General features: G+C 46.1%; 1 protein-coding gene across 4 annotated transcripts; it reads left to right on the top strand.

Moving 5' to 3' along the window:
• Positions 1-24,382: 24,382 nt before the first annotated feature.
• On the top strand, positions 24,383-38,588 carry LOC123119941 (protein FLX-like 3). 4 transcript variants are annotated; one of them, XR_006459112.1, is made up of 6 exons: positions 24,383-24,666; positions 24,807-25,501; positions 25,609-25,754; positions 31,592-31,712; positions 31,797-31,919; positions 36,994-38,588. XR_006459112.1 is itself a non-coding variant. In XM_044539918.1 (6 exons), the coding sequence occupies exons 2-5, from the start codon at positions 24,831-24,833 to the stop codon at positions 31,875-31,877; spliced, it is 978 nt and encodes a 325-aa protein (XP_044395853.1). In that variant the 5' UTR covers positions 24,383-24,666; positions 24,807-24,830; the 3' UTR covers positions 31,878-31,919; positions 36,994-38,588. The 4 variants fall into 4 exon arrangements, 2 of the variants coding, with proteins under 2 accessions (XP_044395853.1, XP_044395852.1); XM_044539918.1 differs by having other exon boundaries at positions 31,633-31,712; XR_006459111.1 differs by lacking the exon at positions 36,994-38,588 and having other exon boundaries at positions 31,797-32,064.
• The last annotated feature ends 33,501 nt before the right edge of the window (positions 38,589-72,089 follow it).

Here is a 72,089-nt window from a genome sequence, read left to right on the forward strand (position 1 = left end):
TCAAATGCGATAGATGCTCAACTATGAATGGTTGGTTGTGCTTCCTCCACAGGAATAGGTGTACTAACTGGTGGAGTTGGGGTTCGCCATGGTAGTACTGGCGCTTTGGGCATTGGAGCTGCCTTACTAACTGCTCTTGTTTGGGAGCTCTGTGGTGGAGATGGTGTTGTGTCAACAGGAACTAGGTAACTATCTGCTGGGGTTGGGGTTAGATTGGGTGAAGCTGGTTCTCTGTCCATTGCAGTAGGGGTAAAATCTGCGAGAGTATGGGTTATGTGTGGTAGGGCTGGTTCTCGTGCATGTACAACCGGGGTGCTATCTCCACCAAGAGGTAGCACTGTTTTATTTGAAGACCGTGTTTTTACTCCGCTAGATGCTGCCATCACCCACTCCAATTCAAAATGGCTGATAAACAAGAAACATAGTTGAATGTACAGACATTGTATGAGAGACAAATGCAATAGATAGTGTGGAAAAAAGAGGGCATTAAATCATTGACATGTATACTGTTTAACTAAAACGGATAGCATGACATAATTTCACATATATGATGTCTATCTAAACTGGATAGCATAGCATAACATAATTCAAAGATATGATGACTAACTAAACAGGATCGCATGACATAATTCACATACATGTTATCTAAGTAACCAGGATCGCATGATTTAATTCACATATGTGATTTATATGCTAAGCGGAGGGCATTCGCATATATGATGTCTGAACTAAGAACATGGTGTTGAATATTGTGTATATGATGTCTAAACTATGCAATGCAAGACACCATATGCGTGATATGAGCAGTAGAACCGTGCCAAGTTAGAGCATACACCTCGGTGGGGGAATAGGACTGGTCATCTGTCTCTAAATCCATCTCTGAGGAGCTATCGGCGGACCCAGCAAGAGATCTGCTTCGACAGGTAGCACTGTCTGCTCTGAAGGCCTTGTTTTCACTCCAGATTTTTCCATCACCCACTCAAATGGCTGATTCACAAGAAGAGTAGTTTAATGTACAAACATTGTCGACAAATGGAAATTTAATGAAGAGATGGGCTAGATATCATTCAAATATATGATGCCTGGTTAAACAGGATGGCATTGCATAATTCCCATATATGATATTGAAACTAAACAAGTGGCATTACAGAACATGTCTAAACTAAGCAGATGACATATATGATGAGCGAAAGCGAGTCTTAATAGGGTGATTGTCACTGCTTATGGACCCGAACCTGGGTGATCTATCCATAACAACCTTCGCTTTGCTTTCGCATCAGATCTCGGCATTAGCAAATCTAAAAATAAAGTAGGCACTGCAAGGCAACATATGCATGATATGACTAACATCATCATGCCAAGTTAGAGCAAACATCTTGGGGGGTAAATAGGAGTGGTCAGCTGCGTCTGAATCCGCCTCAGAACAGATATCTTCCTCTGGATTACAATCTGGAGAGTGGGGAGGGTTTGCCATTGAACCTACCATGGAGCGATGTCTGCATGACATTGTATTGCCGCGCAAAAACTATTCTCTTTTTCTCTACATGTTCAGCATGACTGTGTACAATATCTGACATGCATACAAAAAAATATAGTGATATTATGTAAGGAGAGCATGCAGAAATCTAGAGTAATGGTAACAATCTAGAGTAATGGTAACAACCAGTGGATGGATCCAAAAATAATGATAGCATGCTGATGATTGCTTTAATTTAATAAAAACATATGGTGATTGCTTTACTATTTGTTTGCCACCCAAGATGAACAACATAGGCATACCCTAGGTGAACCAGATATTAGACAGAGATACTATTCATTGTTGCCTCGATATGTGCCCCACAACTAATTTAGAACTCAAGTTTGAGCATCAATTTGGACCTGACTTGGAGTCTAAGAGGTGAACAGGACAATAAAGTAGCAGGTAATATTAAGCAATGCATAACATAAGCAGAAACAAAAGAGTGCGACCTCTCTTGTGGACCCGTGTACTCATCAGGTTCATCTTCTGAGTTGATGATGGTGATGTCATTGCGGTGGGTGCCGACGGCAGGGAAGGAGATCTAAGGCGGCGAAAGACAGTCAGGAGTCGTGATGTCTAGTTTGGTGGATGCTTCTGCCGATGGATCGGCTCAGGTGAGGTGGACGACGGTGCGGAAGGAGCAGGAGAAACCACACAAAGTTTTCTTCGACACCTACCTCGTAACTGACGTAATTATGTAAGGGCTCATTTGGCTTGCATGATTCTAAAAACGCAGGGATAGGAGGAAAAACACCGGAATAGGATAGGAATGCACATGGGAAATAGAGCATTTGTGAACATAGAATTTCTGTCAACTTGGGTGTTTGGTTCACAGGAAAAGGAGGATCAGAGGAATGCAAAGAAACATGGCCAAAATAAAGTGAAACCATATGAAAGCGTGTACAGTTAGAATGTTATTCTGCCACTAATTCAGTTGGTCTTGTTTTCATGCATAGGATTTTGAAAAGTACGTCCAGGTGGATGTTTTGCCCCATTCCTTTCAACAAAATGCATGAATAATTGAATCGTAGAGTGCCATCGGAAAATTTCCTATTGCTATGTTTTCCGTTGAACCACAATAGCCCTAATGGATCGATATGAATGTAGAGTAATAAGTGATGCGACAAGTGTACAATCTCTTTGCCGTAGCCGTGTCGACCTCAGCATCATTGGGTTGGTCGCTGAAGAAGTTGAGGCAAAGGTGGCTGTCAGAGGTGTGGAGGAAGATCTGAGGAATCTGTAGACGGCGTCCAGGGCACTGCTCTGTTGTGATGGATCGTTCCGTCCTTGGAGCAGCTCCGGTGAGCCGTTAGACGTCAAGGCTAAAGCAGCACAAGACAGACATTGTTAATCTCAAGTGGGATTCTAATAGCATCTCCAATAGATGATGTAAAATGCATTACCAAAAAGTGATAGATGTAAAATTTACATCACCAAAACCACCTCACTACAATAGATGAGGTAAAAACTGTTGACTCTGAACTTAACTGCCGAAACTGAAATTTACTGTGGAATTTGAATGTTACTGTCGAAACTGAACGCAATGGTAGCACAGAGGCACTTCACATGGGATAGTTTAGGGAGGGTCTGCAGTTCATCTTCAACTTGCACCCCCCTGAGCCACCAGCCACCACCGGCCGAACCCCGCGTCGCCTCGCCTCCCCGAACAACTCCCCACCGCCGGTCCGCCGCCGCCTCGCCGCCGCCTCGCCACCCCGAAACAACTCCCCACCATCGGTCCGCCGCCGCCTCACCGCCCCGAAACAACTCCCCACCGCCGGTCCGCCGCCGCCTCGCCTGCCCCGAAACAACTCCCCACCGTCGGTATGTCGCCGCCCCGGCCAACCCTCTAGCCCCCCTGCGCGCCAAGCTTTTTCTCCGGCGATCCCCCTGCCATGGCCCCACCACCGCGCCCCCACCGCCGGCGAGCAGCACCCCACCCAGAACCCTAAGATAGATAGTGGGGTACCTCTCCGGCGAGCCCCCCTCCCCGCTGCGGGTGGTTCTTCCTTAACTCCGGCGAGACCCACCACCCCCTGAAAATCGACTGACCCAAAAGTCGATTCAGTCGACTGAAGTGTAGCTAAATCAGAGCAGAGTAGCAGCACGAGCAAGGGGGAAAGCAGCAATGCGAGCGAGCGAGCGAGAGCCGGAGCAGCAGCAGCACGAGTGAGCGAGCGAGAGCCGGAGCAGCAGCAGCAGCGTGAGCGAGCGAGCGAGAGCCCGGGCAGCAGCAGCGCGAGCGACTGAGCAACAGCTGGAGCAGCAGCAGATCCGGCTGGTATGGACGCCGCCGCCGAAGGGGCCTCGCACTGGGGAGAGCCGCCGTGGAGATGTCGCCCACGGCGCTGGCTTCGAGGTAGCCGCTCCATGGGGGTGCGGGATGGAGCACCGTCGGCGCCGGGAGGTCGAGTTAAGGAGAAGGTGCGATGCGATGAGTGTACAACCTCTTTGGTGGCGCCGAGTAGGCCTCGGCTTCGTCCAAGGAGTCGGTGAGGATGCTGCGGTTCCGGTGGAGCAGGTTAAGCGGGGCTGTGGGGATGGAGCAGCCGCAATAGACGAGGCGATCGTCGGAGCAGCTCCTTGGAGGTGGAGGATGGGGCGGCTAAACCGGCGGGACGACGGGATGGACGACGAATCCTCATCCAGGGAGGCGGATGAGGGACGTCGAGTTGTTGCGATGGACGACATCATCGGGGAAGAGGCTCTGGCTGGGCAGCGGTGAGGTGGCGGACGGAGGAGGGTGGGGTTTCACGGCTGCTGCGGAGAGGTTATGGCGGCCAGATTTGTAATGGCGAAAAGGAGGTGATGGGAGGGGAACCATGACTTAGGGACGCGCTTCTCCAAAATGTAGGGTGTGTTACAAAAGTACCCCCACCGATTTGAACTAGCGGCCCTTTCGGCTCAGGGTTAGAAGGGGGATTTTGCGTGTCGGGATTTGGCAGCTGGAGGGAGTTTTCGCGCACGTTGTAATTTCGGGATAGCAAGGCGCGGGTTGTGAAGGCGCCAGTTTTGGGAGCACGATATCAGAATTTTCGGGATATAACAAGGCGCAGGTTGAATTTTAGGGACAAGCCTAACGTGTAATATTGTACTTGTATGTACCAAATCAATTCGCACTTCCCTCAACGAAAAAAAACGAAAAAATAAAAACTATTCACACCACACAAAGAGAGAGTCTTGTCCCGTTTTACTATACAAATGCTATTCAAAGCTACACAAAGAGAGAGTATGAATCCATGTTATGTCCAATTAAATTTTTTCGCTGGCTGTATAATGCATGTAACCTACTCATAGCAACATCTTAGTGCATTCCAAATGTTTATACTACCGCTGCAATTCGAACTAAATTTGAATTCGTTTCTCTATTTCAATAAGAATCTACAATCATGATTGTTGCCAACTTCAACCATCATTCGTGTATTACCTTAACAACACACCACATGATTACTATAGAGATAGATATGAATTATGTGTACTATATGAACTCGAATTCAATCTTTTGAATACACTTGATGTTGATTCCAAATAATAGTACATTTGATGTACTAACTATATATTCATAATCTAAACCATGTTCCATACGTACACCGTGTTTATCACACAAAGTATAGTGCCCCGCCCCCTACATTATGACAAGTATTTGGCCCTGAGCTGCAAAAGCCACACATTAGCCCAAATTATAGTCAATGTTCTATATATTATATGTAGTACTAGCAAGATGCCCATGCGTTCCACGGAACATCAACATAATCAAGGGGAGGCCTTATTTGAAAACATGGAGAGGGGTGTGGGTATCTTTTTTCAAAATTGCCATAGTTTCCTTCCTATCCGTCAGATATAAATCGGACGGCCTATATTGAAGGATGGCAGGCACACCATCATCAACAACTCTTTTTTTATAAGAGTAGAGATAAAATATATTATATGTAGTATAACATGTTCATAACCACACCATGTGTATCACCGTTATATATATTCACGCATGCGTCGGTTTAAAACACTATGATAAATTCTTCAAATATTTGAATTCGCTTTTTATAATGAATTATGATCTCTATTCGTCTTTTACACCCACACAATCCTCTTATCTTTGTCACTAGCGCTAACTTTCTCTCGTGCATGCACACAACCGCATGCCTCTCACCCTCCCTCAGCATTCTCTAGCTTCATCGCGCAAATTCGTCTTTTCACTTTAGGTCATTCACCCACGGTGTGTGTAGGCCCCCCAGCTCCTTCTTTAGGGCACACATCGATCGATATGCCTCTCTAGCCAGGTGTGCCTACCACAAACAAGCTTCCTCTCTTCTCTTCTCACCGTCCATGCCTCACTCCCACCACTCTTTTCATCGATCTCGTACTCGCACACTCCTTCCCCCTCGATATAGTATGCCTCTCGCACCACCTCTTAGATGCATCCCTCTCTCTCTATCCTTCTCCCCTGGCCTTATTTGCTTCTAACACATACATGCATGTATACCGATCGATCTCCCTACATATACCTAGGTCGACTTTAACTATTTTACCCCCACCCATCGATCGACGTACCTCACAAGTATTATTGTCTTAATGTCAAATGATAGACTATTGCTTTGAATCACTCGTGTCTTAATATTCATGCCATGATTAGATACATGATCAAGATTATGCTAGGTAGCATTCCACATCAACAATTATCTTTTTTATCATTTACCTACTCGAGGACGAGCAGGAATTAAGCTTGGGGATGCCGATACGTCTCCGTCGTATTTATAATTTTTGATTGTTCCATGCCAATATTCTACAACTTTCATACACTTTAGGCAACTTTTTATACTATTTTTGGGACTAACATATTGATCCAGTGCTCAGTGCCAGTTCCTGTTTGTTGCATGTTTTATGTTTCGCAGAAACCCCATATCAAACGGAGTCCAAACGGGATAAAAGCGGACGGAGAATATTTTTGGAATATTTGTGATATCTGGGAAGAAGAATCAACGCGAGACGGTGCCCGAGGGGGGCGCGCCCCTGACCCTCGTGGGCACCCTGTAAGGCGGTTACTGCTATTATTTTCCGGCAAGAAAGCTAATTTTTGGAGAAAAATCTGGGCGAAGGTTTCAATCCAATCGGGGTTACGGATCTCCGGATATATAAGAAACGGTGAAAGGGCAGAATCCGAGAGCGCAGAAACAGAGAGAGACAGAGAGACAGATCCAATCTCGGAGGGGCTCTCGCCCCTCCCATGCCATGGAAGCCAAGGACCAGAGGGGAAACCCTTCTCCCATCTAGGGAGAAGGTCAAGGAAGAAGAAGAAGAAGAAGAAGAAGAAGGGGGCCCCTCTCCCCCTCTCTTCCGGTGGCGCCGGAACACCGCTGGGGCCATCATCATCATCACCGAAATCTACACCAACACCTCCGCCATCTTCACCAACATCTCCATCACCTTCCCCCCCCCCTCTATCTACAGCGGTCCACTCTCCCGCAACCCGTTGTACCCTCTACTTGAACATGGTGCTTTATGCTTCATATTATTATCCAATGATGTGTTGCCATCCTATGATGTATGAGTAGATTTTCGTTGTCCTATCAGTCTAGTAAAGTAGTCAATTGCTTAGGGACAATTTTGCAACTCCTACCACCACTTTTCCACACTCGCTATACTAACTTTATTGCTTCTTTATCTAAACAGCCCCTAGTTTTTATTTACGCACTCTTTTTTATCTTGCAAACCTATCCAACAACACCTACAAAGTACTTCTAGTTTCATACTTGTTCTAGGTAAAGCGAACGTCAAGCGTACGTAGAGTTCTATCGGTGGTTGATAGAACTTGAGGGAATATTTGTTCTACCTTTAGCTCCTCGTTGGGTTCGACACTCTTACTTATCGAAAGAGGCTACAATTGATCCCCTATACTTGTGGGTTATCAGCCCTCTCCACGGGGGTCCTGTTCAACCACCCCTCCACGGGCTACTGTTCATCCAGCCCTCCACCGGCTACTGTTCAACCAGCCCTCCACAGGCTACTGTTCAACTAGCCCTCCACGGGGTCCTGTTCATCTAGCCCTCCACGGGGTCCTGTTCATCCACTGGCTCGATCGATCGGGGTACTGTTCATCCAGCGGCAACGGCCTCTACTACCACGGGGTCCTGTACATCCAACCCCCCACCGGAAACTGTTCATCCAAACCCCCTCAACAACGCTCATTGTTCATCCAGGGAAGGAGGCAGCAGTGGTCGATCAGCTTCAGTTAGCAGTAGTAGCGAAGGAATCACACTCGGGTTCAGTTAACAGCAAGGGATCGATCGATCGCTCGGGTTCAGTAACGCGTAGCCTGCAGTGCAATCGCTCGGGTTCAGTTAGAGCCCAACGCCTCGCTCGGGTTCAGTTAGAGCCCAATGATAACCCACAAGTATAGGGGATCAATTGTAGCCTCTTTCGATAAGTAAGAGTGTCGAACCCAACGAGGAGCTAAAGGTAGAACAAATATTCCCTCAAGTTCTATCGACCACCGATACAACTCTACGCACGCTTAACGTTCGCTTTACCTAGAACAAGTATGAAACTAGAAGTACTTTGTAGGTGTTGTTGGATAGGTTTGCAAGAAAATAAAGAGCGCGTAAATAAAAAGTAGGGGCTGTTTAGATAAAAGACACAATAAAGTTAGTATAGCGAGTGTGGAAAAGTGGTGGTAGGAGTTGCAAAATTGTCCCTGAGCAATTGACTACTTTACTAGACCGATAGCAAGTTTTATGTGGGAGAGGCCACTACTAGCATGTCATCCATGACTTGGAATTCTATGCACTTATGATTGGAACTATTAGCAAGCGTCCGCAACTACTAACGTTCATTAAGGTAAAACCAACCATAGCATTAAGATATATTGGTCCCCCTTCAATCCCGTATGCATCAATTTCTATGCTAGGTAGAAGCTTCTGTCACTCTTGCCCTCCAATACATAGTCCTATCAACATACAACTAACCCTATGGTGTGATCCACACGCGTGCTCATATGATGGGCACCAAAGGATAGCAACATAACCACAAGCAAATTAAATCAATCATAGCAATTCATCAACCATCGATAGGACAACGAAAATCTACTCAGACATCATAGGATGGCAACACATCATTGGATAATAATACGAAGCATAAAGCACCATGTTCAAATAGAGGGTACAGCGGGTTGCGGGAGAGTGGACCGTTGTAGATAGAGGGGGGAAGGTGATGGAGATGTTGGTGGAGATGGCGGAGGTGTTGGTGAAGATCGCGGTGATGATGATGGCGGCCACGGCAGTGTTCCAGCGCCACCGGAGGAGAGGGGGAGAGGGGCCCCCTTCTTCCTCTTCTTCCTTGACCTCCTCCCTAGATGGGAGAAGGGTTTCCCCTCTGGTCCTTGGCCTCCATGGCATGGGAGGGGCGAGAGCCCCTCCGAGATTGGATCTGTCTCTCTATCTCTCTCTGTTTCTGCGTTCTCGGATCCTGCCCTGGCACCGTTTCTTTTATATCTGGAGATCCGTAACTCCGATTGGATTGAAACCTTCGCCCAGATATTTTTCCAAAAATTAGCTTCCTTGCGACCGAAGAAGGGCATCAACCGCCTTACGGGGGGGAACGAGGGTCAGGGGCGCGCCTGCCTGGAGTGGGCGTGGGCCCACCCTCGTGGCCACCTCGGGCACCGTCTCGCGTTGATTTTACTCCCCAAAAATCACAAATATTCCAAAATAATTCTCCGCCCGCTTTTATCCCGTTTGGACTCCGTTTGATATGGGGTTTCTGCGAAACATAAAACATGCAACAAACAGGAACTGGCACTGGGCACTGGATCAATATGTTAGTCCCAAAAATAGTATAAAAAGTTGCCAAAGTATATGAAAGTTGAATAATATTGGCATGGAACAATAAAAAATTATAGATACGACGGAGACGTATCAACATCCCCAAGCTTAATTCCTGCTCGTCCTCGAGTAGGTAAATGATAAAAAAGATAATTTTTGATGTGGAATGCTACCTAGCATAATCTTGATCACATGTCTAATCATGGCATGAATATTAAGACACGAGTGATTCAAAGCAATAGTCTATCATTTGACATAAAAACAATAATACTTTAAGCCTACTAATAAAGCAATCATGTCTTTTCAAAATAACATGGCCAAAGAAAGTTATCCCTACAAAATCATATAGTCTGGCTATGCTCCATCTTCACCACACCAAATATTCACATCATGCACAACCCCGATGACAAGCCGAGCAATTGGTTCACACTTTTGATGTTCTCAAACCTTTTCAACTTTCACGCAATACATGAGCGCGAGCCATGGACATAGCACTGTAGGTGGAATAGAATATGATGATGGGGGTTATGTGGAGAAGACAAAAAGGAGAAAGTCTCACATTGACGCGGCTAATCAACGGGCTATGGGGATGCCCATCAATTGATATCAATGTGAGTGAGTAGGGATTGCCATGCAACGGATGCACTAAGAGCTATAAGTATATGAAAGCTCTAACTGAAACTAAGTGGGTGTGCATCCAACTTGCTTGCTCATGAAGACCTAGGGCATTTGAGGAAGCCCGTCGTTGGAATATACAAGCCAAGTTCTATAATGAAAATTCCCACTAGTATATGAAAGTGATAACTCAAGAGACTCTCTATATGAAGAACATGGTGCTACTTTGAAGCACAAGTGTGGTAAAAGGATCGTAGCATTGCCCCTTCTCTCTTTTTCTCTCATTTTTTTGTTTTCTTTTTTTTGGGGCCTTCTCCTTTTTTTGGCCTTTCTCTCTCTTTTTTTTGTCCGGAGTCTCATCCCGACTTGTGGGGGAATCATAGTCTCCATCATCCTTTCCTCACTGGGGCAATGCTCTAATGATGATCATCACACTTTTATTTACTTACAACTCAATATTACAACTCGATACTAGAATAAAGATATGACTCTATATGAATGCCTCCGGCGGTGTACCGGGATGTGCAATGATCTACCGTAGCAAAGATATCAAAAAACGGACAAGCCATGAAAATATCATGCTAGCTATCTTACGATCATGCAAAGCAATATGAAAATGAATGCTCGAGTGATGTATATGATGATGATGGAAGTTGCATGGCAATATATCTCGGGATGGCTATGGAAATGCCATGATAGGTAGGTATGGTGGCTGTTTTGAGGAAGATATAAGGAGGTTTATGTGTGATAGAGCGTATCGTATCACGGGGTTTGGATGCACCGGCGAAGTTTGCACCAACTCTCGAGGTGAGAAAGGGCAATGCACGGTACTGAAGAGGCTGGCAATGATGGAAGGATGAGAGTGCGTATAATCCATGGACTCAACATTAGTCATAAAGAACTCACATACTTATTGCAAAAATCTATTAGTCATCGAAACAAAGTACTACGCGCATGCTCCTAGGGGGATAGATTGGTAGGAAAAGACCATCGCTCGTCCCCGACCGCCACTCATAAGGAAGACAATCAATAAATACCTCATGCTCCAACTTCGTTACATAACGGTTCACCATACGTGCATGCTACGGGAATCACAAACCTCAACACAAGTATTTCTACAATCCACAACTACCCACTAGCATGACACTAATATCACCATCTTTATATCACAAAACTATTGCAAGGAATCAAACATATCATATTCAGTGATCTACAAGTTTTATGTAGGATTTTATGACTAACCATGTGAATGACCAATTCCTGTCATCTCTCTAAATAGATATAAGTGAAGCAAGAGAGTTTAATTCTTTCTACAAAAGATATGCCCGTGCTCTAACAAATATAAGTGAAGCAAAAGAGCATTCTACAAATGGCGGTTGTCTAAGTGAAGAGAAACAGGCAATCCAAACTTCAAATGATATAAGTGAAGCACATGAAGCATTCTATAAAGCCATACTCAAAGAATATAAGTGAAGTGCAATGAGCATTCTATAAATCAACCAAGGACTACCTCATACCAGCATGGTGCATAAAAGAAAAGTGAAAACTAAATGCAAAAGACGCTCCAAGATTGCATATATCGCATGAACGAAACGAATCCGAAAACATACCGATACTTGTTGAAGAAAGAGGGGATGCCTTCCAGGGCATCCCCAAGCTTAGACGCTTGAGTCTCCTTGAATATTTAATTGGGGTGCCTTGGGCATCCCCAAGCTTGAGCTCTTGCCTCTCCTTCTTCTCCTCACATCGAGACCTTCTCGATCATCGAACACTCAATCCACACAAAACTTCAACAGAAAACTCGGTAAGATCCATTAGTATAATAAAGCAAATCACTACTCTAAGTACTGTTGCAAACCAATTCATATTTTGTTTTTGCATTGTGTCTACTGTAATATAACTTTTTCATGGCTTAATCCACTGATATAAATCGATAGTTTCATCAAAACAAGCAAACTATGCATCAAAAACAGAATCTGTCTAAAACAGAACAGTCTGTAATAATCTGAACATTCACCATACTTATGATACTTGAAAAATTCTGCCAAAATTAGGAAAAATAAAAAATTTGTATAGAAAGACAGTGCCAAAATAATCAAAACCATTTGACGTTCCAGTAAAAAAATAAAAATCGCGCACTACAGCCAAAGTTTCTGTCCTGCACCGCACAAACCAACAAGCATCGTAAACATCCTAAAGGCAAACCTTGGCACATTATTTTTATTTCTAAACTTTACAAAAGCACACAACAGAAATAAATGACTTTCTAAAACTTCCGGGTTGTCTCCCTGGCAGCGCTTTCTTTAAAGCCATTAAGCTAGGCATATAGTGCTCAAGTAGTGGATCCACCCGGATCCCAAGGTATATCAAAGCCCATTTGAATCAACAATGATTTGTAATTTAGTAGTGAGCAAAAAGCAACATATATCATGTAATGACGAATTCTAACTCTCTTCCTATGCATCGGCATGTCATAAAAGAACAATTCATGCACAAAAAGTAAAGGCCAATGCATAGTATAAACAGTTTCTTGCAATTTTGTCATGTGGGAAACATAGAGAGGGTGAGATATAGTTCCTCTCTCATAATAATTGGTAAGTAGGAGCAGCAAGCACATGCATATTATATCTATCAAAATTATCATGTGCAACGGTAAAAGGCAACCCATCAATATAATCCTTAATAAAGGTAAACTTCTCCGATATAGTGTAGTTTGGAGAATTCAAAAAGATAATAGGACTATCATGTGTGGGTGCAATAGCAACAATTTCATGTTTAACATAAGGAACTATAGCAAGTTCATCTCCATAAGCATAATTCATATTGGCATCTTAGCCACAAGCATAGCAAGCATCATCAAAAAGGGGTATTTCAAGAGAATCAACGGGATCATAACAATCATCATAGCAATCATCCTTCGGTAAGCACGTAGGGAAATTAAACAATGTATGAGTTGGAGGGTTACTCTCATTAGAAGGTGGGCACGGGTAGCTAATCCGCTCTTCCTCCTTTTGTTCTTCGCTCTCCTCATCATCTTTTTCATCCAATGAGCTCATAGTTTCATCAATTTCTTCTTCCATAGACTCCTGCAAAATAGTAGTCTCTTCCTGGACAGCGGAGTAGTCCTTAATATATGGTTCAACATAGGCATTAGAAGAATAATTATCATAGCAATATTTAAGTATGGCAAAATTTTCAGATTTGTAAAGAGTAGCACCATACTTTTCAATCAAAGAAGCAATTTCATAAGCACCCTTAAAAGCAACAAATTATTCAATTTGTTGAACATCATAGTAACTATAAACACCTTTAGCATACGAAGATAAGATTCCATTATCAATAAACTCACATTGGTAGGGAAGGTGTTTCTTAGGGTTTTCAGAACAACAAGTAAAATCATACATATAACATAAATTCCAAGCATAGCATTGCAAACGATGAATTTGACCCAGTAAAAGTTTCCCTTTTTCAGATATGCGGTGTCGCACATAACAAGCATGCTCATCTAAGGATTTTCCCTCAACTAAGCTAGTTGGGGTTTCAGCACGAGCACATAGGGATCGAAGATGATCCAAGTAATAAGCTTCAGGAGTGTGATAGATTTTGAGTGGTTCTTCAACCATTGGTTCAGTAGGTACAACTAATTTTTTTGGTATTTTGCGTTTCCTACCCATAACTAAAGATAGAAAACAACTAAGAACAGCAAATAAAAATTACTTAGTGATAAATCAAACAAGCACACACGAGAATATTCACCCCACGCTATTGCTCCCCGACAACGGCGCCAGAAAAAGGTCTTGATAACCCACAAGTATAGGGGATCAATTCTAGCCTCTTTCGATAAGTAAGAGTGTCGAACCCAACGAGGAGCTAAAGGTAGAACAAATATTCCCTCAAGTTCTATCGACCACCGATACAACACTACGCACGCTTAACGTTCGCTTTACCTAGAACAAGTATGAAACTAGAAGTACTTTGTAGGTGTTGTTGGATAGGTTTGCAAGAAAATAAAGAGCGCGTAAATAAAAAGTAGGGGCTGTTTAGATAAAAGACACAATAAAGTTAGTATAGCGAGTGTGGAAAAGTGGTGGTAGGAGTTGCGAAATTGTCCCTAAGCAATTGACTACTTTACTAGACCGATAGCAAGTTTTATGTGGGAGAGGCCACTGCTAGCATGTCATCCCTGACTGGGAATTCTATGCACTTATGATTGGAACTATTAGCAAGCGTCCGCAACTACTAACGTTCATTAAGGTAAAACCCAACCATAGCATTAAGATATATTGGCCCCCCTTCAATCCCGTATGCATCAATTTCTATGCTAGGTAGAAGCTTCTGTCACTCTTGCCCTCCAATACATAGTCCTATCAACATACAACTAACCCTATGGTGTGATCCACGCGCGTGCTCATATGATGGGCACCAAAGGACAGCAACATAACCACAAGAAAATTAAATCAATCATAGCAATTCATCAACCATCAATAGGACAACGAAAATCTACTCAGACATCATAGGATGGCAACACATCATTGGATAATAATACGAAGCATAAAGCACCATGTTCAAGTAGAGGGTACAACGGGTTGCGGGAGAGTGGACCGTTGTAGATAGAGGGGGGAAGGTGATGGAGATGTTGGTGGAGATGGCGGAGGTGTTGGTGAAGATCGCGGTGATGATGATGGCGGCCACGGCAGCGTTCCGGCGCCACCGGAGGAGAGAGGGGAGAGGGGCCCCCTTCTTCCTCTTCTTCCTTGACCTCCTCCCTAGATGGGAGAAGGGTTTCCCCTCTGGTCCTTGGCCTCTCTCCCCTCCGAAATTGGATCTGTCTCTCTGTCTCTCTCTGTTTCTGCGTTCTCGGATCCTGCCCTCGCACCATTTCTTTTATATCTGGAGATCCGTAACTCCGATTAGATTGAAACCTTTGCCCAGATCTTTTTCCAAAAATTAGCTTTCTTGCGACCGAAGAAGGGCATCAACCGCCTTACGGGGGGCCCACGAGGGTCAGGGGCGCGCCTGCCTGGAGTGGGCGTGGGCCCCACCCTTGTGGCCACCTCGGGCACCGTCTCGCGTTGATTTTACTTCCCAAAAATCACAAATATTCAAAAATAATTCTCCGTCAGTTTTTATCCCGTTTGGACTCCGTTTGATATGGGGTTTCTGCGAAACATAAAACATGCAACAAACAGGAACTGGCACTGGGCACTGGATCAATATGTTAGTCCCAAAAATAGTATAAAAAGTTGCCAAAAGTATATGAAAGTTGAATAATATTGGCATGGAACAATCAAAAATTATAGATACGACGGAGACGTATCACCCAACACCTTGCACACACGCGCATACGTATGAGAGAAACGCGCATCGCTCGGCCCCTGGCCACCCACCGTAACCGGGAACTCCCCGATATTTTGCTCGCCCTCGCTTCTATCACGGTTTTTTCCGTCATGGATGGCCCAAAGAATGTCATGCAGCTGCGTCTCCGGCCCGCCCAGGACGAAAAGCCCATTTTCTGTCATGATTTTTTGTCATAGAAGTAGGACCCCACCACATCTATGATGGTACCGGGTTTTGTCACAATTATCGTCATAGAAGTGTCATAAGTATGACAGAAGTTTTTTTGGTTCGACCCAAAATGTCACGGATGTGTCTTTTTTTTGTGGTGATGGGAATCACATCAAAATCTCCTAATATGTATGAGGAAACTATGGGGGTCTCCTCATGAGCATTAGTGGAAACATCACATGGAGAATATTGACAACATCCAAAAGAATGCATAACCGAAGCAATGTGTTCATGGCATGGCATCATAGATGAATTGCACAAATCATGTAAAGGAAGCATGGCAACATCATCGCATGAAAAACAAAAGCCAATGACCATCATCTCGTCATCTATGCCATAAGTGCAAATGGTATTTATTTTAATGGGACATGCATAGTTACTATGTTGAGATTGAAATGATGCAATATGGGAGATCGCACTCATGGTAAATGACAAGTTTAAAGGGTTGTCGAACATGATGTGACCAAAAGAATTTTCACATGATATCCTATGGAGCATAGCATCACAACTAGGCAACTCAACATGCTCATCATCATATTCATCATAAATTGGTAAGTCATGACATGAGGAAGTCGCACTAGCATGAAGCATGGTAATAGGTGTGTCAACATCATGCAAGCAATCATTTGTAGGATAGTCCACTAGTGGGACAAGTGAAGCGCCATCACCTATGTTACCTTTGGATCATTGCTCATGTGTTGTAGGTGAGGTGTCGAAGATCCAAATGTCGTCATCTTCATCTTGATGTGTTGTAGGGTGAAACCCTAGAGGGGATCTTTTCACACTTGGAGGGGAAAAAGAGGAAGAACACAAGGAACAAATCACTCAAGAAAACCCAAATATCACATCCACTAGAGTAGCATACATGAGATCCACAAGATTACATGAACAATTCAAGGAAAATATCACTAGGTAAGTTTTTCCCACTAGGTGAGGGCTTGATGTTGATCTTCTCCAAGAGGAGGCCTTGACAATCCAAAGGATTCTTCCCTAGGTGGGGGCTTGATCTCCAAGAGGAGGGGATACAAGGAGCAAGCTCTCTTTTGTGTTTCAAATACTTTGCTATCCTTCCAAATGAGCTAGGGAAAGAGTACATAAAGGCTAGGGACGAAACTTGGGTAAAGAGGGGTACAAGGACCAAAATATCCCTAAAACGCATAGCCACGGAGGAGGGGTCTGGGCACCCGGGGCGCGCTTGGGAAGGAGGGCCGGGCACCCGGGGGGTGAGGCCCGGGCACCCGGGGTGCACAGGAGGCCGGGTGGCTGAGGGGACCGGGCACCCTGGGCCATTTGGCCGGGCACCCGGGGCGGTCAGGGAGCTGGCCCGCGGGCGGCTGAAGGGGCCGAGCACCCGGGCTGCCCCAGCCAGCGCCAGGCAAAGGGGCCGGGCACCCGAGGCCTCCAGGCCGGGCACCCGTGGTGGCAAGGGGCGATCCCCAGCTGGTGCCGGGCACCCGGGGCCGTATATGGCCGGGCACCCGGGGTGTCCAGGACCTCCACGTCCTTCTTCTTCACGTCTCCTTCCTCCTTCTTCTCCTTCTCGGATGCTTGGGTTTCCGTCCTCTCCTTCTCACGATCATCTTCTTGGTACCTAAGAATGCATAGCGTATCTCTTTGAGGTAGAATCTCATTCTCATGGGAAACCGAACGAAACTCGGAGAGGAAAGAAGTGAACTCGTTAGTGATGTTGCGTGCATGTGCTCTTGTCATTGGTCCTCTCGGTGCTTGCGTTGGTGATGGAGTGTCGGTGTGGGTAGTCGAGGGATGCTCCGCATCATGATGGAACCATGTGGGTGGTGCATCATCGTCCACCATGGCCATCGTCGTCTCCATTGGACGTATGGACTCGTCGAGGATAGGCATGTCGTTATGTAGGAGACCTAGCACCAAAAGGGAAAACATACTCGGAGTAGAGGGTAAGTCGTTAGAAATCATCGTGGACTCACATGCCGTGTCAACTATCTCACTCACTAAGTGGTGTGGCTCACTCACTCCCTCTTCTATGCTCTCACTCGTATGGTTGGTGGAGTCACTCAAATGGCTCTCAACCTCACATAACATGTGTGGCATGCTCTCATGTGTGGGGCTAGTGGTGGTCACACTCATCCTCTCATAGGAAATGCACTCAATGTTACATATGGTGGAGTCACTCATCTCACTCATGGGGTAGTGGCTCTCCTCACATGGCAATTGGGGCATCTCATCATATGTGGGTGTCAGAGAGATGTAGGTGCAAATGTCTCCATGCTCAACTCCTATCGCGGCCATGGTTGAAGGGATAGTCCCATGCTCAACCTCCTCATCCATAACGCCTCCAAAGATGAATGTCGTAGGATGTGGCAAATCATCGCTCTCCTTCGAGACCAAAGAGAGGGTCTCATGTGCGGTCTCATAGCTTGACTCGGAGTATGAGTCCCGTTGGGGCGCCGTCTTCATGTTGTTGAAAAGGTTCACTCTCGTCGCCGTGATCGAAGGGGATGGCCCTTGCTCGGCCTTCTTGTCATCTTCTTGTATGAGGCCCATATGATGTGGCACCTCGTAGCTCGTCTCCATGACCGAAGGGAATTTCCCATGCTCGGCCAACTTCCTTGAGGGGCTTCCGAAGATGGAAGGGTCGCCCTTGCTTGTAGGTGGTCACCTTGGACTTGAAGATGTCGATGTAGGCGTACTCATGGGAAGTAGGCGAAGATGTCGTACGTCCAAAGGAGAAGATGCCTTGATAACACTTTGCGAAGATGCCGAAGTGGTGGTGGTAGCCGTAGCTTCCTCTTGGTTGTGCTTGTCTCGCGGTCTTCTTGTGTGCTCTCGAGGCTTGGCCTTGGCGTGAAGGAGAGCTTGTTGGGACTTGTACGTTTGCGCTTGGCGAGCTTCATGATGATGGTGTTGTTGTTGCACTTGAGCTCGTAGTAGATGTCGTTCGTCGTCGTCGTGCACATGTTTCTTGGAAGTGACGTGCCCTTCATGACGATGTGGATCACAAACGTGATGGTGGTCGCCATGGAGAGGGATGTGGAGAATAGCGCTTGCATCGCATGGGCGCTCTGAAGATGATCGACTTGCTCGCCGCCGCCTTGATGATGACGAGGGGGAGGACGCTTGACCAACAAGGCCCAAATCTCCTCCACCTTTGCATCTTCCTCCTCCTTTTGTGCGGAAAGCGTGTAGTCGAGGTAGTCTCTTGTACGTAGCTCGGAGTGTCGTATGTCGATGGCGAGGTTGTCGATGCGCTCTCGCAAGCTTGATTGTGCGCCTTGCATTTGTTGTTGTATATCGAAGATGGACGTTTTAGTGATGTAGTTGTTCGCACCATCGTTGTCGTGGAAGACGGGAGATGAAATGCCTTGCCTATCCATCACAAAACTCGAGCAAATATGAGTGGGAGAAAGAGAAGAACTAGACCAAATGTACCTTATCCAATGTTGAAAATGGATCAATGATCACTCAATATTGTAGCAAGGAAATAACACAATTGGTACCAGATCTTGTCAATTCTCACACCTACACAAGTAAAGCTTTTGGTAGAGCTCGGTGAGGATAGTGGCACAAAAATTTGATGCAAATTGTTAGCAAGAGTCAATTATGTTGAAAGAGATTCATAAATTCGCAAGTGAAACAAGTAGACCAATAGCAATATGTGGCACACGGAAACACACACATGGATAGATAAATGGGGTCGTGCAACCAATGAATGAGCACAAAATGTGGAATCCACGGAAAACACTCATGTTGCACAACTCAAGAGAGACACTAGCACGATTGCTCAATAGGCGGATACGACACTTGTGCACAACCTATAAGATGCAAAATGGATAAACTTTCTATCCCAAGTATGCTATGTATGTATGGTTCCCGGTGTTTCTCTCAAGATGATCCAAGATGATCAGATATGACAACCTTATATGCAATGTGGTATGATGCTATGGCTCTTGCTTACAAGCTCTTTGCTCTCTTTTTCTTTTGCTTAAAGCTTTTTTTTGTATGGCCACAATGCGAAATGCACGAACCAAGATAGCAATTGTATATATGCGGGAATAGACTTGTGACACAAGAGATGATATGATGATACCAAGATGATATGGTATGTATGCAATGGAAGGTGTAGATCGATGATCACTAATGTGCACAAGTAACGTTGCCGGCAGTACTCAATGGCTAGTCTCGATAGGTAAGTGACGCAAAATGGGCTAGGGGTTAACAATGCAATTGCAAGGAGAATGCACAATGACGGGATACCATGATACCAAGATGATATGGAGGTTACCGTCCGTGGCGATGATGAGTGTCGGTGTGCTCGATGTCGAACCGTCCCTAATTATCTGAAACACCTTAGGAAACGGAAAAACCGCAAACTCAAAATCTCAAATGTCAAATGTCAAAATGGTGGAAGCGAGAATGCGGCGGTGGTTGCGGAAGTATTGGTGGAAACCAGGTCAAAATGGGTTAAGGTGGCGGAAGGGTATGATGGGCTATACACGGTGTCGGAGTTGAAAGCACGGTCCCTAAGTAGCCAAAACACCTTAGGAGACACACTCACAACACGAACAAATTTGGGTTAAGTTGGGGTGGCGGAAGTGTATGGTGGGCAAGCCTATGCGGAAGTTATGGTGGTGGTTGATGAAGAAACAACCGTCCCTAAGTAGCCGAAACACCTTAGGAGACTCGAATCACTACTCAAGCAACCACTAATGCTATGGTGAACAAAATGGGTTAGGTTGCGGAAGTCTATGGTGGTATAGCGGATGATGTGGTGAAGGCCCTAGGCAAAGATGCCAAAGTTCCAAAAATTTGACGAAGTCAAATGATGTTGGAAGTATTTTTGCGGTATGGGGGATGTCAATACCTTCAAAACGAGCTACTCCCTCCATTCCCTTATACAAGGCCACTATGAAAAATACAATTTGCATCTATACAAGGCCACTAACTGAAATCGGGGCAAAAATTAATGATGTTTTCTTGTACTACCAACTGTTTTAATACTTGCATGCATGTGATCATAATGACACTGTGTACTTCCTTCTAATTCCCTCCTTGCATGCATGTGGATGTATTAATGATCCCAGTTAACGAAAAGAAAAGTGAACTTGCAAAGCAGTCATTAAATTTTACCTTAATACCTGTAATTTGATTTGTGGCCTTGTATAAGGGAATGGAGGGAGTAAAGAACATCAAAATCCAAGTCCGAATGAATTAGTTATGGTCAAAACTGTCAATCAGCCGAGACTGAATCTGGGAGGGGCGGTTGTACCGCTTGCAAGGGCGGTTGTACCGCTCCTGTGGCGTCCCGGGTTCCAGATTTGGCTGGCAGAAGTATCAGGTGTTGGGGGAGCGGTTGTACCGCCTTGGTGGCCGGTTGTACCGCTTTTGTCGGGAAAATATCCTCAAATCTGGATCGGGATGGATTTGTGGCGGAAATGGATGATTTTGGGGGCAAAATTGCGGAGATTTTGTGGATTTATGGGAAGCTAGATCCACTCGAAACGAAGCAAATCCATGGATCAAAATCAATAAAATATCACCAAACCAACAAATCAAAAAAAAATTGGGGCTATTTTTGGTGGGGATTTTCGAATTTAGGACGAAAGCAAATAAAAGAAGGCTAGAAAATGGTAGGGGAGACTCCAAATTCGTGATCAACCTGGCTCATGATACCAAGATGATGTAGGGTAGAACCCTAGATGCCCGATCTTTCACGAAATGGAGGGGATCCTACGAAGAACACGAAGAACACGAGGAGAAAAGCACGAGAGAAATCACTCAACCAACAAGATTCGGTCACACATATGCTAGATCCTCGAAACACAAAGAGATACACGATCCGAATCCAACAAGGGACGATACAAGAGGTAACTAGTTCATCTCCATGAGGAGGCCTCAAGGGTCATCCCATTAATGGGGTCTTGATTCCAAGGTGGATCTTCTCCGTAGAGGCCGGGGTCTCTCTCGGTGGAGTAGATCCGTATGGATGAGCGAAGCTCTATCTCAAGTATGAGCTAAACCAATGCTAACCCTAATACAGAGCTAGGGGACGAGTATTTATAGTCCAAGGGGTAAGTTGGGGGTTACACGGGTCATTGACCTTTTATTGCGCGCAGGCAGAGCGGTTGTACCGGTCATGGGAGCGGTTGTACCGCCTGGAGCTCTTGTACTGGTTCCTGGAGGTGTTCCCGGAAGTCCTTAGCGGTTGTACTGGTGGTTGGAGCCGTTGTACCGGTCATACGGCTGTTACAGGGACAAACCGGGGCGGTACCGGCCTTGCACCGCTCGATCACATAAGCTGGAGCGGTAGTTGGGCGGTAGTCGAGCGGTTGTACTGGTGGACCGGTAGTTGGGCGGTAGTTGGGCGGTTGTACCGGTCGACCGGTAGTTGGGCGGTTGTACCTCTATCTCTGCGCTGGGAAAATCCCTCTCCATGCTCTTGGTATCCATCTTGCACCATTCCTTCTCCTTGTTGGTTCCTTGGTACCTAAGCACACAAAGTGTCCTTGTTTGAGGTAGTAGCCATGTCTCATGTGGGTCCAAGGGAAGTTTAACAAGGAGAGAGTTCACCTTATGTCCAATGGCACATGTTTGAGGTATCGTTGTATGTCCACTTGGGTCTTGGGGAATAGTCGAGTGTACATGTGGATGATCGTAGGATGCTCCGCATACACTACCTTCAACCGCCAGTGTCGTCGCCTCCCACCGCATCAGCTCGACAACGGCGGCCTGCAACCGACGACCAACGTCGGCCTCTACCACGATCGGTGCCCGTGCCCCCCGAGCTCAGGGCTGACGCCACTGCCGTGTCCGTGCTACCACCGAAGCGTATCCATGCGCCGCCACCACAGCGCCTTCCCGCGTCGCCGCCTCCGAAGCGCCGCCGCCGCGTTGCTCTGCCACTGGGGGAGGCCCGAGGACCAAGGGCCTAGTGGGGCATGTAGCTTCATCGCTGGTCCTTGGTGATACAGTTGGCGCATGGCGGAAGCTTCCGCCGACATGTGAGTTGAGGCGAGGGTGACCATGGATCCATGGCCGATGGTGGTCTCGACGGCGTCTCGCGTCATGGCAGCATCCAGGTTCGTGGCCAACCATGTGTCGTGGTCGTGCACTCTCTTCGTAGAATACTTGTGGTGGTCGTCGGCCGCCGGCCTTTCTTCTTGGCGTTCATGGAGTCTGTCGAATCCGACCAACAAGCGCGCCGTACAGTGGTAATTATATACGGATCTTTAGTAGGAGTACTAATATATAGTGGTAATTATATACAGTTGTAAAATAATTACTAGGATTCCAAGCGGGCCTAAGCAAAGTATGCTCCTGCTTACTTTAGGTAGGTATAGGTATATAGATGTATCCAATGGCTGTATACTTGATGCAGAATTGGGAAACCACCCGTCTCAGATATGTCGGGCGATTATAGATGGAAGGGACATCTTGAAGCAGGGTTAATTAAAAGGATAGGTAATGGAGCTTCAACCGACATTTGGGAAGATAACTGGATCCCGAGAGTGGGACCCATGAGACCTATCACTTCGCTGATCCCTAACCCGCCAAGGATGGTTTCTGAGCTCATTGACATGACCACTGCCACATGGAAGGAAGGCCTTATCAAAACGGTATTTCTCCCCTTTGATGCGGATGCCATCTTGGCAATACCGCTGTGCACGAGAAACATGAGTGACTTTTGGTCATGGAGCGTTGAACGCCGGGGTTTCTTTACTGCCAAATCTGCTTATCAGATGGTGTTGAACACAAAGTTGCAGAGAGAAAAATGGTTGGAGGAAAACGCGGGCATCTCGAACGTGGCGACAGAGAGTGAGGCTTGGACATCTCTGTGGCGGATCAAAGTGCCGTCGAAGCAAAAGATTTTCGTATGGCGTCTTGCTCGGAATTCAGTGCCAACTGCTGATCTACTGCACCACCGTCATATGTCAGAATCACCTTTGTGCGTTTTGTGCGGAGCTAGAGACTCGTGGAGGCATGCTTTACCAGACTGCACTATGTCCAGATGCATATGGGCCCTAGCAGATGAACATATGGTAGAACAAATGAGCTTGAACGGAGATACTAATGCCAAGAATTGGCCTTTTGCTTTGCACGATGCATTATCCCATGCAGATTTTGTGCGGATGATCATAACACTTTGGGCAGTGTGGAAATCAAGGAGAAAGGCAATATTTGAAGATATCTTTACCAGCCCGATGTCAACACATCAATTTATCCAGTCCTATCTAGCGAACCTGCAGGCAATGGACAAACCGAGAAGTATTCCGCCGCCGGGTCCCCAGTTGGCACGCCCGACTAACTGGTTGAGGCCGCCGGCTACATTGGTGAAGATTAATGTTAACGCATCAGTTGCAAACGTACATAGAAGAGGAGCTGTTGCTGCAGTATGCAGAGAGCATGACGACAACTTTCTTGGAGCTTCAGTGATCATTATTAGAGGTATAACCGATCCGACAACACTGGAGGCTCTTGCTGTCCGGGAGGTACTAGCCCTCGCCGAGGATTTGAACCAACGGAGAATTCACGTTGCATCCGATTGCAAGGTGGTGGTGGACGATATCATGCACCGGAGTCTGGCCAGCTATGGAGTCATCATACATGAATTTATAGCCTATAATAGTTCTTTCATTTTATGTAACTTTGTCCATGAGTTTAGGAGTTCCAACTTTAAAACTCACAATTTAGCGAAGCATGCTTTGAAATTAGGGATGGGTCGCCATGTTTGGTTAGGACACTTTGATGTTCGTCCCTGTAAACATTGTGACATTATAAAAATTTCGCAAGATTGTCTCAAAATATATATATAGATGTATAAAAACAACGACATCAAACTCATACAGTCATCATGTGCCTTCCCTCTTCCTTCCGAGTCTCGTGACCCAAGGTTTCGCATTTATAAAAAAACAAACAAACAAAGTTTCGAAAATAAGGTCCCATGACCTAACCAATCTCTGCTCTGACCTACCAGAGCCCCAATCCCTGCTCATTAAAAATCTTCTCTAGTCTACCGCGCTACGCCAGCTGCTGCCGAGCGTCGTTGCCGACGCCTCACGGCCCAAACCCTAACCCACCTCTCACGCGCGTCGCCGCCACCATCGCCGTTCCCATTCCACCTCGTCACGTCCCTGCCGTATTCACCCTGTCCGAAACCTTGGACATTGGTTTCTGAAGGTAGGAGCTTTTGGATCATCCAGCGATTACTTAATCCCAAGCTAACTATTCTCCACAAATTTCCATCTAGATCCGCTTTTGGTTTGGTAACAGAGGTGGATTTACATTGGTTCGATGTTCATTTCTTATGCTGCTTTCAGGCCACCAGGTTACCTAGAATCATCATGTCAGGAAGAGATCGCCTGCCGCGCCGTTTTGTCGAAGATGGAAGGGGCTATGTTGACGCCCGTGTGGCTGAGGATCGCAGGGGTCATCATCCTGGTATCCGAGTGGTTGATGATCGTAGGGGCCATCATGAGATCCATGTAGTCGATGATCGCAGAGCCTATCCTGCAGGTCGTGTGATTGAGGATCGTAGAGCCTACCCTGAGATTCACGAAAGGCCGCTCATGAGGGTGGCTCCTCGCTCTCACCCGGATGTCCTAGAGGAAGAAATTCAGTTGCACAAGGTTGATTTCCGCAGGCTTATGGCTGATCGTCATGCTCTAGCTGAGGAACGGATGGAGTTGCACAGGGAGTTGCAAGCCGGAAAGGAGGAGGTCTGTCACCTTAACATGATCATCGCAGAGATTAATGCCAAGAAGGAAGCTTATATCAGCGAGCTCGTTGACAAGAGAAGGAAGCTTGAAGCTGAACTTAGATCAAATGAGCCTTTGAGAGATGAGGTTGTGCATCTTCGTGGTGAAATCGAGAAGCTCCTTGCTGTTAGGAAAGAACTCTCTGCAAAGGCTGCATCACTCATGCAGGAGCTGAGTAGGGAGAGATCTGATAAACAACAGTTACCTATGCTGAAAGCAGAGATTGAGGGCCTTCAACTGGAACTTACTCATGCAAGGTACACACACCATCTCTTTTGCTGGACCTGACTCAGTTATCCCAGTAAATTGTTTGGGGACTGGAAACTTCGAGTATCATTGGTTTCTATAATTGTATTGTTTGCAGGAATGCATGTGAATTGGAGCAGAAGGGGAATTTCGAGTTGGTGGAACAAAGGAAAGCAATGGAGAAGAGTATGATTTCGATGGCACAAGAAATTCAACAAATGCGGGCCGAATTAGCTAATTTTGATGGCAGACCATGGGGCACAGGTATGTTATTGGGATCTTCTACAGTGTTTGTAAATTTCAGTTATCCATTCTACATATTTTCCTTTTTCACTGTCATATTTTTTCTGGATTTGAAGTTGTACATGCACATATGGTAGGGTTCTGTATTATCAGCAATCCTGAGTTAGGAATCTGCTATCTGCCAGCACTTTGCATGGGTTTCTAAGAAAGAGGACATCAGCCAATTACTTAATTTGTTTGGAGATGCTAGTTGTCAATTAATATTGGAAACGCATTGATGCTACTACTGAACATATTATGCGTGCCAGTGTGAACTTCTGGATTGACACATTGCAAATAGTTGGCTGCCTTGGGGGAGGGGGGGGGGGAGCTTCTCTGCTTGCGTGATCGGTGCCATAGGAAATTCGGGATGACAGAGATGCCGCTAGTGTGGTACTGTTGCACATGAGACAGGGGGAGGGCAAAAGGCCATCCTATTTTCTTCCTTGCCTTGATAGATTGCCTGCTTAGAGCATCTCCAACAGCTCCCCATTCCCCAATAATTTCCTGGTATTGGGGGAGTTGAGCCAAAAACTCTGCTCCAACAGCTTCCCTTTCCCCAATAAATTATTGGTGATCACTAATAAAACAACCCATCTTTCCCTAAATGGAGGGCGAGTTGGCCCTCTCCCAATATGATCCCCTATACTGCGATGTCAGCGCTCCGCTAAATGGCCACTGGACCACTGCTGCCGCCGCTCAGCTGCCACGGTGCAGACTGCCGCCGCTGCTGACGGACCATCGCCGAACAGCCGCCCCGCCGCTGTTGGAGATGCTCTTACAACTAGGGATAGATTGCAATACAAGAGATATGATATACCTTGTCTAATGTCTTCTACTTTAATGATTTCTTAATTCGCACTTTCACTACCTCGTAATTTAGGCACACACTCTGACACTCATATTTAAATTCAAAGGCCTAACTCGATGGGCAAGGCTAGGAAAATTGTAGCCATCTTAGGCTCATTAAAGCCACTGCCTATCCCATTGTCCGGGGTCTAACCCTACGTGGCAGTTTCTTGTGCCCACCGATTACTACCCTACAATGACATGGCTCCCAATATATAGAGAATTTTGCGTTGAAATGTCTTGATTTATGATTGGTAATTTTTTTGAGCAGGATCTCCCGCATTTTCATTTTTAATAGAAATTGTCTTCTTATATCTGACAAGGTGATATTTACATTATAACTACATACACAAAATATATGTTTTTAAATAGTATACGTGGAGGGTCTTCAGTTCATATGCTGGGCCCTTCTCGAGTTTGCCAGTCTTTCTGGGTATATACAAATTTTAAAAGGAGTTAAAACCATGCCGAATTTTGTACTTAGTATGCGTCCAAAATGCATGTGTGGATGTTTTTTCTTTACTGCTGGTATGGATGGAAATCATGTTATTTTCTGTTACCAGAATATTATCAGTTATCCTGTAGCTCGCTTACATGCATTAAAAAAATAATGAGAAGTGCCCCCCCTATACACTATTAAGAAGACAACATGTTACATATCAGCCTCACGAAATGAATCAACGAGATTTAATCTGGCTACAGCCTGATCTTTTTGCAGTTTCCTACCTCAACGTTTACTTTGTACTACTTTAGTGCCCGTGCGTGGCCACGGAATAATAAACTGAGATGAAGTTACATTAGTTAAAATATCATTGTAATTCATGACGGGTGTGTTTGGTTTGAGTCATCAGGTGGAACGTAACAGGTCCGTTCCGTCCCCAGGGGTCATTCCCTTGTTTGGTTGGGTCGAGGAACGAGAACCTACTCGTTCTAGGGAACGGCATATTCCCTCTATATGCGGAATGTGCTCGTACCTCCGATTTGGAGGAACCACGCGGAACCGCTCTTGCACCTCACCTCTCCCCTCGATTCACTCACCCCAAAGGCCCAATCCCCATCTTTATCTCAGCGCCGCCGCCCGCCTCTCTCCCCCTGTCGATCTGCCACTAGCGCTGGACTCACATGGCACCGCCTCTCCCTCCCCGGCGGCGAACTAGGATCGGGGCGGCGGGCAAGCAGGTATGACGTCTGGTACCGGCGAGGTGGGCGGCGAGATGGTCTCCGGCAGCGGCGACTGCGAAGGAAGCCATGACCCAGCATGGACTACCTCCGCCCGGAGTTCTTCATCACGCCTGAAGAGAGCAGGGCAGCTGCAACGCCGCAGCGCAGATATTGTTGCCGATCTGGCCGGGAGTAGAGCAGCGGCTACAACGCAGCAGAAAGCACAGGAGTAGATCAACGGTGCTGGCAGCAGGGAAGAGGAGTAGCGATGACATGCAAGCAAGTCCGGTGATGAAGGGCAGCAGCAGGGAAGAGGGAGCTGGACATCTCACCGATCTGGATTGGTTTTAGGGACTAATGTGTGCCGTTCATCCAGAAGAACCTCACCTCTACTAGTTCTAAGAGTTTTTAATTAATTTTGTTTCTAACCTTTTCATTGGATGGAAGAAACAGTAGTTCATCCTGGTTTTGATTTTCTTCAATTTTTTCATCTTTTCAAGAGAGATGTGAGGTAAAATTTAGACATATTTGTTCAAAATTGTATAGTATTGGTAGTTGACTTCTTGGTATATGCCATGAGTATATATTAAAATCAAGGATGTCATGCATATATGAGAACTTCACCATTCCTACAAGAGAGATGAGTTGAATCAAATTTGTCTTTGTTCCATTCCTTCAACCAAACAGTGAGACAGAACCATTCCATTCCATCATTTGACTGCAACCAAACACAAGAATGGAATGGACCCATTCTAATGGAATGGAACCATGACATTAGATTCTACTTGGTTCCTCAACCAAACACACCCGACGTGTGCGTTGTATGTGGCTTATGACCGTTGCAACAATATCACCTTACACTTGCTTCCACTCGACGATCACCTCATGCCACTTGTATCTCTTTCCTTGCAGAACGCAACACGATGCATGTGAAAATTCATGTGTATACAAATAATTTAGATAGTGTTCCAAAAACATGGAAATTCCACTTCGCCACAAGAGATATATATATACATAATTGTCCGGTGTAACTTCGTACTATCAAACGAAATCGAGTATCAAGCATGTCAAATACTGAATAACAAAATTGGGCATAACACATCCAACACGGGTGATGGAGTGCCTTGACTTAAATCAAGGAAACACCATAAGAACTGATTCTATATTCATGTTTGTCATCCGTATATAATCTGACATAACATTCTGATTGTATTAAGTAAAGTGATTTTCACCATGAGAACAGAACAAGCACTGATTCTTTCTTACCATGAAATTCAGCCACCAAATCTATCCAGTTGCTCTATACCTCCCTTTCTTTCTCCTGCTTTGATCCTAAAAGTTGTCCCAGCTCTGCGTCAACATGAGCAACAGCTCATTCCACTGTCTGTTTTGCTTTGCTATCTAGCAGCAAAAAGTATACCCAAATCAAAAATAGAAATAACCACATGGACAGAACTATTTTTTTTCTTGCTGACCAAATAAGTTTGTTCGTATCAAACTGTATGGTTAAGTGGAAGCCCATTAACCTATTGTAACATGTAAACTTTTCATTTTAACCTCGAGTGTTTATTTTGCTGGGTTCATTCTTGCTCACTATAGTAGTGATTCTTCAAAACAAACATATACATCCACATGAGAGCTATACACTATAGCCCTGCGTGTGCACATTTTTATTTTCTTCTCACGTTCCACCCAGCTAACCATGTATGTCCTAATCTTAGTATTCCGGATCGCGGGTCGGTGCCGTGTTCTACGACCCAGGGTTGTCGACCCAAATCAAAGGTTGGGATCTACTCTGGGGTCAACGTGGATCGATGGCCGGGACGCGATCCCGGTGGGGAGAGAGGCAGAGAGTGCGAACTGAGGGAAATGTCGAGAAATAATAGATGAATACAGAGAACATCGTCGGACTCGTACCTCCGCAAACCCCCCATCATCTGTCTTCCATCATTGCTGCAGTTCTTCATCACCATGTCCGCCACTGGAGGATACAGAGATGTGTAACGAATTGATGAGGCGAAGGAGCAAAGGAACTTGCCATGGAAAGGCAACGGATGGGTAGCCTTGGCAGCGGTGTGCAACAGCCAAAAGGCAAAATGAAAATGAAGGAAGTGGCGGCGGTGGAGAGGAGACTGACAACTATGGTCCTAACACACATGGTAGCAATAAGAAAGGATATTCATTAATTCATATTATGAAGGTCAGAAATAGACATGCATCGGTGTCCTTCAACAACTTTAGTCATGTTTCCATTAGTACAGGAAATAAAAACATCATGTAAGACAGAAACAAGATAGTCCAGGGCAGCCATTTGGTTTGTGTGTTAGGGAGCTCTTTATTTGATGTAGCTAATCTTTTTTCACCATCATAGTTTAACCTGTAGGCTGTAGCAATATATATCCGAGTGTTCTTCTATAGATGTAAGTACAATCATAGTTCAAAAAAGTGCTAGGCGTTAATTGTGCGTCTTGCCGCCGCCTTGCGCTTTTCTGATCAAAGCGCATGCTTATGCGCAATTAGGCGTAGATTAAGCGCAGCTATGCACTAGGCGTTTTGCTATCGCCTAGAGCCTAGGCGCACTTAAGCGCTTGCTTAGGCGCGCCTTTTTTAACTATGAGTACAATGCGTTGCTACGGAAGAAAGAAAAATCAAATTGCAGTGACAAACAACGTGGTAGAAATATCCAATATGGAGAGGTCAAGCGTACATCGTATGTGAAATCCTTGCTTTTTCTCACGGGTTAAGAAAATATTACCACATGCAACCAGCCTTGTTTTCCTCTGATTCAAAGAGTCAAACTCTTTGGGACCATTGTGCACTTTGGATTCAGAACCAGCAAGGCTACTAGAGAATCACCAACAAGCTCCAAACTGGAAGCTTCCCCGCATTACCACTGTCCACTGCCAAAATTAACCCATCCTTATAAAGTGGAGAGCACGAGTACTGTGTCTTGTTCTGTGCATACTTCCGCTCGATCCCATTGGTTCACTTCATGATGATTGAAGTGATGTTGCTCACGATGGCGCTCGCCGCAGCGCTGTGCATCCACTTGGACCCGCCACCTTTCGAGGACTTCTCCGTGGCCGACCTGAAGGCCACGACAGCGGTCAATGGGTCCCCTGCAGGCCGGCGGTGGTGTTGATGTATGGTGAATTCTTCTCCTTCGCCATGGCCGCCGCATCCAGCACCAGAAGATGGGTCAGCGCCGCCAACAGATGGGTTCCGAAAGGGCATCAGGCCATGATGGTCACCGTGGGCATCTGACTGGTGATAGAGATTGCGACCAGAGGGGCGAAAGGGCAAATGCGATGGTGGGCTAAAACCTACTGTCGCAGGGGCGGCAATAACTTTTCCCGGGAGAGAGATGAGATCTGTAGCGAGGGTTGGGAGGAGATGAGGTGTGTGTGTGTGTCGTCTATGCATGGATTGCGGCAGTTTCCATTCCCCCTAGTCGTGCGTGCGTGCGATGGTTTTACGGGTTTTCTTGCTCGTATTGTGTTAATATGCACGCGTGGGCTGAAATTTTTACTGTACGGGGAGCGCGGGAGGGGAGGTTGAACCATTATGACGGCATATTCCCCTTTACTAGTAAAAGATAATGGACCAATAAAAAAATATAAATTCTAATACCATACCACCCACAAAGCAAAACCAGGAGTGTTCCTTGTCAACAATGAGAGCATACATCATCTTCAAAACATAAGCATAACAGAGTTATCCTAGATGGTGATTTTCTCTTAGGCTAGACTACCTGAATATATCATCATTGGATGCATTGCTGTTAACACTTTATATTTCATGGAACAAAGAAAATTCGCTCTCATGGTACTATGTCTATCTGCTCTCTAAGGTGGAGCACATGGGATGAAGCTGGGAAGTCCTGAAGCGACCTTCCCTACTCAATATGGAGATAAATACAATATACATGCGGTATGATCTTTTAAAACAGTATAATCTTAGACAGTTTCATTCTTTGTTTTCTATTTTATTCAAAATGTACTGTGTTGTTATCAGGGAGTTTCTGAGAAAGGTCCTTCGCACCCTCCTGAATCTTCGTGGGGCACATTTGAGAAGAACCGTTTCCAGTACCGCTAAGATCCCAGCTGCTACATTCCGGGGAGAAAGAATCACCTCTAGGTGTTAATTATCATATAACATGGTTTAGAGTATCTTATCTACCTACTTGTTTGTGTTAAGACTCCAGACTTCTTTATGCTTCGAATAATTATACTTTCTGTGTTAGTTGATAATATTTGTCCTGACAGTATCCTGTTACTATTTACATATTGGCTCCAGATTTATGCATGTTACCAGGATATCCAGGTTTCCTTGTTAGATGGATCTATGACTAGCAATTATTTTAGCGTGGCTTCGACTTTGGAAAATCAGAGTGACTTAGTCGTGTCACATATAGAGCAAGTGTTCTGAATTTAATGCGAAGCAGGGGGGGGGGGGGGTCTAACTGCTAAACTTTGAATGTATGTTTTTACAGAAAAAACTTCCATCACGCGGTTACACAATGAATTAATGAGTTTGATGTGAGATGATACAGATAGTGCATGTAGTACATGTGTGTAAAGTTCACTCTTGGTTATAACCAAGTGTAGGTTTCTCTCATGTTAAACTATGTTGGTGATGTTAGTCACTTAATGCAAAGGTGGTTTTAATGTTTATAATTAGCAAATTATTCAGGTGTTTGCTGCAGATTTTCTGTAAAAATGGAAGTCTGAAGTAGTGATTATACGTTTGGCTAGATTCATGTCAACTGCTGCATATTTGAATGTGTAGTGGATCCAATTCTGTTATCAGCAGATAGGGATCAGTAAGTGATATTTGTTGTAAGAGAACTAACCTTACCTCCTTAAATCACTATAAACCATAATAGTGTGGACAAGTCTATATATTATCTAGGACAATGATTGCATTTCTTATGGGTAGTAAGTTATGCTATTAAACTCCACGGTTGTTCAACAGCATAAGCTGTCTCATCTTAATTGGTTTACATCATCCGTTTTTTAGTTTGTATTTGTCTTGATGCTTATTTTGATCGTTATGAGGAATTCAAACTTCCAGACCTTGTGTGAGCTCGATTAGAAAATTCTTGCTCTGGCCCTTTGTGTAAGTTCTAGTTAAGCTTTTACGGTATTAGGCTGGTTACTTTCTAGCATATTTGGATTGTCTGTCTGGTGCATGAAGCCTTAGGTGGCTCTGTTCTCTTGCAAAATATTAGAGAAGAATGAGGCTATTCACAGACTTATCAGTTATCAGTTGTTAGATATTAGAAGTCAGCATCGGCAATTCTTGCACATGAAGAGGTTGATCTAGGAGCTCTTTTAAGCAAGTTGTGACTACCATTAGTCACAGGACAAATATTGGATCTGCGCTGATGATGGTGTAACATGGCCTCTCTTGCTCCGTGAAATTAGACCAGTAGCGTGTGCATCAACATGCCACTTCTCCCATTTTTTTCCTGGATTGATGCTGTATGAGTGAGGCTGGGACATGATTACTATTGTTTGCCAATTACCCACATGGTTAGCTCTCTATTTGGCTGATGTGTTAGCTGTTAAGTTGGTCATCTTCTGTATTAGACCCATTGGTATCTCCAGCTTCCAGACATCAATCAGCAGTTCAGTTTAGTACAATTGGACTGATCTAGTAACATCTAATGGATCATGGATGTAATTCAGAGTACCGTGCCTGAACTTTATGAGCTCTTAGATTTGAAAGATTTTGCTCAGGTGGAGAACATGAAAGGACCGCCGTGTTTTTTCTGACTAGTGACCACACTACAGTGTTTTTTTGACTAAGGAAAGCACTTGTTGTAGAAGATAAAGATTACCTTCTGATACCAATTGGGAGAAGCAGTTGTAGATGCATCGGCCTGGCAACCTCCTGAAAGCTTGTGCGGCATATGGTCTGAACCATATTTGATGTAGGCCACGGCCCTTGATCTCCCTGGAACATATTTCAATGGTTACACAACTCCCAAGAGAACCAAAGATTTGAAGAAGCACACTGTCTGTGATATGAGTACTTACCAGATTTTAACATGGAGGATTCTCCTTGGAGTGAAAGCCCCGGTGATTGGCTCTGATACAAGAGGCTGTCCATAACAGTGTTCTTGCATGTGGAACCTTGATGCATTCTTCACTTTAATGCTCAAAAGCAGTGTTGGTTTTGAATGGGTGTTGGCTTAAGAGTTGTGTCTGAGCTCCTTGTACAGTAAATGTTGCTCAGATCGTGATAAGGGGAAAGCACTCCGAGTTTTGTGTGAAAGCAGCAGACAGAAGTTTGACGTGTTCTTCCATGTGATGCTTGAAACACAGTGCAGATTTGAGTAGGAGATAAGCTGGTAATCTGATTAGGTCTATTTAGCCCCAACAGGCTAGACTTAATCATCCCAAGTATAGAGTGTAATTTTGGGTGCTCAGACACATAGAGTTTGTGAGCACGAGCTCACACGCATCCTTTGCTACAGTAAAACCCGAAAAAATATTAAACAATTTCAAAAACATTGATGTATTTTTTCACATGCTTACAAATTTTCACGATGGAATGCCATTCGCGGAGGTCTGGGAAACAAAAACAAAATCAATGCTCATCAATTTTGTTTTTTTGCCCAGACCCCTCCATGAATGTCATTCCATCACAAAAATTTGCACGCATGTGAATAGGCATCAACGTTTGTTGTAAAAATCATTTTTTTTTAAATTTTATCATTTTTTCTGGATTTTACTGTAACAAAGGGTGCATGTGAGCTCATGCTCACAAGAGCACTTTTTAGCGTGTCCGCTATGGAGATCAATCTGGGGTGGGACAACTTATTTACTGAAGTTGGCTGGAGAGTATGGTGCGTGAACTGAATGAGCTCTTAGTGCTGGAAACCTTTCTCAGTTTGTGAGAAGGGGAAAGCATTCCTCTGTTTCTTCATGACATCAGATGGATGGTAGTTTGATCTTTGATGCCATAGAACGCTTAAAGCAGATTTGACTCTTGAACAGAAGTTGGTTGGGAAGTTTATTGGCACTTGGACTATATGGATTTATAAGGATTTACCCTTTTACCCTTTTTAAGTCCATCAGCCCATATCGAGTCTTAATAGGCTGGACTCTTGTGTTCTGTGGGAGATGATTGCTTTGCTAGCTTGTCGAGATTATTCTTGGATGGGTCAAACAGCGGAGATCATTCTGAAGCTTTTCAAATGACCGAAGCAATCTGGTGATGGCTTACCAAACATGAGGCAAGTAGTTTCTTCATCCACGGCAGAAGTTACGCCGAGTCTCTGTATATATTATTTTAAATTAAACATTTATTCTTGACAGTGCACCTTCATTAACCTAGTAGTATGTTAATTTTCTATCTTTATATTTGGATATTCAATAAGCCCTGGGGAACCCAATTAGTTTTACTATAGGGTCTTGTTAGTATTGCCATGTGTTGGAGAAGCCTGGTTAGTAATATGTTTCTAAAAGTCAGCCAAGTTCTGTGTGAGGTAGGCACAGTCGTGTATGGACATGTGTTGAGGTGTAGTAGAGGCCTCATTGGAGCTCAGAGGTAAGGGCCACGACACATCTGTGGCTGGAGGAAGACAAGGTCACGGGAAGAGTTTGAGCTAAATAGTGGTGTGGAAGATGGTCTGATGGGCGGTATAGGCTCATTGGGATGTTTTGACCACCTGAGTGTCCTGGTTGAGTTGAACCATTTAAAGAGGAAGCAACCCTAGGAAAGCAAGAAGACCTTGAGGGTGAGCCTCCTTGTCTCTGTTGAGTTTGATGCCCTCAACTTCCCCTTCCCTTTCTTTGTCTCCCTCCCAGGCCCTCCTTGCTCTTTGTCTCCTCTCCATCAGACCAGGACACTCAGGAGAAGAGGGAGAAGACAGGCCCTCCCTCTTACGCACCCCCTACATCAGGAGGCATAATATGAAGCGTGAGACTGCGAAGCACCTTTGCACTGTCATCTTCCACAGCTCAACCTCTGACAAAATCGGCTCGACCACTGCCTGACGGTCTGGCCTTGCATCTAGCGCCTAGCAATTTTATGAACACTTCTTGAGCATTATTTAATTTCTGGTGGACAGTCCTGGATATGGTGATTAATTGCCACAGTAACCTTATCTGAATGTGGCTTTAACATGTTATGGACTCAGGACATATTATTAGCATTTTGGCAGGTGCGAACTAATAGTAGTTTCTTAAATATTGTTACAAGGCATGCTTATTTGGATAATTGAAGTCACAATCTGATCTGAATTGTATTCAAGACGTCTTCTGCCATTCTACAGTCCAGCAGGATCTGATAAGACCATGCATGATCAAGGATTCTAGATCCCCCTCCTGGACTATACGCACACATGCATCTTGATCTTGAGGTTCTTGGACTTCTTAGAAGTTGGCACTTCTTTGGTGGATGAGATGTGGCTGGATCTCTCTGAGAGAAACCGAGAACAATTTAACTGTACAGACCATATGTTGCAAACCATGGGGTTTTATTGAGCAACAAGTGTTACTGGCTTACTGCTTCAGGAGTGCAGTAGGAAACAATTAAAGGTTCATGGTTTATTTCTTTTCAATGTCACCCCATTGGTTTTAGAGACACACTGTTACCGTTTGTTTCCATGTCAGATGCGGGGAGATTAGTTGATGAGCTACAGAAGGAAAAAAATTCCCATATCTCTAGGCAAATGTTATTTTGCTTTGTGGTTTCAGAATTTCGCCTTATATTTTACTTTCATGAACCATAAGAAGGAATGCAGACATATCTTGAGAATGGTATTAACTTTTCCTGTAATACCACCCACAGTTGTACTTGTGGGGCACATGTACGATTTGCAAGAGGGTACAGATTGTAGGCTATGATCTTCATCAACTTTATCTGTTATGAGTCAGGGTTTGGCATTGTAGATTATAACCATTGGTGACGGGAGGTTGGCACCGTGACAGGAACAGTAAACGGGGAGCGGTGGAGAAAATACTCATTGCTTGCCTTTAAAACCCACGGCACCTCATATAGCCCTCCTTACAAACTGATTCTAGCTTGAAATTGCCATGGAGTGTACTGATTTTCTCCTATTCATGTTCTTGTGTTTCTGTTCACTGTTTTGTGCATTTTGTGTTATTTATTAATTATTATTTTTACTGTTATGTACAACTCTTCAGATGATATTCTGTTTGGGACCAAATGTCTAACACTGCTGTTGTTTACCTTACAGGTTGAATCCTGAGTTGGTCCTTCCTCTGATGACAGAAGATGTATTTGTTCATGTGAAGGAGCCGTCACTGCCAGAAAACAGTAATAAATATGGTAATGGGGATAACTGTTGCCTTTCTGATGCCGAAGGTTCTATGCCAGTTAACTGATACATCTAGGAATGCGCTCTTCTAAAACATCATATTTTCTAGACATCCCTGAAAAGAGATCAAGATGGATTATCATACCAGTTGGAGATATGGGAAATCAAGAGTGCCCTAGCAACACTTGGAAGGTCTTGAATGTGGGCGTGTGGGCGATTGGGTTCATTTGCAGGCATTAAGTTTTGTTGTGGTTTTGGGGGAAGAGAGTTGGGAAAAGTGAACTTGTGCCATAGAAGTTTCTGGTTGTCTGGAAGCCCCTGTTCTGTGTCACTGTCGTGATAATTTCCTTTCTCCACAGGGAAGTTGAAAAGAGATTCTGCTACAAATTGTATATCAGTGAAGCCCCTGTTGGTGGATTGAACTGTGCCTGGCCATGATGCTTCCAGTTGCTGCATTTGGATGTAGTCACCAGTTTGTCCAGCAGTGAAGTGCAAAGTCAGCATAGCTGTCTGATGCTTAAGATGTCAGGAATAAAATAAGTTGCTCCCTACATGCGCTGGAGGCAATGAAGACATGATGTCAGAATCCCCCAAGGACTCACGTTATGCTGTTTTGATGATCATGATGTTGGTAAGGCAGTGGCAACCTGTCAGGACCTACCTACACAAACAAAGTCACTGACAAGCCCATCTGAATGTTGGACTCAATGGTAAGGCAGTGCAACACTTTAGGACCCTACGCACAGAGTAGTGAACTACGTATGTTTGAAATTACGAGCATGATTTTGCCGCTCAAGAGTTTTGCTGAAAATGAAGATCCTGCAAGTCACCCGTTGTGCACATTGGGAGCATATTTCTTGGATGCCCAGGAAGGTTGTTGACAAGCGGAGGAAGCATGTAATTGATCTTTTTGGCAGCTTTTCTCCACCACCTATCTATGCATGGTGAGAGAAGTTATGGTATCATGGCTGAATTACAGCTTAGAATGTTGTCTGATGAATAGAAAACCTGGTCTTGGAACTCCTGGAGAAAAAACGGATGCCCTTGTGCTCCATGCCTTACCTCGTTGAAACATTATGCTTCCGATGTTTGGCTTTAGGAGGCATGCCACTAATCAGGTCTGTATATTCACTGCCCTGGACTGAATCCATCCTCAACATCCTCAAGTCTACTCAACAATTGCGGCACAACTTTTGCTATATTTGACTACCCATATGTTAGCAAGTCTAAGTTACCCCCCACTTTGGGTAGTCTTACGAGCAAGGGACAACTGCCTGTATACCGGAGTCAACATGAAAGTTGACGTGGATCAAAGTCCCATTCCACCGGTATTAGCACAGTTGAAAGAAATTGTGTTGCCTTATGCTTTGTGGAAATTGCAGGGTCATAGATTTGCTCACCGGCATTAACATACGTAGATAACGATGGTACTTTCCTTGCAAAAAGAGTTAACGTTGGTATTAAATATAGGTGTTTAGGACATCTCCAACATCGCCCGGAAATGTCTGGACCAACACATCCGAATGTTTATTGCCATCCAATGCGCGACGCGTTTGAATGTTTTTGCCATCCAACGCTGTGCCCCACATGTCTGGCGACCGTACGGTCGCCACATAGAACTGACCACCCTGCCCATCCAAAACCCTCTCCCACCCATGCCATCGCTGCTCTGTAGCTTTCCGGGCATGCCGGCTGAGAGCATCACGTCCGCTTACTCGCTATCCACGCTGATGCTGACTCGAGCGATGCTACCACATTGGGGGATGGGACGTCTTCCTACCGCATTTAAGCTGGCTGCCCATACATTCGCCTGCTCCCGCATTGTACATGCGCGTGGCCTAGAAAACCGTGGGCGCCCGTGTAACATCCTGAGACTTGTAGGACTATTTGCTTGAGTTTGGATAGATATGTATAACTATTTTCTTGAGTTTGGATGGTTGAAAATTAGGATCATTTAAAAAAAATTGTTGTTCATTTGCTTCTCATTGGATTTCATTTGCATTGCTCGTCATGCTTGCCTTAAAATCATAGAAAATCCTACTCTCTCATATTTCCTGCCCTTGATCTGGAATTTTTCTCAATGATCATGCATGTGTATAGGTTATAAAAGTATTTTCATACAAAAATAGAAGGCCCAAAACTATTTTACAAATTAGGTTTACTACAACTAGTAAAGGTGCCCGTTCGTTGCAACGGGAGGATACGCGCAAATTCTATGAACCATTGTTGGCTGGGTCGAGAAATTGTCTTGTGGGGTAGTCAACACGAAATCGTAGGATAGTCAACACCAAATTTAGGAATAATTGAGCCTAACATCGAAGGCAGGTTTATGAATAAGTTAAGATATTTCATCGAACATCCGAAAAAAATCTAGAAAATATGAATTCAAATAAATTTGTATCACTTTTTTTACTAATGCTAGATATATTATTGTTCAGGTTGAGCCTAACTATAGGATTTCTAATACCTATCTTTCGAACATTGAACAATGAGCTATCCTCCACAATTTATACTTACAAGGGGTTAACTTGATAAGGTAACAACTGAACATATTTATATTTCTAAAATGCTGCCAGAAGGATGGCCGTCCAGCAGAATATATATATTGCCAATCTTATTTTCATCTAAGAAAATAAAAATTTGTCTGCATGACAGAATATAACTTCTACAGCAGCCAAATCTTAAAAGCATAAGAACTAATGTGAGCACTTTTTTTGCATGTTGTGATGTTGTCTCGTATCCTCTAGCGATAATGTGGTCAATATCTTACATTTGTTATTATGCTATCCTTGGAACTGAATACAATTTCAACAACAAATCTCACCATCAGCTTGTCCTTATTGGTAGCTAATACAGAACACAACAACAGAATCACATTACTAATTGTTCCACTTTAACATTTAACATGAAAAATAATTACATTATATGCAGCTACATCGACTTGCGTGTCGCCCTTGCGTCGCCCCTTCGGGCCGTAGTGCCGCGATACGCGGTCCCTGCCGCCCCGTGGTTCTCGTAGCGGCTACATCGACTTGCGCGTCGCCCCTGCGTCGCCCCTTCGGGCCGTAGTGCCGCGATACGCGGTCCCTGCCGCCGCCTCGAGGCCGTCCCCGCGGTTGCACTGTACCACGCTCAGCCGCTGCACCGCCCCTTCGAGCCGTAGCGCCGCGGCCCGCAGTCCCAGCAACCGCCCCGAGGTCTTTCGCCGTTGCCCCGACCTGCCCGCCGCCCCTTCGGGCTATAGCGACGCGGCCCGCGGTCCACCGCCGTCCCCGCGCGTCAACCTCTCGTGGTATGCGCCGTGCCGCCGGCCTTGGCGTGGGAACGCCATTGTCCGCGCCGGTCTTCATCCCGCAGTTGGGTTCCTCGTCTACTTCGAGCACCGCCGCCGCACTACTAACCTAGCCGCCGCCGCCCGTCCACCCCCTTCAGCTTTGTCCAAGCACCAGCCCATCGCCAGCGTCGTCGTCATCTACCCCGACCATTTCATCCACTCCGACCACCGTTGGTGACATCGGCCCCGCGTCGATGGACGCCGCAACCGTCGTCGAGTTCTTCTCTGCTGGCCTCTCCGACTTCTCCGACATGGCGTACAGCTCGTGCAGGTCCCTGTCTACGCATGCTCGGTGCTAGCAACACCGATGTGTGCCTTCGTCCATGACGTGTCCCCGGGCCTGGCAAGCCTAGTGCGGCGCTTCGCCAACTTCGTCTTCTTTCATCTACGCATGCCCGGTGCTGGCAACACCGACGCGTGCGTTCGTCTACGACGTGTCACCGGGTTTGGCAAACCCGGCGCGACGCCTCGTCAACACCGTCTTCTTCCCGGCGCACCAGTACTTCAAAACCGCTACGCCCATGAATAACTTGGCGCCTCCTTGCGCCCGCAGCTCCATGGCGACTCCCTTGACACCGGCTACCCCAACTCGACATCGACCAAGGCGTTCTTCGCACGGCTACCTCGTCCACGGCTACACCACTCTACGCTCTCGGCTACCTCGACATCGACACAAAGGGTTATCATCCGCTTGAGCAACTCGTTGTCTTCCTCTATAGTCAATGCGTCCGCAACGTGACACCGTCCACGACGCTCCCACCATGACTGCGGGGGGATGTCAGCCCGTCGGCTGCTATTCTCTCCAGTCTGACCGTTCGCGACGCTCCTGTTGTTTGCAACGCTACCGGTACGACTGCGCGGGGAAGGGGGGGGGGGTTGAAGGAAATATGCCCTAGAGGCAATAATAAAGTTGTTATTTTATATTCCCTTATATCATGATGAATGTTTATTATTCATGCTAGAATTGTATTAACCGGAAACTTGATACATGTGTGGATACATAGAGAAAACACCGTGTCCCTAGTAAGCCTCTACTAGGCTAGCTCGTTAATCAAAGATGATTAAGTTTCCTAACCATAGACATGTGTTGTCATTTGATGAACATGATCACATCATTAGGAGAATAATGTGATGGACAAGACCCATCCGTTAGCTTAGCATATTGATCGTTCAGTTTTATTGCTATTGCTTTCTTCATGTGAAATAAATATTCCTTTGACTATGAGATTATGCAACTCCCGGATACCGGAGGAATACCTTGTGTGCTATCAAACGTCACAACGTAACTGGGTGATTATAAAGATGCTCTACAGGTATCTTCGAAGGTGTTTGTTGGGTTGGCATTGATCGAGATTAGGATTTGTCACTCCGAGTATCGGAGAGGTATCTCTGGGCCCTCTCGGTAATGCACGTCATAAGAAGCCTTGCAAGCAAAGTGACTAATGAGTTAGTTACAAGATGATGTATTACGGAACGAGTAAAGAGACTTGCCGGTAACGAGATTGAACTAGGTATGTAGATACCGACGATCGAATCTCGGGCAAGTAACATACCGATGACAAAGGGAATAACGTTTGTTGTCATAACGGTTCGACCGATAAAGATCTTCGTAGAATATGTAGGAACCAATATGAGCATCCAGGTTCCGCTATTGGTTATTGACCGGAGAGGTGTCTCGGTCATGTCTACATAGTTCTCGAACCCGTAGGGCGCTTAACGTTCGATGATGATTTAGTATTATATGAGTTATGTGATTTGGTGACCGAATGTTGTTCGGAGTCCCGAATGAGATCACAGACATGATGAGGAGTCTCCAAATGGTCGAGAGGTAAAGATTGATATATAGGACGATGGTATTCGGACACCGGAAATGTTCCGGAGGGTACCGGGTACATATCGGGTCACTGGAAGGGGTTCCAGGCACCCCCGGCAAAAGATATGGGCCTTATGGGCCAAGAGGGGAAACACACCAGCCACAAGGGGCTGGTGCGCCCCCCATATGGGCCGGCCTAAGTGGAGAAGTGATGTGGAGCATCCCTCGACCATCACCATGGACGTCACACCACCACCGCAAGGACGGAGAAGACCGATGACAAGAGCACACGCACGTGCCACCGAAACCGAGGTTGACTCCTTCCTCTTCAAACTCCATTCGAATTCACACGAGAATCGGGTTCTACCTCAAACGGAATTGTTGTGCATTCTTAGGTACCAAGAAGAAGTCCATGAAGAAGCTATCACGAAGACCCGAGCACCTACGGACGAGAAGAAGGAGGAAGGGGGCGACAAGAGTGAATAAGGAGGTGCCCTGGACACCCCGGGTGCCCGGGCACTTTGGCCCCGAAGGCCCGCCCCCTGGCGCCGCTCCCAGCCGGCCCCGGGTGCCCGACCATGGAGGGCCCGGGTGCCCGCACCACCCTGGGTGCCCGGCCTCCTGCGCCCAGCCACCCTCCGGGTGCCCGGCCACGGAGCCCCGGGTGCTCGGGCCCTTGTCCCAGCCGCACGGCGCCACCCCGGGTGCCCGGGCTTGGGACCCCCGGGTGCCCGGCCAACCTACAGCCGCGCCCCTGTACAGGCCAGGTGCCCAGCCCCTCCGCCCCCGGGTGCCCGGCCGAACCGGTGTGTTGGTCCCTGACCGGTCCGGGTGTCTGGACCCCTTTGCCCCGGGTGCCCGGACCACTCCGCGAATGCCTGCGTGCAAGTTGGGGCTTTTGCCCTTGTAATCCTCTCCCCCTCTTATTTCGCCCCTAGACTATAAGTACCCCCCACCTAGCTCATTTGAGAGGATAGCAAAGTATATGACATGATTTAGTGAGCTTTGCTCCTTGTACCTCCTCTTGAGAGAGAGAGAGACCTCTCCCATGGAGATCAAGACCTCCTATGGAGAAGATCCCTAGTAGATTCAAGCCCCATCTAGGGAAGGATCTCCATCATAGGATCATCAAGACCTCTCTCCTCATAGGATTGGGATGAACTAGTTATCTCTTGTATCTTCTTGTGTTGGATTTGGACCTTTGTATCCGTCTTTGTGTAATTGGATCTGGCACATGTGTGATTGGATCAAGTCAATTTGAGTGTTCCTCTTGTTTCCCCCTTTGTGTTCTTCTTGTTCTTGGGGATTTTCCCTCCAATTCGTGAAAGATCTCCATCTAGGGTTCCACCCTACAACATCTTGGTATCATGAGCCATGGTTTATCACAAAATTGGAGCCCCCCTTCTTGTTCTCTAGCCTAATTTTGTTGTGTTCTTCCTCAATTTGGAAAATTCCCCACCAAAGATAGCCCCAATTTTTGTTGTTGTGATTTGTTGGTTTGATGATGTTTTGTTGGATTTGATCCATGGATTTGCTTGGTTTCAAGTGGATCTAGCCTTCCCCATCCATCTCCACCTTTCCCCACCAGAAATCCATCAATTTCTTCCATTTTCCCACAAATTTCCGCCCAAATCCGTGACCCCCGGGCACCCGGACCTCAAACCCCGGGCACCTGGACCCCCCGAGCAAGTTCCGCCCAACCCCGCTGACCACCCCGGGTGCCCGCACCACTTACCCCCGGGCCACTTTTTCTGCCCAACCCCGCTGACCACCCTGGGTGCCCGCACCTCCGACCCCCGGGCACCCGCAACTCCCAGTTTCAGCTCACCAACAAAAACCGTTTCGGCCATAACTTTCACCCCCCGAAGTCTGATTTTGACCTTCTTTAGCTCGTTGAGTAGCTATTGACATCCCCCATCCATCTAGATAGGTTCCAACATCATTTGACTCCATTTTTTTGGGCATTTTCGCATCTTTACTTAGGCCATCCACCATATCATCCGCAAACCACCATAGCTTTCCTCAACCTAACCCATTTTGCTCCATTTAGCATTTGTGATTGTTTGAGTGGTGACTTGAGTCTCCTAAGGTGTTTCGGCTACTTAGGGACGGTTGCTTCTTCATCAACCACCACCACCACTTCCGCATTGCTAACTTCCTGAACCACCAACACATTCTACTACCACCATTTGACATTTTCCTTTGAGATTTTGAGTTTGTGGTTTTTCTGTTTCCTAGGGTGTTTCGGCTAACTAGGAACAGTTCGACATCGACAACACCGCCACTCAACTTCGTCAAGGAATCATCATCGACCACCTTCACCATTTTGACACGCTAACCGTAAGCAAGAACGGTAACCTCTATATCATCTTGGTATCGTGGTATCCCATTGTACATTCATTCTTGCCATTGCATTGTTAACCCCTTAGCCCATTTTGCGTCACTTGCCTATCGAGACTAGTCTTTGAGTATTGCCGTCAACGTTACTTGTGCACATTAGTGATCCGTACCTTCCATTGCATACATACCATATCATATTGGTATCATCTTGGTATCATCATATCATCCCTTGTGTCACAAGATTGTTCCCGCATATACACAATAGCTATCTTGGTTTGTGCATTTCGCATAAGTGGCCATACAAAAAAATAGAATAAGCTTTTAAGCAAAAAGAGAGCAAAGAAGCTTGTAAGCAAGAGCCATAACACCGCCACATTGCATACCATTCTACCATATTGATCATCTTGGATCATCGTGTGCGAAACAACGGAACATCATACATCTATAGCATACTTGGGATAGAAAGTTGATACATTTTGCATCTTCTAGGTTGTGCACAAGTGTCGTATCCGCCTATTGAGCAATCGTGCTAGCGTCTCTCTAGAGTTGTGCAACACGAGCATTTTCCGTGGATTCCACATTTTGTGCTCATTCCTTGGTTGCACGACCCCATTTATCTATCCGTGTGTGTGTTTCCGTGTGCCACCCATTGCTATTGGTCTACTTGTTTCACTTGCGAATTTGTGAATCTTTTCCAACATTATTGACTCTTGCTAATATTTTGCATCAAATTTTTGTGCCACTATCCTCGCCGAGCTCCACCATAAGCCTTACTTGTGTAGGTGTGAGAATTGACAAGATCCGGTACCAATTGTGCTATTTCCTTGATACATTATTGAGTGATCATTGATCCATCTTCAACATTGGAAAGGTACATTTGGTCTAGTTCTTTCCTTTCTTCCACTCACATTTGCTCGAGTCTTGTGATGGATAGATAAGGCATTTCATCTCTGTTCTTCCACGACAACGACGGCGCGAACAACAACATCAACAAAACGTCCGTCTTCGGACTACAACAAGCAATGCAAGGCATTGAGCGACTCGCCTTCGACATTCGCCAAAATGAAGCAAGGAAAAGGGACTACATCGACACCAAGTTGAACGAACAAATGGATCAAGTACGAGACATGTTGGCCAACTACAAGTCTTCTTCCCCTTCGTCATCTTCAAGGCGGCGACGCTCGAGTAGCAAATCTTCGGAACGCCATCGAGCTCAAGCACTACAACACCATCAAGCTGAAGATGCTCGACACACGCAAACCTACAAGTCCGAACATGCTCTACTTCATGCCAAGGATAAGCTTCATGAGCAAAAGAGAAGACCACGAGAAAAGCACCACCAAGAGGAAGCTCCGACTACCACGACTACTTCGGCATCTTCGCCTTTGGACGTACGACATCTTCGTCTACTTCCCACGAGTACAACTACATCGAGATCATCAAGTCCAAGGCGACCACGTACAAGCGAGGGTGACACTCCCATCTTCGGAATCCCCTCAAGGAAGATGATCGAGCATGGGATTTTCCCTTCGGTCATGGAGACGAGTGATGATGTGCCATCTTCGGCCTTCATCCACAACGAGGGTGATGTTGTGCCATCTTCGGCCTTTATCCACAACGAGATTGACGATGTGCCATCTTCGGCCTTCATCCACGACGAGAGTGATGATGTGCTATCTTCGGCCTTCATCCATGGCGACGACTACGAGACGGTTGAGCACAGAATTTTTCCTTCGACCACGACGACATATGATGACTTGAGTGACTTGTGCCACCGTATTGAGAGTGCGAGTGACTTCACCACTAGCCCCATATATGATGAGTTGCCAAAATTCCCATGTGAGGAGAGCCACAACCCCCATCACTTGAGTGAGATGAGTGACTCCACCATATGTGACATTGAGTGCACCTATTTTGAGGGAGTGAGTGAACGACCACATAGAGAGTGTGATAGTTGATAGGGCATGTGAGGCCATTTCGATTTCTAACAACTTAACCTCTACCTCTATTATGTCTTCTCATTTGGTGCTAGGTCCCATTTATGATGACGCGCCGATCCTCGACGACCGTGTCCTCCCTTTGGACAAGACGATGTCCATGTTGGAATATGATGCACCCCCACATTGTTCCATCAAGATGAAGATGATGACCACCATTTGGTCTTTGCCACCTCACCTACACCACTTGAGTGGAATGAACAAGGTATTATAGGTGAAGGTGATGCTCTAGTCCCACTAGTGGACATTCTCGACATTGATTGCTTGGATGATGTTGATCCACCTATTACCATGCTTCATGCTAGTGTGACTTCCCCATGCGATGATTTACCCATTTATGATGAGTTTGTTGATTGCCATGTGGCGTCTATTAGTCGTGATGCCGTGTTGCATAGGATTTCTTGTGATAATTCTCTCGGTCACATCATGTTTGACAATCCGCTTGACTTGTCATATGCTATGCATGAGATCAACAATATGTCATATTTGCAATCTCATCGTAGTGACTATGCATATGCCGTCAACATAAACCCAATTTGCACAATGGCATAGATGACAAGCCCATGGTTATTGGCATTTGTTTTTCTTGTGATGATATTGATATGCTCCCTTTGCATCATTTATCTCATATGCCATGCCATGAGAACCTAGCTTCGGATATGCATTGTTTTGGATGTTGTCAATATTCTCAATGTGATGTTTCCACGAATGCTCATGAGGAGACCCCCATAGTTTCCTCATACATTTTAGGAGATTTTGATTCATCCTATCCATTGCATGATCCCAATACTTGTGTGCACCATATGCTCCCCATGAATAAACATGCTAGTGATATGCCATATACTTGCATTCTCAATTTGTGTCCCCATCGTGCCATACATAACAACTATTTTTTCATGATGGATGACATGTTCTTATACCATGCATCAAATTTCTTTGAGCGATGCTTATCTTGTGCTAACTCACGCATGCACATACACATCATGATGGATGATGCGTACATTTACCAAGTGCACAATTTCTTTGGTTTGTGTCTCTTTTGTGTAGGTACACATTCTACCTCGTCAACCTCGCAATCCCATGAGTTGACGAAACGAGCTCTAGAGAGCAATGATGATTTGGGACACCGTGGATTGTTCTTACCACCGCTCTCTTCGCGCAAAGTCTTCACGCATTTCTTCTACATGTGCCATGTTCACTTTGCATGATATGCTCATTTGTTTACATTTGCCATGCATTTGTGACCCATGCTTTGCATTACACATGATGATTGATGCTACTACTTGTATGTGTATTTGCAAGCTTGGTGGAGATATTGCTTGTTATTGCCATGTTCCATTTATGCCACATTCCTATGATGATACTATGATCTTGCTTTGTGCTCGTGCTCGCGATATGTCATGTGCACTTCCTATATCTATTATTTACTCACATGACATGATTGCCATGATTTCCTCTAGTGTGTTGCATCTTCGCTCCACTAGTTTGCACGACTTGATTTCTATGCTTTCTCTTGTTGCATCCAATTCTTGGATTAGTTGCTCCTATCATATGTTTGGTTGCAACAATGTCATTACTTCACATATGCCATGTCCCATTGCTTGTCACTTGCTTGACTTGATTGCCTCGCACATGTTGCAATATTGCTATATCATTTGTGCTGAGTGCCTCACTTTCTTCACCACACCATATGCACATTATGCTTGGATTATCTTGCACTTGCCCCATGTGTTTAGACTTGCATTTCATTTGGTGTTGTGAACGACTCTTATGCCTACCATAGACCGTTCATTGAGAGTCTTATGCATGCTTGCTATGACATTGAGGTCGATGCTTATTCTCTTGGCACACATATTTGCATCTCTACCTCACATTTACATGCTTGTTTCCATGATATCCTTGATTTTGCTACATTTATGCGCTTACATGACATGTGACAATCCCTTGTCACACCATATATTATGCTTGATGACCACACTTGTTTGGTGAATCACCTCGTGAATGCTTGGTTTGGCACTAACGCTAGCCACATTTGTTTCTCCAAGTGTTTGTTATACTTGCTCCTTTTGAAGGAATCACAAGATGGTGCGACATTGGAGAGTGCCCATTTCGAGCTTCAAAATGATAAGTGCTTGGTGGTTGTCCACTTCTACATGGCGACGCCCTCTCTTTACCATGGTGATGAAGATCACGATCCGTGGATGGATCTCTCGCAAGGGAGGGGGGGGGGGAGATGATGCGTAGCATCCCTCGACCATCACCATGGACGTCACACCACCACCGCAAGGACGGAGAAGACCGATGACAAGAGCACACGCACGTGCCACCGAAACCGAGGTTGACTCCTTCCTCTTCAAACTCCATTCGAATTCACATGAGAATCGGCTTCTACCTCAAACGGAATTGTTGTGCATTCTTAGGTACCAAGAAGAAGTCCATGAAGAAGCTAGCACGAAGACCCGAGCACCTACGGATGAGAAGAAGGAGGAAGGGGGCGACAAGAGTGAAGAAGGAGGTGCCCTGGACACCCCGTGTAACACCCACGATGCGGCTATATCTCCCACGTGTCGAGGCACGACTTAGAGGCATAACCGCATAGTGGTTTTGTCGCAAGAAGGGTCATCTTCACACAATCCCATGTAATGAACAAGAATGGGATAAAGAGTTGGCTTACAATCGCCACTTCACACAATACATAAATATAATTCATACATCATCCAAAATACACACATATAGACCGACTACGGTCAAAATCCAGAAGAAAATAAGATAACCCCAAATGCTAGATCCCCGATCGTCCCAACTAGGCTCCACTACTGATCATCAGGAAAAGACACATAGTAACGACCACGTTCCTCATCGAACTCCCACTTAAGATCGATCCCATCATCTGCACTGGCATCGCCGGCACCTGCAACTGTTTTGGTAGAATCTGTGAGTCACGGGGACTCAGCAATCTCACACCCGCGAGATCAAGACTATTTAAGCTTATAGGAAAGGATGGTGTAATGAGGTGGAGCTGCAGCAGGCAATAAGCATATATGGTGGCTAACATACGCAAAAGAGAGCGAGAAGAGAAGCAACGGAACGGTCGTCATCTAGCAATGACCAAGAAGTGATCCTGAACTCCTACTTACGTCATTCATAACTCAAGCCGTGTTCACTTCCCGGGCTCCGCCGAGAAAAGGCCATCACGGCTACACACCCGATTGATGTATTTTAATTGAGTCAAGTGACAAGTTCTCTACAACCGGACATTAACAAATTCCCATCTGCCTCATGACCACGGGCACGGCTTTCGAAAGATAATACCCTGCAGGGGTGTCCCAACTTAGCCCATCATAAGCTCTCACGGTCAACGAAGGATAAACCTTCTCCCGGAAAGACCCGATCAGTCTCGGAATCCCGGTTTACAAGACATTTCGACAATGGTAAAACAAGACCAGCAAAGCCACCCGAATGTGCCGACAAATCCCGATAGGAGCTGCACATATCTCGTTCTCAGGGCACACCGGATTGTCCAAGTTTCCGATAGGCCAGACCAGAGTTGCCCCTGGTGGCCACCGGCGACTGACAGGTTGGACCAATACTCAGAGGAGCACTGGCCCGGGGGTTTAAAATAAAGATGACCCTCGGGCTCTAGAAAACCCGGGGGAAAAAGGCTTAGGTGGCAAATGGTAAAACCAAGGTTGGGCCTTGCTGGAGGAGTTTTATTCAAGGCGAACTGTCGAGGGGGTCCCATAAATCACCCGACCGCCTAAGGAACGCAAACTCAAGGAACATAATACCGGTATGACAGAAACTAGGGCGGCAAGAGTGGAACAAAACACCAGGCATAAGGCCGAGCCTTCCACCCTTTACCAAAATATATAGATGCATTAATTAAATAAGAGATATTGTGATATCCCATCAAATCCATGTTCCAACATGGAACCAACTTCAACTTCACCTGCAACTAGCAACGCTATAAGAAGGGCTGAGCAAAAGCGGTAACATAGCCAAACAACGGTTTGCTAGGAAAGGATGGTTAGAGGCTGACATGGCAATATGGGAGGCATGATATAGCAAGTGATAGGTAGCGCAGCATGGCAATAGAACGAACAACTAGCAAAGCAAAGATAGAAGTGATTTCGAGGGGTGGTCATCTTGCCTGCAAGGTTCTCAGAGTTGTCGAAAGCTTGATCCTCGTAAGCGTACTCAATAGGTTCCTCGTTCACGAACTCGTCTCCCGGCTCTACCCAAGACAAGAACACAAGCAACAGAACCACAATCAATCACGAGAAATGCACAAGCAACATGATGCAAAACATGTATGATATGCAAGATATGATATGCGATGCATATGCGTGCTCCGGAAGGAAAATGATGAACAAGGCAGTAACTTGGCAAACCAAGCATGCACTGGAAAGATGAGATGGTTTCGGTCGAAATCGATATAAAGATCACCGGAAACGGATGCACGGTTTGCAAATGGCAAGCAAAACAAGAATGACACGAATCTGCGATTAACAGCATGATAGCACTTAAAATGCAACAAGCAACAATGCTACATCACTCCAACATAGCAACAAAGCATATGGCAGTAATCTACAGGAGATGCTTGACAAAATATGAAAATTGAGCTACGGCTAGTTCACAACATAACAAGCTCAAACAAGCATGGCAAAAGTGCAAAAGATAACAAGTTCACAGACTTGGTGAAATTACTGGACATGGCAGAAAACAGCATGAGGTAGCAATGTTTAGAGCACAAAATCAACAAGCTACAGGAACTTAACATGGCAAAACAAGGCATCTCAGTATTATACTAAATGCATATGACAAAAGTCCCTTAGTGAACATAAGCCAAAAAGGACCAGAAGATATGATGGCAAGCATGTAAACATAGCAAGTTTCGTTATCAGGTTCAGACTTGGCAGAAAACAGAGCATGGCAGAAACAATAATATGAGGGCATCTTTGTGAGCTTGATGCACTCATCACAAAGCAATTCATGACAAAACAAGCATACCTACAGCAAGATGGCATGTTTATGAAGCTAGACATGGCAAGAACAAAAGCATAGCATGTATGGATCAACTACAACAAGCTTGGCAAAAATGAATATCATGTTAAGAATCTGCCAGAAATATTTTATAGTAAACGTAGAGGAAGATTGAGTCATGCTAAGGTACTCCATAATTGCAACCAAGGGTAGGAATAGATCAATTACAACAATAGCTACAAAACATCCTTACTGAACATCTCCAAAATATGCATGGATCTCTCTGTAGCATTAAGTTTACATGGTAACAAAATAACAGCAGACAAGGCCTTGGAGAAATCACTAAGTCCCTGAAATCAGAAACATTATGGAGCCTAGTTTGCATGCTTGTGCTAGTCACCACAGAGATCATAAAAATACATGGCATACACCACTGGAAAGATGGCATGGCATACAACAAAACACATGTAGAGCTCATGCCCATAAGATGCACAGATAAAATGATACAAAAATGACAAATCTACAAGTTCTGTTAAGAACCAGCAGATAACAGCAACTAGCCCTCTTGCAACAGAGATTTGGGCATCAAGATGACCTCTAATGAATATGGTGCAATTGAACAAAATGTGGAGCATCACGAGAAGAAGAATTTGACATATTATACGCGCGAAACAGAGCTATATGCAGAGAGTTACGCATTGTTGAACATGTGCACTTGCTGTAACAGAAAAAGACTTGGAGGATTTTCGGGCTTCGGGAAAAGTCAACGTACGCAGTTGACCCAGATCGGATCGAGGCCGGGGTCGCTCGCCGGCGACGGGAGAGGAAGGAGAGGAGGCGGCCGGCGTTGGGGAGGCGGAGGACGGCGGGGTCGGCGCCGGAGGGGAGGCGGCGCCGGTGGCCGGCGGGAGGCGCGGCGGCGGACGACGGTGATGCGGGGCCCGGCGGGCGGTGTCCCGCGGCAGCGGCGCGCGGGCGAGGCGGCGGCGGCCGGGCGGGGCGAGGGCGGCGGACGAGCCGGCGGGGCGCGGGCGGCGTACGGGCCGGCGGGGCGCGGGCGGCGTACGGGCCGGCGGGCCCGCGGCGGTGGGAGAGCCGACGGGGACAGGTGGCGCGACGCGGTTGGCCGGGCGGTGGCGGCGACTTCGTCCGGCGCCGGGCGGACGTGTCCGGCGCACAGAGGGACGAAGGTTAGGGTTTGATCTGCGATTCGATTTCGGGAGGGGAGGCATATAAATAGGTAGAGGGAGCTACGAGAGTCCAAATGAGGTGCGGTTTTCGCCCACACGATCGTGATCGAACGACCTACAGCATGGAAGAGATTTTGGTGGGTTTTGGGCTGGTTTTTAGGGGGGTTTTGCTGCAACACACAGAAGGCATCTGCGGTTACCCGGTTAACCGTTGGAGTACCAAACGACCTCCAAATGGAACGAAACTTGACCGGTGGTCTCCGGGTGGTATACCAAGGCCACTTGACAAGCCTCGGTCTATTCCGAGAATGTTTGACACCCGCTCATGAAAGAAAACAAGAGGGGTGCGCCGGAGGAGATAGGAGCGCCGGATTGCAAAACGGACAACGGGGAAAATGTTCGGATGCATGAGACGAACACGTATGCAAATGCAATGCACATGATGACATGATATGATATGCATGACATGAACAAAATGCAAAACCACGAAGAGAATATCATAACACAAAGCCGAAAATGGCAAGAGTTGGAGTTACAAATATGGAAAGTTACATGCGGGGTGTTACACCCCGGGTGCCCAGGCACTTTGGCCCCGGAGGCCCGGCCCCCCTAGCGCCGCTCCCAGCCGGCCCCGGGTGCCCGGCCTCCTGCCCCGAGCCGCCCTCTGGGTGCCTGGGCCCTTGTCCCAGCCGCACGACGCCACTCGGGTGCCCCGACTTGGGACCCCTAGGTGCCCGGCCACCCTACAACCGCGCCCTTGTACAGGCCAGGTGCCCGGCCCCTTTGCCCCCGGGTGCCTGGCCGAACCGGTGTGTTGGTCCCTGACCGGTCCGGGTTCCCGAACCCCTTTACACCGGGTGCCCGGACCACTTCGCGAATGCCTGCGTGCAAGTTGGGGCTTTTGCCCTTGTAACCCTCTCCCCCTCTTATTTCACCCCTAGACTATAAGTACCCTACCTAGCTCATTTGAGAGGATAGCAAAGTATATGACATGATTTAGTGAGCTTTGCTCCTTTTACCTCCTCTTGAGAGAGAGAGAGAGACCTGTCCCATGGAGATCAAGACCTCCTATGGAGAAGATCCCTAGTGGATTCAAGCCCCCATCTAGGGAAGGATCTCCATCATAGGATCATCAAGACCTCTCTCCTCATAGGATTGGGATGAACTATTTACCTCTTGTATCTTCTTGTGTTGGATTTCGACCTTTGTGTCCCTCTTTGTGTAATTGGATCTAGCACATGTGTGATTGGATCAAGTCAATTTGAGTGTTCCTCTTGTTTTCCCCCTTTGTGTTCTTCTTGTTCTTGGGGATTTCCCCTCCAATTCATGAAAGATCTCCATCTAGGGTTCCACTGTCACACCCAAGATGCGACCCTATCCTAAAGGAACACGAAGGTCCCACCAAGGATAGAAGCGCATCTTGAAGACGCTTTTGCAAGGTGGATATCATTACATCAACATTACATAATAGTTGGGGATACATACAAGGCATACAACTGCCGCAAGAATACAACAATACATCATACATAAGATCAACATCCGGCTACGGATGAAACATAAACAGAAACTCAAACGACATCCACCCTGCTAGCCCAGGCTGCCGACCTGGAACCTATCCCCTGATCGAAGAAGAAGCAGAAGAAGAACTCCAAAACAAACAACATCGCTCTCGCGTCATGATCATCGCAAAACCTATACCAGCAACTGGTGTTGTAGTAATCTGTGAGCCACGAGGACTCAGCAATCCCATTACCATGGGTTTCAAGACTAGCAAAGCTTAATGGGTAAGGAAGGGGTAAAGTGGTGAGGTTGCAGCAGCGACTAAGCATTTATGGTGGCTAATTTACGCAAAAAAGAGCGAGAAGAGAAGCAAAGGAACAGTCGTGAAGCTAGAAATGATCAAGAAGTGATCCTGAACTCCTACTTACGTCAAACATAACCCAGAAACCGTGTTCACTTCCCGGACTCCGCCGAGAAGAGACCATAACGGCTACACACGCGGTTGATGCGTTTTAATTAAGGTCAAGTGTCAAGTTCTCTACAACCGGATATTAACAAATTCCCATCTGCCACATAACCGCGGGCACGGCTTTCAAAAGATAATACCCTGCAGGGGTGTCCCAACTTAGCCCATTATAAGCTCTCACGGTCAACGAAGGATATTCCTTCTCCCGGGAAGACCCGATCAGTCTCGGAATCCCGGTTACAAGACATTTAGACAATGGTAAAACAAGTCCAGCAAAGCCGCCCGATGTGTCGACAATCCCGATAGGAGTCGCACGTACCTCGTTCCCAGGACACACCGGATGAACACTACGTACAACTAAAACCAGCCCTCAAGTTTCCCCGAGGTGGCGCTGCAAGTGGCTCTAGTTTGGACCAACACTCCGAGGAGCACTGACCCTCGGGAGCGCGACTCCCAAGGGAAAAAGGCTAGGTGAGGCAAATGTAAAACCAAGGTTGGGCCTTGCTGGAGGAGTTTTATTCAAAGCGAACTGTCAAGGGGGTCCCATAAATCACCCAACCGCGTAAGGGGCGCAAAATCAAGGAACATGACACCGGTATGACGGAAACTAGGGCGGCAAGAGTGGAACAAAACACCAGGCATAATGCCGAGCCTTCCACCCTTTACCAAGTATATAGATGCATTAATAATATAAGAGATATTATGATATCCCAACATAAACATAATCCAACATGGAGCAATCTTCAACTTCACCTGCAACTAGCAACGCTATAAGAGGGGCTGAGCAAAAGTGGTAACATAGCCAAACAATGGTTTGCTAGGAAGGGTGGCAAAGGTTAGAGGTTGATGGCAATTTGGGAGGCTTGAAGAACAAGTGATAGGTAGCGCAACATAGAGATAGAACGAAGCAACTAGCATAGCAATGATAGTAATGAGATCCAAGGTGACAGTCATCTTGCCTGAAATCCCACTAGGAAGAAGAACGAGTCCATGAAGAACATGAAGCCACGAAGACGAACGAATCCTCACGATCGCAACGACACGGGAACTATCGAGAAGAAGCACACAACATGGTAAACACACCACACATGAACAAGGCATGATGCTCAACCAAGAATGATGCATGACAAGGCTACATGAAGCTACTCATGACAAGAGATGATGCATACAAGAACAACACATCAAAGCAAGTTTAAATGAGGCCGGAAACAAGATATAACAACTCCGGTAAGTCCTCATATGCAAATTTCAAAATTGGTCCAGAACTGAGTAAGCCTTATGTTCAAGTTGTTAAACAACAAGTTAAGATGCACCAAGATGATCTACACAAAATTCTAGTCAAGTTTCATATAAAGTTCATTTAATTCGGAGCTACGGCCTAGAAGATATGAGCAAAAGAAGTTAAACATGGCATTGATGCAAAATGCATTCAAACATCAAACAAACACACTGAAAGCATGGATGCAACATGATAATATGAAACTACATGCAATTCTAAGCAAGTTTTATATAGAGCATGCTCAAAACGGAGCAACGGTGCAACACATACACTCCAAACAAGACATAGCAACAATCTGTCCAAAACAGCAACTAGGCATTTAGCAAGCATCAAAACAATATGCTACAGCAACTCAACATGAAAACAAAAGGCATGGACATGATCTACAGGTAAACCATGACAAAACATGAACACTGAGCTATCTCCAGAAATCACTAGAACATGCTCAAAAGGACATGACAAGATTGCAAATAATAACAGATTCACAGACTTAGCAGAAATCACTGGGCATGGCAGAAATAACAACAGGTTACAAAGTTTAGAGCTATCCTACAACATGCTACAGGAACTTATCATGGCAAATGAAAACATGGCATGATTCTACTCAAAGCATATAACAAATGTCCCTTAATGAACATGAGCCAAAAAGGCTCAGAAGATATAATGGCACCCATGTAAACATAGCAAGTTTCATAAACAGATTCAGGCTTAGAAGAAAAACATAGCATGGCAGAAATAACGATAAGTAGGCATGTTGGTGAGCTTGAACCACTCACCACAGAGTATTTTATGGCATGTGAAGTCAACCAACAGCAAGAAGGCATAAATATGAAGCTAAGAATGGCAATAGCATAGTCATAGGGTACATGGATCACTAGTAACAACCATGGCAAAATTGATTAACATGTAAACAATCTGCCAGGAACATTTTATAACAAAAGTAGAGCAAGATAACAACAAGCTACAGCAGGCTATAAATGCAAACAAGGGCATGGATGGATAGCGCATAACATGTATAATAGAACACCCTTAGTGAACATCCCCAGATTATGCATAGAATGACTTGTAGCAGCAGGTTTACATGGCAACAAAATATAACAGACTCAGACTTGGCAGAAATCACTCACAGAAATCAGCAACATCACGGAGGCTACTTTGCATGCTTGTGCTAGTCACCACAGAGCTCCTAAAAATACAAGACAAGCACCTCTATAAAGATTACATGATGTAGTTCAAATCACATATGGAGCTCATGCTCATAGGATGCACACACAAAATGCAACGAAAAAGGCAAATCATCAAGTTCTGATAACAAACAGCAGTTAACATCACATAGCAGTCTTGCAACGATGATTAGGGCATCGGGATGAGCTCAAAAAAACATGGCACAATGGAATGAAATGTAGAGCATCTCTCAATGAACATTTCGATATATCATGCATGCAAAACGGAGCTACAGGCAAAACGTTACAGGCAATCAAAGTTGCACACATGCTGTTATAATTCCTGGGGACTTGGTCAAATTCAGGGAAAAAAAATAGGATGGGCGCTTTTTAGCTAAAAAGCGCACGGGCTGGATCTAGTGGTTTCTCACCAATGGGCTCGGCCCAGGTCGGTGTGGGGGTAGGCTGCAGCAGAGGGAGCGGCGAACTGGGCCGCGGGGCGCGCTGGGCCGGGGAGGGGCCCACGGGCGCGAGGGGAAGGCGGCCCACGAGCGGGCGCTCGTCGTCTCCCCCGACGGGAGGAGGGCGAGCGAGGCCGGGCAAGGGGCGGCAGAGCTCCGGCGAAGGGAGAAGGGCGAGGGAGGCCGGATCCGCGTCGGGGATGGATGGATCCGGGCGGTGGCTTGCCGGATCCGGTGCGGGAACGGCGAGCTCGAAGCTCCGATGTCGGCGAGATCCTGCGGGAGAGAGAGGCGGTGCGAGAGAGACAAGAGAGGGAGGAGAAGAAAGCGGGGATGGCGCGGGCTCACCGGGACGGTGGCGGCGCGACACGAGGCACGAAGGGGCGGCGGAGGAGATCCCGGGGCAGGGTCCGTCGAGGCTAGACGGCGGATGACGGCGCGGCATGGCGACGAGGTCGAGCGGTGCGGGAGCCGGGGCGCTCGGGCGCTGCAGCGGCGGGGTTCGGGCCCGCTTCGGCCCGTCACGGGACGAACATGGGCTGGGCGGGCCTTGGCGGCGGGGAAGCCAGGGGGCGCGTGGCAGCGCAGGATTGGAGGAGGAGCGGCGGCTTGGCGACGTGGAGGCTCCGGATTGGCCACGGGCGGCGGCGCAGGTGACGGCTACCCGCTTGGGCGGCGCCAAGTGGCGGCGGTGGAGCGGCTGTGCACGGATTCCGAGGAGGGAGGTGGGAGGCTAGAGGTAGGGGAAGCTAAGCTTCCAAATCTGACAAGGGGAGGTGTTTAAATAGGAAAGGGGTCTAGGGTTAGGGGATTTGCTCTGTTTCGGAGCCGTTCGATCTCGATCGGACGGTCCGGAGCGGAGGGGGGTTAGGCTGGGCCTAGGTGGGCTGTGAGAGAGGCTCGGGCTGAGAGGAGAGAGGAGAAAATGCAGCCCGGCACGGTTTTCGGAGACCGAAAACGTCCGACGCAGGTACCAGAAGCGGTACCGCTATACGTTTAACGGTTGGCCAGTCAAACGAGCTCCAAATGCGACAAAATTTGACAGGCTGTCTGTCTACACTATAATAAGACCGCACGCCAACTTTCACCCCATTCCGAGAACATTTTTATGCCACTTATAAAAATAATATTTCGGAGGTGCCGCGGACGCGTGCGAGTGTGAAAGGGCTCGGAACGGACAACGGGGAGAACCTGCGGAACCCGAACGGAAGCAAGTTTTGAAAAACATGCATATGAAAAGCAGATGATGACATGGCAAAATGCAACATGCAAGCAGATGACAAGGCAAGGACGGCGAATAACTGGCAGACACCTGGCGCATCGGATCCGGGGCGTTACATCCACCCTACAATAAGAAGGAAAAGGGAGGAGGAAAGGAAAGAGAGGGAATAGGATTCCCCCTTCCTTGCCCCTCTCCCCTCTTTCCTTCCCCCTTCCGTATACAAGGAAAGTGGGGCGCAGGGCAAGGCAGAGCCCCTAGGGGCGGCGGCCAAGCCCTAGGGTGCCCTGGCTGCCTCTCCTCCCCTCCCATCTATATATATATGTGGGGAGGGGGCGCCTCACAAGCACACAACATCAATTGTTAGCCATGTGCGACGCCTCCCTCCACAATTTACACCCCCGGTCATATTCTCGCGGTGCTTAGGCGAAGCCCAGCGCTGATCACTTCACCACTACCGCCACCACGCCGTCGTGTTGACGGAACTCATCTACTTCCTCGACACCTTGCTGGATCAACAAGGCGAGGGACATCATCGCGCTGAATGTGTGCAGAACTTGGAGGTGTCGTACGTTCGGTGCTTGATCAGTCGGAGCTAGAAGAAGTTCGACTACATCAACCGCGTTGTCATACACTTCCGCTTTCGGTCTACGAGGGTACGTAGACACACTCTACCCCTTGTTGCTATGCATCTCCTAGATAGATCTTGCATGAGCGTAGGAAAATTTTGAAATTGCATGCTACGTTTCCCAACGTGGCATCCGAGCCAGGTCTATGCGTAGATGGTATGCATGAGTAGAACACAAAGAGTTGTGGGCGGTGATAGTCATACTGCTTACCACCAATGTCTTATTTTGATTCGGCGGTATTGTTGGATGAAGCGGCCCGGACCAACCTTACATGACCACGTTCATGAGACTGGTTCCACCGACAGACATGCAACTAGTTTTGCATAAAGGTGGCTAGCGGGTGTCTGTTTCTCCTACTTTTGTTGAATCAAATTTGACTGCGGCCGGTCCTTGTTGAAGGTTAAAACAACAAACTTGATAAATCACCGTTGTGGTTTTGATGCGTAGGTAAGAACGGTTCTTGCTAGAAGCCCGTAGCAGCCACGTAAAACTTGCAACAACAAAGTAGAGGACGTCTAACTTGTTTTTGCAGGGCATGTTGTGATGTGATATGGTCAAGACATGATGTGATATACATTGTTGTATGAGATGATCATGTTTTGTAAAAGTTATCGGCAACCAGCAGGAGCCTTATGATTGTCTCTTTATTGTATGAAATGCAAACGCCATGTATTTGCTTTACTTTATCACTATGCGTTAGAGATAGTTGTAGAAGCAATAGTTGGCGAGACGACCACGACGCTATGATGGAGATCAAGGTGTCGAGCCGGTGACGATGGAGATCATGACGATGCTTTGGAGATGGAGATCAAAAGCACAATATGATGATGGCCATATCATGTCACATATTTTGATTGCATGTGATGTTTATTTTTATGCATCTTATTATGCTTAGTACGGCGGTAGCATTATAAGATGATCCCTTAACTAAAATTTCAAGGTATAAGTGTTCTCCCTGAGTATGCACCGTTGCGACAGTTCGTCGTGTTGAGACACCATGTGATGATCGGGTGTGATATACTCTACGTTCAAATACAACGGGTGCAAGACAATTTTGCACATGCGGAATACTCGGGTTAAACTTGACGAGCCTGGCATGTACAGACATGGCCTCAGAACACTGGAGGCCGAAAGGTCGAACGTGAATCATATAGTAGATATGATCAACGTAGAGATGTTCACCATTGATGACTACTCCATCTCACGTGATAATCGGACATGGTTTAGTTGATTTGGATCACGTATCATTTAGATGACTTGAGGGATGTCTATCTAAGTGTGAGTTCTTAAGTAATTTGATTAATTGAACTTAATTAATCATGAACTTAGTCCTAATAGTATTTGCATATCTATGTTGTAGATCAATACCGCGATATAGCTCCTATATATTTTTGATATGTTCCTAGAGAAAAGTTGAAAGATGATATTAGCAATGACGCAGACTGGGTCCATGATCTGAGGATTATCCTCATTGCTGCACAGAAGAATTATGTCCTTGATGCACCGCTAGGCGACAGACCTATTGCAGGAGCAGATGCAGGCGTTATGAACGTTTGACAAGCTCGGTATGATGACTACTTGATAGTTTAGTGCACCATGCTTTACGTCTTAGAACCGGGACTTCAAAAATGTTTTGAACGCCACGGAACATATGAGATGTTCCAAGAGTTTAAGTTGGTATTCCAGACTCATGCCCATGTTGAGAGGTATGAGACCTCTGACAAGTACTTTGCCTACAAGATGGAGGAGAATAGCTCAGCCAGTGAGCATGTACTCAGAATGTCTGGGTACTACAATCGCTTGAATCAAATGGGAGTTAGTCTTCCATACAAGATAGTGATTGACAGAGTTCTCTAGTCACTATCACCAAGCTACTAGAACTTCATGATGAACTATAATATGCAAGGGATGACGAAAACAATTCCCAAGACCTTTGCGATGCTGAAATCGACGAAGGTAGAAATCAAGAAAGAGCATCAAGTGTTGATGGTTAACAAAACCACTAGTTTCAAGAAAAGGGCAAGGGACAGAAAGGGAACATCAAGAAGACAGCAAACAAGTTGCCGCTCCCATGAAGAAACCCAAAGCTAGACCCAAGCCTGAAACTGAGTGCTTCTACTGCAAAGGAAATGGCCACTGGAAGCGGAACTGCCCCAAATACTTGGCGGATAAGAAGGATGGCAAAGTGAACAAAGGTATATTTGATATACATGTTATTGATGTGTACTTTACTAGTGTTCATAGTAGCCCATGGGTATTTGATACCGGTTCAGTTGCTAAGATCAATAACTTGAATCAGGAGTTACAAAATGAACAGAGACTAGTTGAGGGCGTGGTGATGATGTGTGTTGGAAGTGATTCCAAGGTTGATAAGATCACCATCGCATACTCCCTCTACCTTCGGGATTAGTGTTGAACCTAAATAAATGTTATTTGGTGTTTGCGTTGAGCATGAATATGATTGGATCATGTTTATTGCATTCGGTTATTCATTTAAGTGAGAGAATAATTGTTGTTCTGTTTACATGAATAAAACCTTCTATGCTCATACACCCAATGTCAATGGTTTATTGAATCTCGATCGTAGTAATACACATATTCATAATATTGATGCCAAAAGATGCAAAGTTGATAATGATAGTGCAACATACTTGTGGCATTGCCGTTTTGGTCATATTGGTGTAAAGCGCATGAAGAAACTCCATGCAGATGGACTTTTGGAATCACTTGATTATGAATCATTTGATACTTGCGAACCATGCCTCATAGGCAAGATAACGAAACTCCATTCTCTGGAACAATGGAGCGAGCTAATGACTTATTGGATATAATACATATCAATGTATGCGGTCTGATGAGTATTGAAGAACGCGGCGGGTATCGTTATTTTCTGACCTTCACAGATGATTTGAGCAGATATGGGTATATCTACTTAATGAAACACAAGTCTAAAACATTTGAAAAGTTCAAAGAATTTCAGAGTGAAGTGGAGAATCATCGTAACAAGAAAATAAAGTTTCTACGATCTGATCGCGGGGGCGAATATTTGAGTTACGAGTTTGACCTTCATTTAAAACAATGTGGAATAGTTTCACAACTCACGCCACCTGGAACACCACAACGTAATGGTGTGTCCGGACATCGTAACCGTACTTTATTAGATATGGTGTGATCTATGATGTCTCTTACTGATTTACCACTATCGTTTTGGGGTTATGCATTAGAGACAGCTGCATTCACGTTAAATAGGGCACCGTCTAAATCCATTGAGACAACAACGTTTGAACTATGGTTTGGCAAGAAACCTAAGCTGTCATTTCTTAAAGTTTGGGGTTGGTACACTTATGTCAAAAGGCTTCAGCCTGATAAGCTCGAACCCAAATCGGAGAAGTGCGTCTTCATAGGATACCCTAAGGAAACAATTGGGTATACCTTGTACCACAAATCTGAAGGCAAGATATTTGTTGCCAAGAATGGAAACTTTCTAGAGAAGGAGTTTCTCTCGAAAGAAGTGAGTGGGAGGAAAGTAGAACTTGATGAGGTAATTGTACCTTCTCTCGAATTGGAGAGTAGCACATCAGACAAAAACCGTTCCCGCGATGCCTACACCAACTAGAAAGGAAGCTAATGATGATGATCATGAAACTTCAGATCAAGTTACTACAGAACTTCGTAGGTCGACCAGAACACGTTCCACACCAGAGTGGTACAGTAATCCTATCTTGGAAGTCATGCTATTAGACCACGGCGAACCTATGAACTACGAAGAAGCTATGACGAGCCCAGATGCCGAGAGATGGCTTGAGGCTATGAAATCTGAGATATGATCCATGTATGAGAACAAAGTGTGGACTTTGGTGGACTGTTCGATGATCGGCAAGCCACTGAGAATAAATGGATCTTCAAGAAGAAGACTGACGTTGATAGTAATGTCACTATCTACAAAGCTCGACTTGTCATAAAAGGTTTTCGACAAAGTTCAAGGAGTTGACTACGATGAGACTTTCTCACCCGTAGCGATGCTTAAGTCTGTCCGAATCATGTTAGCAATTGCCACATTTTATGATTATGAAATCTGGCAAATGGATGTCCAAAAATGCATTCCTTAATGGATATTAAAGAAGAGTTGTATATGATGCAACTAGAATGTTTTGTCAATCCTAAAGATGCTAACACAGTGTGCAAGCTCTAGTGATCCATCTATGGACTGGTGCAAGCATCTCAGAGTTGGAATATACGCTTTGATGAGGTGATCAAAGCATTTGGTTTTATACAGACTTTCGGAGAAGCCTGTATTTACAAGAAAGTGAGTGGGAGCTCTGTAGCATTTCTAATATTATATGTGGATGACATATTGTTGATTGGAAATGATGTAGAATTTCTGGATAGCATAAAAGGATATTTGAATAAAAGTTTTTCAATGAAAGACCTCGGTGAAGCTATTTATATATTGGGCATCAAGATCTATAGAGATAGATCAAGACACTTAATAGGACTTTCACAAAGCACATACCTTGATAAAGTTTTGAAGAAGTTCAAAATGGATCAGTCAAAGAAAGGGTTCTTGCCTGTGTTACAAGGTGTGAAGTTGAGTAAGACTCAAAACCCGACATGGCAGAAGATAGAGAGAGAATGAAAGTCATTCCCTATGCCTCAGCCATAGGTTCTATAAAGTATGCCATGCTGTGTACCAGACCTATTGTATACCTTGCCATGAGTTTGGCAAGGGTGTACAATAGTGATCTAGGAGTAGATCATTGGACAGTGGTCAAAATTATCCTTAGGTACCTAAAGAGGACTAAGGAAATGTTTCTCAGTTATGGAGGTGATAACGAGTTCGTCATAAAGAGTTACGTCGAGGCAAGCTTTGACACTGATCTAGATGACTCTATATCTCAATCTAGATACGTATTGAACGTGGGAGCAATTAGCTAGAGTAGCTCCATGCAGAGCATTGTAGACATAGAAATTTGCAAAATACATACGGATCTCAATGTGGCAGACCCGTTGACTAAACTTCTCTCACAAGCAGAACATGATCACACCTTAGTACTCTTTGGGTGTTAATCACATAGCGATGTGAACTAGATTATCGACTCTAGTAAACCCTTTGGGTGTTCGTCACATGGCGATGTGAACTATGGGTGTTAATCATATAAAGATGTAAACTATTGGTGTTAAATCACATGGCAATGTGAACTAGATTATTGACTCTAGTGCAAGTGGGAGACTGAAGGAAATATACCCTAGAGGCAATAATAAAGTTGTTATTTTATATTTCCTTATATCATGATAGATGTTTATTATTCATGCTAGAATTGTATTAACCGGAAACTTGATACATGTGTGGATACATAGACAAAACACCGTGTCCCTAGTAAGCCTCTACCAGACTAGCTCGTTAATCAAAGATGGTTAAGTTTCCTAACCATAGACATGTGTTGTCATTTGATGAACGAGATCACATCATTAGGAGAACAATGTGATGGACAAGACCCATCCGTTAGCTTAGCATATTGATCGTTCAGTTTTATTGCTATTGCTTTATTCATGTGAAATACATATTCCTTCGACTATGAGATTATGCAACTCCCGGATACCGGAGGAATACCTTATGTGCTATCAAACGTCACAACAAAACTGGGTGATTATAAAGATGCTCTACAGGTATCTCCGAAGTTGTTTGTTGGGTTGGCATAGATCGATATTAGGATTTGTCACTCCGAGTATCGGAGAGGTATCTCTAGGCCCTCTCGGTAATGCACATCATAAGAAGCCTTGCAAGCAAAGTGACTAATGAGTTAGTTGCAAGATGATGTATTACGGAACGAGTAAAGAGACCTGCCGGTAACGAGATTGAACTAGGTATGTAGATACCGACGATCGAATCTCGGGTAAGTAACATACCGATGACAAAGGGAATAACATATGTTGTCATAACGGTTCGACCGATAAAGATCTTCATAGAACATGTCAGAACCAATATGAGCATCCAGGTTCCGCTATTGGCTATTGACCGAAGAGGTGTCTCGGTCATGTCTACATAGTTCTCGAACACGTAGGGTCCGCACGCTTAATGTTCGATGACGATTTAGTATTATATGATTTATGTGATTTGGTGACCGAATGTTGTTCGGAGTCCTGAATGAGATCACAGACATGACGAGGAGTCTCGAAATGGTCGAGAGGTAAAGATTGATATATAGGATGATGGTATTCGGACACCGAAAGTGTTTCGGAGGGTACCGAGTACATATCGGGTCACCGGAAGGGGTTCCGGGCACCCCCAGCAAAAGGTATGGGCCTTATGGGCCAAGAGGGGAAACACACCAGCCACAAGGGGCTGGTGCGCCCCCCATATGGGCCGGCCTAATTGGAGAAGGAAAAGGGGAGGAGGAAAGGAAAGAGAGGGAATAGGAATCCCCCTTCCTTCCCCACCTCCCTTCTTTCCTTCCCCCTTCCGTATACAAGGAAAGGGGGGGGGGGCAGGGCAAGGGAGAGCCCCTAGGGGGCGGCGGCCAAGCCCTTGGGCGCCCTGGCTGCCTCTCCTCCCCTCCCACCTTATATATGTGGGGAGGGGGCGCCTCACAAGCACACAACATCAATTGTTAGCCGTGTGCGGCGCCCCCTCCACAGTTTACACCCCCGGTCATATTCTCGCGGTGCTTAGGCGAAGCCCTACGCGGATCACTTCACCATCACCGTCACCACCCCGTCGTGTTGACGTAACTCATCTACTTCCTCAACACCTTGCTGGATCAAGAAGGCGAGGGACGTCATCATGCTGAACGTGTGCAGAACTCGGAGGTGCCGTACGTTCGGTGCTTGATCTGTCAGAGCTAGAAGAAGTTCGACTACATCAACCGCGTTGTCAAACGCTTCTGCTTTCGGTGTATGAGGGTACGTAGACACACTCTCCCCCTCGTTTCTATGCATCTCCTAGATAGATCTTGCGTGAGCGTAGGAAATTTTTGAAATTGCATGCTACGTTTCCCAACGGGGGGGGGGGGGTATTAGAGATATATTTGGTAGTAGAGATTGCTCGGGATTAGATAGAGTTATTTCCATGTTATCTCTTGGAGGTTTCTTGCCCTCCAAGTCATGTACTCAATATATACTCGCCCTCGAGTTTCAATAATACATCCATCATATTCCGCAACAATCCGTCTCTCTCCCTTCTAACAGGCTAGACTCTGAAGCACATCAACTCTTGTAGATTGATGTTTTGGATCCTGACACCATGGAGCAGGCTAGACTCTGAAGCACATAAACTCTAGTAGAGCCGTTAGAGGGATGCAGTGCTGATACCATCGCCAACATACAACAACAAGAAATAGGTGCATTCAAACGGCCTCACATACCAAATTATTTCCCCTTTCAATAGAAACTCATTGTGAGCTTGTCATAGGAAAAACAAAAGGGAAAATACATGAAACCAACAGGAAGCAAATAAAATAAGTACATGATTTAGAATTATATATAGGACAAACCAATTGAAAGCCCTATCCTCCTATTTGTTTTCAAGTTTGTGTTTTATGAAATGTGCGGGAACAGATTGAACCAAAAAAATTGTGCCCCCGATCCATATTACTTGTCGCCGGTTGTCTATAAATGCAGCTCTAAAACCCAAGTATTGAAACTTCAATGGGAAGAGCATACTATTAGAAAGGATAGAGAGTGATTGATGAAATCGATGTGTGTATTACTGATCCTCGAGGGCGAGTATATATTGAGTAAAAGACTTGGAGGGTAAGACGCCTCTCCTAGAGATAATGATGCAGAGCATCCCTCATCCACCCACATGGACACTCCATCACCACCACAAGCACCAAGAGGACCAATGACAAGAGCACGTGCACGCGCCATCGAGAACGAGGTCGATTCTTTCCTCTTCGAGTTTCGTTCGGATTCACATGAGAATTGGGTTCTACCTCAAAGAGACATGTTATGCATTCTTAGATACCAAGGAGATGATCATGACAAGGAGAGGATGGAGACTCGAGCATCCACGGAGCAAGAGAAGGAAGAGGAGGACGAGAAGAACGAAGGAACGGAGTTCCTGGACACCCCGGGTACCTGGACACCCGGGTACCTGGACACCCCGGGTACCTGGACAGAAGGACCCCGGGTGCCCGGACACGCAGCCACAGGAAGGGCAAAGCCCCCTGGACACCCCGGGTGCTCGACCGTTTCGGCTCCGGGTGCCCGGCTGCCGCCTGGCGGCCTGGGCCTCGCCCTAGCCCATCGCGGGTACCCGGCCACCACCTGGGCCTCGCCCAGCCCGCCCTGGTTGCCCGGCCGCCTGCCCGGGCTGCGCCAGCTGCCTCCCCGGGTGCCCGGGTTCTCAACCCCCGGGTGCCCGGCCACCTACAGCGCCCCGGCCAAGGCGCCCTGACCGTTCTGGGTGCCCAGGCTTTTAGCCCCCGGGTGCCCGGTCACCTATAGCCGCCCCATCTCCGGGTGCCCGGGCCCCTTCACCCCAGGTGCCCGGACCCCTCCGTATGCCTGCGTGCATTTTGGGTTTTTTGACCCTTGTATCCCTCTCTCCCTCATAATTCGTCCCTAGGCTATATAAATCCCCCTAGCTCATTTGAGAGGATAGCAAAGTATTACATAGATAAAGAGAGAGCTTTGCTCATCTTCCTCCTCTTGGAGATCTAGACCTCCTCCTGGAGAAGCTCCTCTTGGAGATCAAGCCCTCCTCTTGGAGAAGATCCTCTTGGATATCAAGACCTCACCTAGTGGTAAGAACTTTTATAGTAGTGCTATTTTCCTTGAATTGTTCTTATATGCTTGTGAACCTCATGTATGCTACTCTAGTGGATGTGTTATTTGGGTTTGTTTGAGTGATTTCCTCCTTGTGTTCCTGTGTATTCTTCCTCTTTCCCCCTCCAAGTGTGAAAAGACCCCCTCTAGAGTTTCACCCTACAACATCTTGGTATCATGAGCAAGGTTGATTCACATCTTGGAGTCCCGTCCCCCCATTTGCTCACTTGATTTTGTTGTTTTTCGTCTTAATTCGAAAATCCCCACAAAAATAGCCCAAAAAATGGTTTGTTGCAACTTGTTGGATCTTGTGAGATTTGGTTGTTTTGGTCCATGGATTTGTTGGTTGTCAAGTGGATCTAGACCCTACCCATCAACCCCCACCCTTCCCACCACGAAATCCACCGAATTTGGCCATTCCCCAAAAAATTTCGCCGAAAGCCGACACCCCCGGGCACCCGCACCCTGAACCCCCGGGTGCCCGCACCCCCGGGCTGTTTGCCCTGACCACCCCGGGCACCCGCACCTCCCACCCGCGGGTGCCCGCACCCCAAAACTGCCCAACTCCACCTCCGTTTTGGCCACAAAGGCGCCCACCTTCCGCATTTGATCGATTTTTTGAGTTGCGGTTTCTGTTTCCTAAGGTGTTTCGGCTACTTAGGAATGTGTGACATTGACATCACCGCCATTCATCATCGCCTCAGAGTCGTCTTCGCCAACGATCTTCACCGTGGACACCACTAACCGTAAGAAAGGACGGTAACCTCGACGACACTTAGTTCATTTCCTTGCGTTTGCATTGATAACCCGAGCCATTTTGTGTCACTTACCCATAGAGACTAGCGAGTTGAGAATTGCCGGGCCACGCTATTGTGCACCGTAGTGATCTTGCTATCATCTTTGTGCCCTAAGTCTCTCCCGTGCATATCTTACATACTTGTCTCATATCATATTTGGCTCGAGCATCAAGCATAGTGAAAAAAAGAGAAAGAAAGAAAAGCTTTTAAGCAAAAGAGGAGAAACAAAGAGCTTGTAAGCAATAGCATTGAGCCATTTTGCATCGATATATCATCTTGGTCACCACATACATCGCATAGTTGGGATTGAAGATGACACATTTCTCTCATAGGTTGGTGCACAAGCGTATCTTGCCCATTTGAGCAATCGAGCTAGCGTCTCTCTAGCATCCGTACAACAAGAGCATTTTCCATGGTTACACATTTTGAGCTCACTCCTTGGTTGTGCGGATCCCATCTATCGTCCGTGTGTGTGTTCCTAGTGATATTCTTGGGTTTGATCTATTTGCTTTACTTGCAATTTTGTGAACCTTCTCAACCTTCTCGATATCTTGACTAACATTTGCTTGAAATTTTTGGGCCACCGCCCTAACCAAGCTACTCCATAAGCTTTACTTGTCTAGGTGTGAGAAACCAACCCGGTACCAATTCTCCTACTGTGGCATTACATTGAGCGACACTTGATACATCCACAATCCTCGGAAAAGGTAACTTCGGCATTGTTCTCTCATTTTCCGACTCACCCCACTTGATTATGATGGATAGGCCAAGTTCTTTGGCGAACCCACGTTTGGAGGAGCAAGGTGACGATCGCGACTACGTCACCAAGAACCACTTCTTCATCATGCAACGAGCTCTCCATCAAGAAAGTGAAGCCTTGGGTGAACGTATTGAGCAACTCACCACCGACCTTCGTCAATCAGAAGCAAGGAACCGCGACTACATCGACGCCAAGTTCACCACACAAATGGAAGAATTCCGCAACATGTTTGCAAGACGCCAGTCTTCCTCAACATCTTTGTCAAGACGGCGACACTCAAGCCGCTGCTCAAGTCGGCAATCTTCGGACTACTCCTCTTACGATGCAAGTCCTCCATGAGCTCGTTTTCCTCAACGTGATGACCCCCAAGATCGGCAAGTGCAATAAAATCCATTCCAAGGCAATGGCTAAGACCGAGTCCGAGCATGTGAAAGGTTGCAACAACAAGCACAAGAAGAAATGGAGCAAGAGCAAATACCTCCACAAGTGCAACGTCAAACACCTCAAGACGGTGATGCTATCCGACAAGCACAAGAGCGCCGTGAAGCACAAGCACTCAAAGCACAACGCACACTCAATGAGGCCGCTAGAGCCGTCACCGAGCGCAACCGCCAAGTCCGTGAACAAGAAGCACTTCGTCAAGCACGATAAGAAGAAGCCGCTCGACTTGAAGAGCAACAAGAAAGAAGAAACCAAGCGCATATGCCTCGTCCTCCTCCACGACAAGAGCGACATCATGAGGAACGAGCATTTGAGGACCTTCCTCCTTGTCAAGAGCAACATCAAAACCGCCACTACGATGAAGAACTCCGCTACGGCAAGCTCGCGTTCACCATGCCCAAGTTCTTCGGAAGCAATGATCCCGAAGAATATCTCTCATGGGAATTGAAGGTGGACAAGATATTTTGTCTTCAAAACTACGACGAGGAAAAGAAGATCGCCATGGCCTCCCTCGAGTTTCAAGATTACGTCCTCATTTGGTGGGAACAAGTGATCGAGCGACGACAAGCAAGAGGCGAACCACCAATCACAACTTGGACACAAATGAAGGATGTCATGAGAGCTCGCTTCGTGCCTACACACTACACCCGTGATCTTTTCAAGAAATTGCAACTCCTCAAGCAAGGCACGAAGATGGTGGAAGAATACTACCAAGAAATGGAGGTTGCCATGATAAGAGCCAATGTCAAGGAAGATGACGAGCAAACTATGGCACGCTTCTTGAATGGCCTCAACCACCCAATCAAGCGGATTGCCGACTTCCAACCATATTCCAACCTTCTCGAGCTAGTTCATCAAGCGACCAAGGCCGAGCGACAAGTGCAAGATGACTTCAAATATGCCAAGTACTCTTCCAAGACCTACGGCTCCTACACTCAAGCTCCCACGACTTCGGCACCTCCTACCTCAACTAGAGCATCACCAAGTACCGGCGACAAGTCAAGTTCCAAGCAAGTTACGCCTTCCTCGAGTCGTCCTCCGGCAAGCACCTACAAATCCAGGACTCCCTCATCTTCGGCGCCACCGAATGACCCCATCAAGACAAGTTCTATCAAGTTCTTCACATGTGGTGGCCGAGGACACAAGTCCTTCGAATGAACCAACAAGCGAACCATGATCTTCAACGATGATGGCAGATACAACTCCATGAGTGAAGAAGAAATGGAAGCCCTTGAGCACGTGGCCATGCACCGGCGCGTGAACAAAGATGAAGATGATCAAGTCTTTTGTGACAACGATTCAAGTCCCGCTCTCATGGTCCCCAAGGTCTTGACGCTCCAACACCACCAAGAAGAAGACCAACGGTACCACATCTTCCACACCAAGGCCGGCATCAACGGGCGTTTCTTGAAAGTCATCATCGACGGAGGAAGTTGCCACAACTTGGCAAGTGAAGAGCTATGTTCCAAGCTGCAATTGGCCAAGAAGAAGCATCCTCGTCCCTACAAGGTGCAATGGTTAAGCGACTCTGACACTATTCAAGTGGAGCATATGGTGCAAGTTTCTTGTAAGATCGGCGCCTACGAGGACACCTTGGAGTGCGACGTGGTTCCTATGTCCGTGTGCCATATTCTCTTGGCAAGACCTTGGCAATTCGACCGCAGCGTCATCTACAACGGAAGAACAAACCACTATAGCTTCAAGATGAAGGGCAAGGAGTACGTGCTATGACCAATGTCACCAAGCCAAGTGATCGCCGACAAGCAAGCATCCACACATCATGGAGATACTAGTGAGAGAATGAACCACTACAAAGAAAGTGAGCGCCACAAGCCCAAATTGAGTGACTCTTCGCCTAGAGAGAAAACTTAGTCCTC

The sequence above is a fragment of the Triticum aestivum genome, chromosome 5D (genome assembly GCF_018294505.1).
Source record: "Triticum aestivum cultivar Chinese Spring chromosome 5D, IWGSC CS RefSeq v2.1, whole genome shotgun sequence".
NCBI lineage: Eukaryota > Viridiplantae > Streptophyta > Magnoliopsida > Poales > Poaceae > Triticum > Triticum aestivum.

Excerpts from the sequence above, each read along its gene's own strand:
- LOC123119941 (XM_044539918.1), top strand. The coding sequence starts at position 24,831 with ATGTCAGGAAGAGATCGCCTGCCGCGCCGTTTTGTCGAAGATGGAAGG. Across the intron at positions 25,502-25,608 it reads CTGGAACTTACTCATGCAAG|GAATGCATGTGAATTGGAGC; the intron begins GTACACACACCA and ends TATTGTTTGCAG. Across the intron at positions 25,755-31,632 it reads TGGCAGACCATGGGGCACAG|GTGGAGCACATGGGATGAAG; the intron begins GTATGTTATTGG and ends CTGCTCTCTAAG.